The sequence below is a fragment of the Marmota marmota genome, unplaced genomic scaffold (genome assembly GCF_001458135.2).
Source record: "Marmota marmota marmota unplaced genomic scaffold, marMar, whole genome shotgun sequence".
NCBI classification, from domain to species: Eukaryota; Metazoa; Chordata; class Mammalia; order Rodentia; family Sciuridae; genus Marmota; species Marmota marmota.
This window is the reverse complement of record NW_026000101.1, coordinates 18,849,497-18,921,014: the sequence shown is the minus strand read 5'-3', so window position 1 is coordinate 18,921,014 and position 71,518 is coordinate 18,849,497. Positions and strand designations below refer to the sequence as shown.

Below are 71,518 nucleotides of genomic sequence, written 5' to 3'. Positions count from 1 at the left end.
CCCGAGAGTGCTCTCTGCTTAAGCTAAGCCTCACTTTGCTTTTACTTTACTTTCACTTATAATAAAGAGAACTTTATTATAAGCATGGCTTTTTGTGTCTGACTTTAAATTTTCTTTCGTTGAAACACAAGAACCAAGATTTGGAGTTTCAGCTCCCCACTTTCCTGTAATGTCGGGAGTAGATGAGCTTAAAACTTCTTCTGCAGAGAATATGCTATGTTCACCAAGCAGTCTGTTTCCCAGCCTCCTTTGCATCTAGGTATGGCATATGACTGAGTTCAGTCAATGGAAGAAGAGTGGAAGAGATGCTTGCTACTACATCTGGCCACAAAATATCCAAAATATTGTAAATTTTCACAGTCCTTCCAAAGGCACCGGAAGAGCTTCTGGTCAGGGTTCCTTGGTTTGTGGCTACATACACCTAATCTCTGCCTCCATCTCTTTTCTGTGTTTTCTATCTCTGATAAAAACACTTGTCATTACATCTCATTTTTGAGATCCTTAATTATATCTGCAAAGGTAACATTCACAGTAAGATCATTTTTACAAGTTCCAGAATTAGATGTGGATATATATTTTGGGGGCCCCCATTCAATGTACCACAGCCACCTTTAGGGCAGCATTAACCTTAGGTTGAAGAATATAGCCAAGTAGATAGCCAGAGAAATAAGTGCCCCAACCTGTCTTTCCTTCCATACTGTTGGGGCTCCCATTGGTCAAACCTAACAGGCAACCTGAGGACATGTGCATGATTGGTGGATCAGGCCCCCAAGGCTAACAGCAGAAGTGCAGGAGCATGCATCTGGAGGGACAAACAAAAGATAACAGCACACCATGCAAATCAAGGAAAGATTGTACTATTTTATTTGGAATTTTAGCAGGACAGTAGAAATGATAATCATGTGGCAATAGTATTGGTGGTACTGAATTAGGGTAGAAAGAAATAAGATAGGTAGAAAAAAGACAAAAGGAAGGACAAAGAGTCTATAACTTTAACCTAAACGTCTTGTGTTGCAGTTCCTCATACCTTTCCATCCCAAGCAAGTTCTGTCTCCCAAGCCTGTCACTCCTAAATTTCTGGAAAATCCACAAATCTTTACTCACAATCTTAAAGTCACTGAAAATTCACCTACTTATGAAAATTGCCCTGTGCACTGTTAGCTCACTAATTAATGCATCTTTAGAATATATTGAGCAAAGATAGTTATGAAACCTATAGGTATGGTTCTTTACCAACATTATCTATTATCTATTTTCCAACATTTTGTTCTCAGATAATTAAGAAGATGTCAACCTAAAGATCCTGAGAAATTCCAGATCACCATAAGTTATCTTGTGATCTCCAGACTGATGTCCTCCCTACATACCTTTCCATGTCCATCCCTCATCAAGTTTCTTCTAAAAGAACAGGCAGAGAACCCTGAAAGTGTCTCTCCTTGTTTTCCTAAATAAATCTCTGTGCCTTAATGTCTGACACATCTAGAAATTCTTTTCTACAGTGGTTAAGAACCCCATCATCCTGAGTTGTGGTACCCAGCTCCAGAACCATCTCAGGCCACCTCCCGTGACAGCATTTGAGCCAATTATATGCCACACCCGTATCTGTCTGCATTTATAAATGTTGCACACTCACAGGGATTCTAAGGTGCAAGTCCAAGACTATTCATTATATCTTCTAGTACTTACACATTGAAATATATATCCTTGTGTTATAAATTAATTTTATTTCCCATTTATGTTAATTGTGACACTTTATGATTTAATTTTATGAAGCCAAGATGTAGGTTGGTTATGTTATATATTAATTTTAAGGTGGCATTATGAAATATTTATTAAAAGAAAGGGACACTAGGTTGCATAAAGTTAAGAACTGCAGGTGTAGGTGATTCATAGTACCAGCACTCTAAGTGCTCAATAAATAGTACCTATTGTTATTTAGGCTATTATCACACTTCCTCATTTCCAGGCACTCTTCAGTTAGTTAAGAACATTGTTCAGTGGCGCATGTGTGAACCTGAGACATCTCAAGTTCAAGTTTGCTGGGCATGGTGGTGCACACCTATAATCCTAGCAACTCAGCAGGCTGAGGCAAGAGATCACAAGTTCAAAGCCAGCCTCAAAAACTCAGTGGGGCCCTAAGCAACTTAGTGAGACCCTGTCTCTAAATAAATAAATAAATAATAAAATAAATAGACCTGGGGAAGTGTTCAGTGGTTAAGCATTCCTGGGTTCAACCCTTGGTACCAAATAAAAAAGAAGAAGAAGAAGAATTAAGTTCAAGTTTGAGGCCAGAGTCCATAACTTAGCAAGACACTTTCTCAAAATAAATTTTAAAAGGGCTGGGTATGTAGTTCAGTGGTAACATGGCTTGGGTTCCATCCCAGTATTAAAAAAAAAAATAGGTTGAAGACCCTGAAGGCCAGTTCAGCTATGAGCCACCCAAATAGAGAAGGCACAGCCTAGAGCCAGTTCCCCTGATTGGGGGTAGGGAGCACTGTGTGACACAAGAATGGGTCCCTAGAAACCTGGGATCTGACACCTCTGGCCCCCTCTCTCAGGGCTGAAACTCTCCATGGAAAAGAACTGTCTTTCTGGAAGCCCCAGATGAGCTCTCTATAGGTGTACCTGCAAGGCTCCTCTGAGACCCAGTTTCCAGGTCTTTTCCCTAAAGTCTGGGTGGCCAAGCTAGGCTCTAAAACTACAATCCAGACATGCCCGGGCAGAGCTGACATCAGTAGGGGAGGAGTAGGGCTGACCCAAGAAGCAGACTGCCTCATTCTCAGAGAAAGAGCGAAGAGAGCAGAAAGAGGGTAAGGAGGGAGAGAGGAAAAGCGAAGGTCATGGAGCAAGCCCAAGGAAGCCTGACTCAGGGAGGAGGAGTGGGATGCTTGTACCCTTCCTGCTTCACACTGGCATTCAAGGCCCCTGTCTACATCTCCATTTCCATCTCGTCTCAAGCCATTCTCTGATATGCTTGAGATTCCACAGAACTACTTATACAGAGATGCCTTCTTTTGGCGGGGATTGAACTCAGGGGCACTCAAGCACTGAGCCATATCCCCAATCCAATTTTGTATTTTATTTAGAGTCAGGGTCTCACTGAGTTGATCAGTACTTTGTCTTTGCTGTGGCTGGCTTTGAACCTGTGATCCTCCTGTCTTAGCCTCCTGAGCCACTGGGATTACAGGTGTGTGCCACCGCACCCAGCTAGAGATGCCTTCTAAGGCCAAGCTAATTCATGTCTGTGTGCCTTTGGCTTTATAGGTCTCTGCCTGGTTTGCTTTTCCATGGTTTATCCAAACTGGAGGTTTCCTGGAAAACATTACCTTCTTTGTGAAGTAGTTCCCAATTCTGTCTAAATTATGGTGTTTTTTTGTTTTGTTTTTTTGCTTTTCTTTTTTCCCTAGTTTTGAGGATTGAACCCAGGGACACCCTACCAGTAAGCTACACCCCCAGTACTTTTAATTTTCTCCGTTAAAATGTGTGTGTGTGTGTATGTGTGTGTGGTACTGGGGTGCTGTACCTTTTAGATGATGATATTATTTATACTGAGACATGTTGGCCTCAAACTTGCAATACCCCTGCTTCAGCCTTTTGAGTCACTGGGATTTCAGGCATGCACCACAACACCCAAACAAAATTATCCTTAGCTTTGTGTTAAAATCTATAGGTGTCTAATGTAGAATAAAATGGCCATTCATTTACTACAGTGTTCTCAAACTTTAGTGTGCATCAGTATCACCTTCTGGGTTAAAACCACAGATTGCTGGCACCCATCTCCAGAGTTCTGATTCTGATTCTAGTCTGGGGTGGGACCAAAAATTTTCATTTCTAAAAAGTTCCCAGTTGTTGTTAATCATGCTGGTCCAAGCATCACACTTTGAGAACCACTGGGTTGTTAGGTGCAATAAATTATCATTCCTGTCTGTGTATGGTCAGTGTTTGTGTTCAATTAATTCAATGAGCATCTACTGAGGGCTTATCATGTGCTAAATATGGACCAGGTGTTGAGTATTCAATAATGAGCAAAGCAGACTTAGAATTTACCCCCGTGGAGCTGCCAATCAACTGGAGAAGACATATTAAGCAAGTAAAACACACCATTAGCAAATTGTGATAAATGCACTAAAATGAAATGAAAAGATTATTATAAGAGGGTCTGGGGTTGTGGCTTAGCGGTAGAGCGCTCGCCTAGCACTTGTGAGGCCCTGGGTTCAATCCTTTATAAATTATAAATAAATTAATTAAAAGTATTTGGTCCACTACAGCTAAAAAAATTATTAAAAAAAAGATTATTGTAAGAAAGAATAACAAAATATATTTCAGATTTGTTGGTCAAGTAAGGCTTTCTGGGTCCTGGGGAAAGGAACAGTTATATATTATATATATAATATACACACACATATATATACCTAGACATTACATATATGTATATACATATATATGTAATTTTTTCCCTTCAGAAAGTATCTCATTATGTTGTCCAGGCTGGCCTTGAGCTCATGAGCACAAGTGATCCTCCTGCCTCAGCCTCCTAAGTAGCTGGGACTATGGGCAAATATACCACACCCAGCTTCCAGAGGCATTCTTGAAAAAAACTGCTATAGTGGGCACTTATTGCACTGTATTAATACTTTTAAATTTTATCTATCTGTCTATCTATCTATTTATTTTGTAGTGCTGGGGACTGAACCCAGGGCCTTGTCCAAAGCAAGCACTCTACCAACTAAGCTGATTAGCTTAATTTTATTTTTCATGGTGTTGGGGGTTGAATTTAGGGTCTCATGTGTGCTAAATAAGCACTGTACCATTTTATGTTTATTTTTAAGTTGTCTAATAACCATTAGGCTGTGTGCTCCTTGAACGCTAAAATCTTGTCTTATTAATACTTGTGTCTTCAGCATGCTACAGGGTAGGGCCTTGGTATATAGCAAAAGAATGGATGGAAAAGAGGAGTGATCATGGAGGAATAAATGAACATATGGATAAATGAATTATCAGATGAATGCATGGGTGAGTGGATGGATGGATGGATGGATGGATGGATGGATGGATAGACAGATAGAATACTTTACTTTCTCCAGAAGCAACACAAGGTTCCTAGTGGTAACAGTGAAACAAAAGTGGAAACTAATAGAAACTTAGATGGCTCCTGTACTATATTTCCAAATTCTGTCCATTATGTAAGGTGACTACTAATAGCCTCACCTTCCCAAAGCCCCCTTGATTGCCATTGCTAAACTTGATTACCCACTGAACACATGAATTGCTGTCACCTCTATACTACTATGGATGCCGCAAGACAATTATTTCAACACATTAACTGTCTACTAACCAACTGTGTGCCACTAGCTCTGTGGGTCTTTAGCTCATGCAGGACAGAAATCAAACACAGCTAACAAAGAAAGAGTTAGAAATAATTATTTATTGTACTGAGTCACGTGGCAAAGTGGCTATCCCGTAGGCAGAGCAGCAAGGAAATCAAGAGTTGAATAGTATATATACACATTTAGAATCAAATATTAACATATCCATAAACTACATTGCACCTGGGCCAATTTACACACCTTCAAAATGTGCCTAGAATTGTTACCCACCCCGCCTGCCAATGTATTTTTTAACATAAAATTTAGCAAGCAGTTGTGGTCAGATCTTGTTTGTCTTAAACAATAAACGTAGTTGGGGAGGATTTCCTGTTATTTATCTTAAGGATAGAGAGCATGCAGTTCTTTTCCTTATGTGCCACCAACTTAAAGTTTAACTGTATGCTTCTGCCTCACCCTCCCTTGAAAGAATCTACCTGAGGATGAAAGCTCAATTGGCTTCACATGCTTCAGACTCCCATGCACTTATTTTTTATTTTTTTAAAGAGAGAGTAAGAATTTTTTAATATTTATTTTTTAGTTTTCAGCGGACACAACATCTTTGTTTGTATGTGGTTCTGAGGATCGAACCTGGGCTGCACACATGCCAGGCGAGCACGCTACCGCTTGAGCCACATCCCCAGCCCTCCCATGCACTTATTTCCAGCCTTACTCAAGCTCTTAGCCACATAAGCCCAGTCCTCCAAAGGAACTCGAATTCAGAAGGAAATTTCCAAAGAATATGGAAGTGAGCACAGAGCCCTTCTCTATCCAAATGAAGCAAAATAAAGAATCTGGGATATGAAATACCCCAGAGATTGAAATAAAATGCTTCTTAATTGTGAACAATTTCAAAATAGGGCAAGAAATTAACAAATGTGGGCATAATTATCTAACCCCAATAGAAAATAATGAAATGCATAAAGATTGTCTATGTCTTCATATATACACACACACACACACACACACACATACACACACACATACACACACTTGAAACTCTAATTCTCTGTGTGAGATAAGATGTCCTGAGATGGTCTCTAGTAAGTCTGAATTGGTACAACTCTTCTGAAATTATTGGGCAGTAGGTCTCATCGATCTATGAAATGTTCATACTTTTCCCCAAGAAAAGAAGAGACTGGGATTTGACACCAATTTGTTCCTAATTCTAATAACCTACCCTAAGGAAATCCCTGGAAATACAAAAACAAAACAACAGCAGAGAATAACCACAAAAATAGTGATTCCTGTGTGGTAGGTAATAGTGAACAACTAGAAACAACCCAAAAGGCCAGCAACCATCACCTTATTGTAGATGACAGCTGCTGGTTAGATATTTATAGAATACTTTTTATATAAGCCCAATTAGATGTTCTGTGGGGTTCTTCCTTGGGGAATCTGCTAGTGTTGATGTTGTCCAGGGTGCAGTTTCCAGATCCTTCAGGAGAACACCTTGATTGAGTCCCTTGAGTCCAAATCCTGGTTCTCAGCTTCTCGGGATCAGAAACTGGCTTTTTGTTTGGGTTTATTTATTTTTTGGTATTGGGGACTGAACCCAAGGGTGCTCTACCACTGAGCTACATCTGCAGCTCTTTTTATTTTATTATTATTTTTTTTAATTTTGAGGCAGATTCTCACTAAATTGCCCATTGGCCTTGAACTTATGACCCTCCTGCTTTGGCCTCCAGAATAGCTGGGGTTATAGGCCTGTGTCATGGCACCTGGCTACAAACTGTTTTTTTCTAGAGCACAAGAAAAAGCCAGTTTCTGGCTGGGGGACTGACTTATTTCACTGAAATAGGCAGTGAAGGCACATTTGTGAATTCATGATGAATGACATTCCTTTCCAAACAACAGAATACATGCATCTACTGTCCAAGGCCTGTACTCCAGCTGGTATTGGGGTTGATAGGAATAAAAGTCAGAAGGTTGCTTGCTGAGCAGCATGTCTGAATAAAAGGTAATGACTAGTTTTGAGGGATAGTTTTTCAAACCATGATATGCCCTTGATCTATTATGTGATAACAAGTTCTCTGATGACTGACAAGCTTCCCCTCCCCATCTTTTCTGGGTACTGGAGATTGAACTTAGGGTGCTCTACAAATGCTTCAAACTGTGATCCTACTGCCTTACCCTCCTGAGTAGCTGGGATTATAGGTGTGCACCACTGTGTCTGGTTTATAATCTTCTTTCTCTTGACCCTGTGCTTTTCCCTCCTTGAGAAAAAACTTGGTGACCAGTTTGCTTTTCTGTACCTGCTTTTCCATGCTCACGGATTTTCTTTTTGTTAATGCAGTTCCATTCTCAGCACAGGTGACTGAGCCATCCAGGGGTGGGTGGCATCAGCTAGATAAATCATAGTCCCTTTCTTGGGCATATAGATTCAGGGTTATGTTAGTTATCAAACTATTGCCTTTCAGCTCCAAAGTCAACCTTCACTGCCTGTTCTGGAAAGACATTTTGGAAGGGAGGGTCCCTCCTTCTTTTCTTCTTTCTTTCCTTTCTTCCTTCTTTCTTCTCATGTGCTCTGCTCCGCATTCCCCTGCAGCCTACAGCACTCAACTCCTATACCATAGACAATTTCTGCAGCATCCAGCTCCTGCAATAAAGCAACTTCTTCAATATCAGGTTCCTGCAGGACAGATGGCTTCTCCAGCATTAATTCCTAGACTACATGGTGGCCAGCATCATCCAAAAGTGAGCAGTTTCCCTTGGTAGCCTCCCTACCTGGTTTTATAGAAGAGGGACTCAGGAAGACACCTCTCAAGCATCCTAGAAGATGTATTTCCAGCAAGTTCTGACAATGCATCCCCATGGTAACTTCTCTACTATGTGGTGGATGGAGCCACACTTTCTCCAATAAGGTCTGGATCTCAGCCATGGGGGTTCTGCCTTGGATGCTCTATTTCAGTTCTACTACTATCCCTATTTTCAGCTAGGAGTAGTAGCTGCTATTCCCATGTTCATTAGAGTTATCTTCACCTCTTATCTACCAATTCCTTCTTACACTGATATCACCTTATTACAGTTAATAATTCTTTATGTTAAACTTTCCCTACTCAAATTACTAGGATTAAGATTTAGTCTCTTTCTCTGGGTGACTAAATTATACAATGGTAAATTTGGGAATACCACTTGGCCACCTTTTCTGCTATATGGACTGAAACTGTAGAAAATACTGCTCTATGAAGCAAAAGAGATAAGCGCACAGGGTGCAGAAACAAGTGATGAAGACAGAAACCTGATGGCATTTGAGCCCACGACACCAGTGTGTTCTTGAAAGCCACTGGGCCCTGTGAAACCCCCAATATGTTAATAATCAAAATATCAAATGTCTTCTTACCCTTTTACCCCAGGTTAAGTTAACTCTAGTGTGTTCCTGTAATTTACAACCAAAAAAAAAAAAAAACCTGAACTAATACAATCTGACTTTGGGAAACACTGTACCTCCTTCTCATTTATTCATTTAATTAGAGCATTTAGAGTTTGAGCTTTTCAAGACAATATTATTTATTAAAGTGAAAATGAGAAACAATTAAAAAGTCCAATAATAGATAAGTAATGAGAATAGTATAGCATTTTGGAAGTTTTTAATGTGCTTAATTAACACATTAAGTTATTAATGTGTTTCATTCATCTTTTCCCTGTCATCTTTAGCACTCTTAAAAATTATAGAAGTTCATTGTTTTGGACTGATATCCTGCACTAGGCCTCAACAGACCAGACCAAACCAAAATGAAGTCACTCATGCTAAATGCCATATAATCAAACTGAAACTTTAAAGAAGCAGAAAGATCCCCAAACAGATAAGTTTTTCTTAAAAACCGGAGATCCCACTCTATGTGAGTCAGCATAGTAAAGAAGTCCCTTTTGCTTTAACCCTTCCAAAGATGTAACCTGATGTTAACCAACCAGTTTGTTCTGTTTCCTTGTCTCCACTTTGTAAAACCCAGTATTCTTCTATTGCCCAGTGAGAGCTCTCATTCTGTTTTGTGGAATGGAGGCTATTCCAACTCATGAATCACAAATAATGAGGCAATTTAATCTATAACTAAAAATATTGTAGATTTGTCTCTTGGCAGTGCAGATCATTTGGAATGGTTATTTTTTTCCATTTGTGCTTCAGATCCACCATCTACTGTTTTATACCCTGCTTTGTACACTGGAGGGTTGACCAGAGAAGAATAGTTAGCTCTCTTCCTCCAGATCAGTTATGCTAATGGAAGAACTGGAGAGAGACGGGAGATCAGGAGGAGAGAGGTGTCAGGGTGTTTATTGCCCCAGCTCCCTCCCTGCCAGACCACTGGGTTGTGTGTTCCTCCACCGAAATTCCTGCCAGGAAGCCTCTTTCCCACAACCTCAGTTTTACTGTTGCTCCTTCAGCCTCAGGGTAGTGATACACTCCCAGGATGCTGGTCCTTGAGTCCTTTGCCATTTCTCATTTGTTACCTTAACCTTGCCACCCCTACAGAAATAGCAGTCCTTCATTAAACTCTTTGGTGATCATGTTGAGAAAGCCTTCTGTTTTCTGCTGATACCCCAGTTGATAAAACATCTAAAAGGAGGAGAGGAGGCAGGGATTAGAAGAAACACAGAGAAAGGCTGAGGTTTCTTTTTTTACACTTGATCTTAGCCAAAAGGCCGAGAAGCGATAGAGGTTTCTTTTTTTTAAAAAAAAATTTATTTTTTAGTTATAGGTGGACACAATATCTCTATTTTATTTTTATGTGGTGCTGAGGATCAAACCCAGTGCCTCACACATGCTAGGCGGAGTGCTCTACCTCTGAGCCACAACCCCAGCCCCAAGGCTGAAGTTTCTAAGGCAAAACAGGATCACGTAGAAAGAAAAAGCCTTTAAAAGCAGGCTCTTTGAATTATTGCTTCAGATTACTCTGTAGTTAGGGTCTTTGTTAACTTTTTCTACTAACCAGAAGGTAGAACATTGTGAAGGACCCTGCATCAATGAAAGAATTTAGCAATCATAGTTTCTCTGCATATTCCCAAAGTATGATATAAATTGTAACCTCTATAGGGATGTGGCTAATTAACTGAGAGAATCAAGAGATAGAATGTTAATTATGATTACCGCAAATTTTAACAAGTGAGAGTTTATAATATACTGCTAAGTGAAGAAGTAGGAAATGAAATGTATGGTCATTATGATCTCAACTATGCTAAATATGAACAAATGTTCACAGGAAAAAACTTGCAAGAAATTCACCAAAATGTACAGATGTTGCTTTTAAGTGGTGAGTGTGGAGGCAAGTTTTTTTATAAGCATGAATAAGTTTTCTATAATAAGCATGAATTATTTTTGTAGCCAGAGGTTTTTGTTTTTTAAGGGAACACACATTATGCTTTGCTTACATTATAAGGAACAAATTGGACTGGCCTTGGTAAGTCCAAGACAAAGAATCTGCCTCCAGATTCTTGGCCTGATTAGTGGCAGGATATTTAGCAAACTCTTCAGGGTTAACTCTTTCTCTGGAAAGGAGTAGGCAGGGACCCTTCTGATGAAAGCTGCTTGTAGGACCATCAATTGGGATCTTCCTGCAAGATTGTAGATCCAATTTAACTGTCCCAAAAATCTACTATAGAAGCCAGGGAGGGCTTACTCAGCCAGTCCATGTCAGGTGCAACCACCCTGGAAGGGAGGGGTTGTGCTGGGAGACAAGATGAGCCATAACTACCCAGTCCTCAAGGAGCAAATAGGGCATTCTGTCACCAGTGATATGCAGAGGGTATGACTGGTGTCCTCAGAGTAGAAAACACAGTAGGGCCAGCTTCCTGAAAGACTGGATAGAGACATGGAAGTTGATGTTCCTCTTCCTCTCTGGGTGAATATAGTCCTACCTTTGGGTTTTTACTTGAGCCCTTCCCTCTAACCTGAAATGTCATCTCCCCATCTTGTCTCTATCTGTTAGATTCCTGCTTAACTTTCCTTCTGAGTAGTTAGGTAGACTAACAAGAAGTCTACATCCTAGTGGGTTATGAGCACTGGGAGTCTGTCACCTTATCTGCTCTGGCTCTCTGGAGATGCCCCTGCTGGAAGAAACCTCACACACAAGGCAGGGGCAGGGAAAATGCTGGAAGGAGGGTGCTGGTGTTTCTATATATTTTGTTTCATTTTGTTGTGGTTATTGATATTGTGGCTTTCATTTCCTTTCTCTTTAGCTACCCTGTCTGGGCTGGTCACCCTCTACCTATACAAGCCCAAATACGTGAAAAGAACATTCTCCTGGGTTTTTCCAGGCCCCAATCTGAGACCCATCCAGCCTGTCGTCTCAGTATAGCCTCAGAGCTCAACCCAGCAGTGTTAAGGTCCAGGAGGGACAGGGGTGTGGCCTGTTGGGAAGGGAAGAGAATTCACAACCCCCACTGCTGCTTAGCCTCTAGGTGAACCCACCCTGAACATCTCTGATTTCTGATGGGTTAGGCTGCCCTAAACCCTCTCTGCACCTCCTCCAATGTCCAGTGTTGTAGATCAAGAACTAAAAGATTTTTTATATGGAGCCCAAGTTCTGTGTCTGGTCACTCACCTGGTCCAAACCAGAAATAGTGTCTCTAGAGGAGGGTAATGGAAAGTTACCATTAATAATGGAAATCCCTTTCCCTTATGAACTCTGCTCATTCTCTTCCTCCCAATCATGGCAGGTATCTAAGCAGAAAGGAGCAATAGCTGCATGACCTGACCCTGCTGCCTGCATCCCTGCACACCTGTAGCTTAACCTGTTGAATCACAGTAATTTCTAGGTGAGGGCTAGAAAGGAGAGAAGACATTTGCTGTGACTACCAGTCTTCTATTGTCTTTTCCTTCCTGTTTTGCCTGCCTAGCCTGGCATGGAGGCCACTAGGTTAATCTTTGACTAAGAAGCCACACAGGATACATTATGGTTCTATTTACATTCCTGTCAGAAAGTGGAATAATTTAAGGTAGTACCTCTCTCTCTCTCTTTCTCTCTCTCTCTGGTGGTACTAGAGATTAAACCCAGGGGTGCTCTACCACTGAGCTACATCCTCATCCCTTTTTACCATTTTTATCTTTTTTGAGGGTCTTCTAGGGTGCCAGGCTGGTCTTGAATTTAGGATCCTCCTGCCTCAGCCTCCCAAGTACCTGAGATTACAGGCAAGCATCACCACACCACGCAGGGCAGTACCTCTCAAAAATGAATGTTCAGGGTGATGTGGGGATCTAGTTAAAGTTCCAGGTTCTAATTTGGTGGTTCTAGGGTAGAGCCTGAGAGTCTGCATTTCTAATAAGTTCCTGATACTTCAGTGATTTGTATTCGAAACTCTGAGGAGGTATGGCCTATTCTGTGAAGATGATCAGAGACCCAGTGTCAGAAGTAATCACTCTGACCCATCATTTTTTGAATACCCTGCTCAGCTCTTTTCATATCTGTCCTTGTCATCTAAGACTGCCCTCATCTGTACCCACCCCTGCAAGTCCCGGGGCTGCTGGAACAAGTAATCTTGCCTCTGTGTGTGTGTGTGTGTGTGTGTGTGTGTGTGCATGTGTGCGCGTGCGCACGCACGCTCGCACGCATACACATGCACGTGTAGTATTAGGGATTAAACCCAGGGGCATCTACCACTGAGTTATATCCCCAGCCCTTTATATTTTATTTTATTTTATTTTATTTTATTTTGAGACAGAGTCTCACTAAGTTGCCCAGGTTAACCTCAAACTTGTGACCCTCTTGCTTCTGCCTTCCAGATAAGTAGTCTCTTTAATCCTAATCTCTAGCATAGCTGGGCACAGTAGCGCACACCTGTAATCCAAGCAGCTCAGGAGGCTGAGGCAGGAGGGTCATAAATTCAAAGCCAGCCTCAGCAACTTAGTGAAGCCCTAAACAACTTGGTGAGACCCTGTCTCTAATAAAATATAAAAAAGGGCTAGGTTGTGGCAGACTGCTTAAGTGTCCCTGGGTTCAATCCCCAGTACCACACACACACAGAAAGGAACCTAATTCCTCGCATTGTGGATATCCAAGTGAAGACCATTTATAAAAGGCATAGATTGTTAGGCAACATTTCCTAAACTGCTCCTTAGGACAACAATTCTGAGAGTTATTAATAGATCCTCGTTAAATTCAGGACAGAGGAGTGGAAAAGTTCTGTAATCACATAACCTAGGAAATGCTGGATGAAAAACAGGCACCTGAAGGGTTTCTTAAAGACTTGAATAAAATGGTTTTTGCCAGTGTCCAAGAGAGATCCACTATGCAGCACTGCCCTCGCTTCCTTCACCACAGAGAATATCCCTTGAGAGGCTTTCATGGGGCTAGTGTGCTGAGGAAGAAGGGGACAATCATCATTCTAGTGTTCACTGAAGTATTATAGATTCAAATTAAGGGTTCCAAAGGAGGACTAGAGAGAAAATAGCTAACTATGAGAAATAAAGAGAGTGAGGTGTTTCCCTTATGGACAGGACACAGTGGGACTCTCCCTACTCTTCTGAATTCCTCTGGGAGAGCAATAGGACACTTAAGATTCCTTCTTTTCCCTCTAACTCCCTGAAGTAGCCAGGAAGAGGAGGCTGGAAAACCTAGAGAAGAAAACCTGGAGGACCACTTGATGCTTAGGGCACTACAAGACTAAAGACTCCTGCCAGTACCTCCAGGAAGAGCTTTATTCCAGCTAGAAAGCAGGAGACCATATTACACAACTCTATAGCTGAGATTAAGCTTGAAATAAACTAAAGGAAAGAAAAAGTCTAGAAAATGCCCCCAAATGAATCCAAGATATCATTTACCTTAAAACAGTTGTTCTCAACTGGAGATGATTTGGCCAACACCCCACCCCTCCCATTGGATATTTAACAATATTTGAAGACATTTTTGTCATCTCTCTGAGGAAGGGTGTGCTACTGGCATCTGGTGGGTAACAGGGATGTGGAACATCCTATGATGCACAGGATACCCACCCATACACAACAAAGAATTATCAGGCTCCAAATGCCAATAGTGCCACTGTTGAGAAATCTTGCCTTAGGTTGGAGATGGAAATCGGTGGTAGAGCACTTACCTAGCATGAAAGAGAAACCTTGCCTCAAAGTTGTTCTAAACCATCATCATTAATAAATGATTGTTAATTGAAATTATCATTAATTTAAATTTAGAATTTTGCTTAAATTCAGCTATTTTTCCACCAAAAAATGGGAGAAATTTATTCAGCAGAAGAAATTCATGATTATCAATATGAAGATCCAAATCCTAGTCAATGATATTATTTTGTCAATTTAAGCCATGACACAAACAATACTACATGTTTTACAAGGAGATATAGAAATAGACAGAATCAGCAAATATTTCCTTTAATTCAAAAGTTTAGGACATTGTTTAAATTTAACTGGGTTTAGCACCAAAACAACAACCACAAAACTGAAGGCATTTGTGGGGCTAACCTGCCACAAAGAAGGTGATAAGGGTACCAACAGATAAACATGAATAGAGAAGGGGAATCCCAATCCTGGTAACATAATTAGAGAAATTCTCACACAGGTCTATTATGAGACATGTAAGAAGGTATTTTCGACGGTAAAATATTTGTGGTGATTGAAGAGCAATGGGTAAATGATTGTTAATTGAAATTATCATTAATATAAGTAAAAATGTGATGTATGTACACTTTATAATCTACCACAGTAAGGAGCAATGAACTAGATATACATACAGCAACATAAAGACATCTTCAAAACATGATGCTGAATTGGGAGGAAAAGAAGTAAGGAACAGAAAGAGAACTCCAACACAATACTGTTGATTGAAATGTAAAATGCATGCCCACAAGATGATACCAAATGCTTTCAAGAACACTCACAAGTAGAATGATCTTAGCCATTGCACAAATTGAACAGTTGAAATCTTGGGATTTAGGCATTATTGCCACCTGGTGGTAGCAGTTCAAATTGAGGTATCATTCAAGATTTTTTCGTATTTGTTTTGTTTTCCCATATAGTTTTTATTGGTGCATAATTATACATAATAGTGGATTCATTGTTACATATTTGTATGTGCACAACATAGCATTTTTTAAAAAAACAAGATATAATTTACATACAATGAAATAAACATATTTAAAATTCAGTCATGCGTTACTTAATGACCAGGATGTGTTCTGAGAAATGTGTCATTAGGCAATTTTGTTGTGTGAACATCATAGGGTATACTTACACTGATCTAGATGGTATAGGTCAATCATGGCACATTGCCTTTTGATGAAATCAAGTGGTGCAGTAAACACGAGATGTATGTGGTTGGTGGAGGTATCACAAAGCATATTGTTTTACAGTAAGCTTTTTTTTTCTCAAGTAGGAGTACACACTAAAATAACAAAAATCATAGTATGGTAAATACACAAGCTAGTAACATTTTTGTTTATTATCATTTTAAAATATCTTGTACAACACATAATTGCTATACTTGTACGTAACTGACAGCGCAGTAGGTTTGTTAACACCAGTATTCCTATAAACACTTGAGTAATGCACCATGATGATACAACACTAGAACATCACTAGGTGAAAGAAATTTTTCAGCTCCATTATAATCTATGGAACCATCATTGAATGTGCTGCCTGTTGTTGAATGAAATATTATACAGAAAACAACCGTATTTAATTTGATTGATTCTATTTTTTTTTTTTTTTTTTGGTACCAGGGATTAACCCAGGGGTGCTTAGCCATTGAGCCACAACCCCAGCCCGTTTTCTTTTTATTTTGAGATAGGATCTTGCTAAGCTGCTTAGGACCTCACTAAATTGCTAAGGCTGGCTTTGAACTCTCTTCTCCTGCCTCAGCCTCCTGAGCTGTGAGCTGCTGGGATTACAGGCGTGTGCCACCATGCCTGCTTAATTTGATGTATTTACAAGTATATACACTTATATAATCACCACTCTAAGAATACATAAAGCATTTCCTTCCCCCCAGAAAGTTCCATCCTGTCATTTCTACTAAATCCTCCCATGCTCTACCCTGAAAGCAACAACATATCTGTTTCTGACACTGTATTTTGTAGAACTTCATAAGCATGGAATTATACAGTGTATACTCTTGTGTTTTTTTTTCTTCTGGGAATTACATTTAAAAAAAATTTTAGTTGTAGATGGACACAATATCTTTATTTATTTTTATGTTGTGCTGAAGTTCGAACCCAGTGCCTCATGCATGCAAGGAAAATGATCTACCACTGAGTTACAACCCCAGTCCCTGAAAATCACATTTTGACACTCAATCATGTTGTAATACATATCAATAATTAATTTATGATATTGCTGAATAGTATTCCACTGAAGGGATGTACCACAGTTTATCTATGCACCAAACATGAGCTGTTTCCACTTTTTGACTATTACAGATAAAACTACTATCAATGTTTAAATATGAGCCTTTGTGTGGACAGTATTTTTTAATGCATGATTCCATGCTGGGTCATAGGACAGATATATGTGTCATTTTTTTAAAGAAACTGCCAGAAGAGTTTTCCAGATTAGTTGTATCCTTTTATATATCCACCAGCAATAAATTTACTCAATAATAAGATGACTAACTTTATTTATATAAGTGAGCAAAGGAAGATGTGCAAATAGCCAAAAAGTACAACGTGAAAAAAATTCCAAAAAAAATTATTATTCTTTAGGAAAATGCAAGTATCATTTTATACTACCTAGACTGTTAAAAGGGTGCTGAGAGTGTCATTCAGTGGTAGACCACATGCCTAGCATGTGCAAAGCCCTTAATTCAATCCTCAGCACCACATACACACACAAGATAAAAGAAAGAAAAATAAGGGCTGGGGATGTGGCTCAAGCGGTAGCGCGCTCGCCTGGCATGCGTGCGGCCGGGGTTCGATCCTCAGCACCACATACAAACAAAGATGTTGTGTCCGCCAAAAACTAAATATTAAAAAATTCTCTCTCACTAAAAAAAAAAAAAAAAGAAAGAAAGAAAGAAAGAAAAATAAAAACAAAGAAGGGAAGGAGAAGGAATGAAAAATGCTGAAGATGTGGAGAAACCAGAGGCAGATGGCTATCTGAATAACAAGAGTTGACTCACACCAATTGCTCAATTTCTATGCAAAGAAGGATTCATGTGGGATTTGCAATTTGAACATCCCCTCAGAGGGGATGTTAGTCAAATCAGGAATATTGGAAGGTCAGAAGTCAAATCTGATCTTTTCCATCAATTGTGGGTGCCAGAGTCATATGTTGGGGAGGTCCTTATACTTGTTCTTTACCCGTTTTTCATTCATGAGGCAACGCTTTCAGAGATTGCCCCTGACCCGCCTAAGGGAGATAAGAGAGTCCTCAAGTCTTCCAGGGATGGTGGTAATCCCAGCAATTTGGGAGTCTGAGGCAGGAGGATTACAGATTTAAGGTCAGCTTTGGCAATTTAGCAAGATCCTAAGCAACTTAGCTTTTGAGACCTCAAAACTTAAAAAAATAAAAAGCACTGGGGTTGTAGCTCAGCGGTAAAGCAGCCCTGGGTTCAATCCCCAGTATTAAAAAAAAAAAAAAAAAAAGTGTCCTGAAGTCAAAAATGAATTAATGCCAGATGATGGGTCTAGGGTAGACTTCGTTTTCATAAAACCCATGTCCACCAGGGACTGGCCATAATGTGGAGTCAACTGTAGTTTTACCACGACTTCTCTTTTTCTCTTCCTGCTTCTCCTCCATTCTTTCCTATACTCTCTCTCTCTCTCTCTCTCTCTCTCTCTCTCTCTCTCTGTGTGTGTGTGTGTGTGTGTGTTAGGGATTGAACCCAGGGCCTCATGCATGCTAGGTTAGTGTGATATCCATGAGCTACACCCCTAGCCCTTTTTATTTTGAGACAGGGTCTCACTAAGTTGCCAATACTGGCCTTGAACTTGTGATCCTCCTGCCTCAGCCTCCTGAGTAGCTGAGACTACAGGGGTGTACCACCGTGCCTTGCTTTTCTTCCTCTTTCTCATAAACACATTATTTATAAAGTTTTGTCATAAACCAGATTTTTGATATAATATTTTCTCTAATACAACACTTCAAGGTGTTATTATTTCACACATGAGGGAATTTAATGTTGAGGAATTTGTTCAAAGTCATATGGTTAATAAACTAGTTTCTTACTGTTGCTATAACAAAGTACTACACCCTGAGGGTTTCAATTGATACAAATGTATTATCTTATATTCTGGAGCCCAGAAGTCTCAAATGGGTCAGCAGGACTGTGTTCCTTCTGGAGGCTGTAGCAGAGATCTGTTCCTTACTTTTTTCAACATCTAGGGTCTGTTTACATCCGTTGGCTCCTGGGTCCATGTCATTCTGACTTTTGCATCTAGTGTCACCTGTCTTTTGACTCTCCTGCCTTCTTTATGTGAGGACCTCTGTGGCTGAAGCCCACTTGGATAATCTGAGATAATTTTTCCATTTCGGGATCCTAAACTTAATAACAGCTGCAAAGGCCATTTGACCATGTGAGGTAACATAATCACAGGTTTTAAGGACAAGGATGTAAATATCTTTGGGGGATGGCTGGGGATATAGCTCAGTTGGCAGAGTGGTTGCCTCACATGCACAGGGCCTGGGTTCAATCCCCAGCACCACACACACACACACACACACACACAAAAAATCTTTGGGAGAAGTTAGCACTATTCCATCTATGACAGTGAGTGGCCAAGCAAGGGTTCAAATCCAGTGCTGACATATTCATAAATCTATGATCCCTCTCTAAATTACCCTGCCCCTTCCTTCAATTCTACCTCTCCTTGGAGCAGCTCTGGGTCCTCAGATTCCCAGAGAGAAACGGATGTGAAAGACCCTAAAGCTGAACACACAGGGAGCAGCTCTTGATGCATGTGCAAGGATTCCTCTCCCAGCCTGGGAAGGAAGAGGAGGGCAGGAGACTCCACTGTCACACCACATTCTCCAGAGAGGGAAGGCAGAAGTGAGAGAGGTCACTTCAGGGCCCAGAGGAGAAATCACTGGGGAGTGGGAGGGAAGGGACAAGACAATTTTGAGATCTCACACACCAAGACATGGCACACTCCTCTCTCTACCTCTGCTTGGGCAAACATCAAAGAGCTGCTAAAGCTCCTTGCCCTGTGGAGACAGGATACCTGCCTCCAACCTCAGCTGTGGGGCTACAATCAAGATTCCTCCCTGGATGATACTAGATTTCTTAGACTAATGCAAAATGCATTCTTAATGTGTTATGACTTTTTAATTTATCTTAATTATCTGAGAAATCAGGAAGAAATAATGCAGAATACTCATTTTGAATATTATGGCCAAGCTCTCTGTCATGAAATACAGAGTTATGAAAAGAAAAATATTCCAAATACTCTGAGTGAAAGATATGCTTTCCTGGAATGTTTCCAATCAAAGGCTTTTATCATGTGAGAAGTTTATGTAGCAACTGAGCAAAAACATGTTTTCTCATGAGTTATTTGTAGTTATTGATCCTTTCTATATGTTTGATTTTGTTCTGATGTATTAAATATTTCTCCTCTTCAATTATAATGAATCTCTTCAGGAAAAAAAAAGATTCCTCACCCAGTGCCTTAATTGCCTCATCTGTAAAGTGGGGATAACTGTACCTATTTCATAGGTTTTTCATAAGAATTAAACGTTCACTTGTGGGAAAGGCTTAGAACAGTATCTGGGACAACATAAGTGCTATGTAGATATTGGTGGGGAGGGTGCAGGTGGCTGAATGGGGGCAGTTTTTTGGGACCTCAGTGTCTAAACTTAGCCTGTCTCGAGGTGCTGCAGGTGGTTGTGTCTGGGAGAATGTCAAGTTGGGGCTGCATGAACCATGCATGCTTGACCTACCATTGTTGCAGAACATGTTTGAAAATTCTTCCCACCTTTTACCTGGGCCCCTGGATTGACTGCCTTCTACAGAGGCCCTATTTTTCAGGGACTACTATACCTCAGCTGGGCCCAACTGCTAGGAGGTTTCTTTCCACACTTGACTATTTTGGCAACTTCCTACCAAGCATATTTCCACCACAGAAATTTTCCAGAACATTTGCTTCAAATTGTGTAGCACCTTCTGCCTCTACCATTTTAATTACTAGGCCAAAGATGGGCTGCTCGGTGTGTACATATGAGACCAGAATCTCTGGTAGGTGGAGGAATCTGGTAAGGATCTGATATTTAAAGTCAGACAGGAATTGGTTTGAATGCCAACTCTGCTGCTTACAGTCCTGGAGACTTTGGACCTGCCATTTAATACTTCTAAACCTTCATTTTCTCATCTATAAAATTAATATAATTACAGGAGCCTAACTCAGAGGATTTTTGCAAGCATTGTGCAATACACGTAAAGCTTTGGCACAGGGCTTGGAGCATATTTTAATTAACTCCCAATATATAATGACCATTTCTTCTAATCTACCTAAGTAATCAAATTGCATGGCCTTCCTGTATAATTCCAAAGACACAGAATGACAAGGCTTCAGACTCATCTGTCTCCAGCTCTCTCACCTCACCTTTGGGAGGTGAGAAGTATCTGCTGCATAATGACAGGTCTGGTCAAGGAGGCCAGATGCAATGGATAGATGTGTTAGCTCCTAGATCTAAGAGACTTGTTAGCAAGTCAGCAAGGAAGGACAAGCAGGGAACACAGTTGAATGAACCCAGAGATCCCAAGGACCTTCAAATGTATCTGGTTGTCCTTGGGTTTGGCCTCTTAGGATGGTAGAAATCTTGAGGCTTCCTTTGACTTGAGGATATTTCTCTGGTTTGGCTAGAAGTGGTGCTGCAAGGAATTAGAGTAGATTTGTGGCTGATTTGAGGGGCTCAAAGGAGAAATCTGTTGCCTTAAAGATAATCTTTTGCCAGGCTGGGTGCGGTGGTGCAGGCCTGTAAACCCAGTGGCTGGGGAGGCTGAAGTTGGAGGATGGTGAGTTCAAAGTCAGCCTCAGCAAAAGTGAGGCACTAAGCAACTCGATGAGACCCTCTCTAAATAAAATACAAAAGGACTGGGGATGTGATCATGATTGCGTGGCTCTGAGTTCAATCTCTGATACAAAAAAGAACATACTCTCCTGCCGGGTGTGGTGGCACACGCCTATAATCCCAGTGGCTCAGAAGGCTGAGACAAGAGGATTGTGAGTTCAAAGCCAGCCTCAGCCAATACGAGGTGCTAAGCAACTCAGTGAGACCCTATCTCTAAATAAAAGACAAAATAGGGCTGGGGATGTTGCTCAGTGGTCAAGTGCCCCTGAGTTCCAGTAACCCCTCCCCCCAAAAAGAAAAGATACTCTCCTTTGACAGGCTTTGTGGCATATGTCTGTAATGCCAGCAGTTTGGGAGGCTGAGGCAGGAAAATTGCCAAATTCAAGGCAGTCTCAGCAACTTAGCTAGGACCTAAGCATTTTAGCAGAACCTGTCTCAAAAAAATTTAAGAAAAATATTTTTCAGGGATGGAAATGTGGCTCAGTGGCTAAGTGCCCCTGGGTTCACTCTCTGGTACCAAAAAAAAAAAAAAAAGGATATTCTCCCTTCCCTCAACCAAGTCCACAAGCATGGTTAATGCTATGGCCACCATGTAGAAGTACTCTCAGTGGGCCAGAAGCTTGGTTACAGCACTTAAAAATTATTCTCTTAATCCTGGTCAGTTGCTGTTGATATCCCCTATTATAAACAAGAAAACCAGAAAACCGGCACTCAAGAGACAGGAATTTACTCAAGGTCACACAGCAGGTAAGTATCAAAGCCATCTGAGACAAGGGTTGGTCCTGGCTCTTTTCATCTTGCCATTTTCCTCCTCAGTCCTTGGGTCTTTGAACTCCAGAGGAAGAAAATAGCAGCTGCTGGACAGGTTAAGAGGAGCATCTGCTAAGGATACAGGATCTTTCCTGCAGGCAAGGAAGGAAGGGATGGGCAGGAAATAATACCTGGGCCACAATCTGCCACAGATAGAGGGCAGCAGGGGTCTCTGGGTGACTTTCAGGCTGGGCTGGACAATCACTAGGGAGAGGCCAATAAGCCCTAATACCTCACCTGTCAACACACTGTAAATATTTATTGAGCGCCTTGGAACATGAGAACTGGCCCCTCCCTCACCTGTCTCTGGATCTACGCCCACCAACTGCTGAGATCACGTGCAGTTGTAAATAGAAATAAATATGCTGCCTCGAGAGGTTGTGTACCAGCCAGGGAGCACACTGAAAATAAAAAGGAAGGGTCACAAGTAGGAAAAAATTCCAGGACACCCAGGACTGACTGAGGACTTCAACTTTGGGGGGTTTTGAATTGTGTCTTTTGCTAGGACACAAAATTGCTAATCATTTATCCTGCTTCTTTAGCAACAATAAGGTGTGTGTGACCTCAGCCTGGTCAATCAGAAAAGCTCAATTCCTTGGTCATGTGGATTAGTCTAAGAGAAGAGCACATGACTTACCCAGTCTAATCAGTCTTCTCTTAGGTGTTTACACACTAAAGGAGACTGAGAAGTCCTGTCTGGGTTGGTTGGTTGGTTTGCACTACTGGGGATTGAACCCAGGAGTGCTCTATCACTGAGCTAGCCCTATTTTATTTATTTACTTTTAAAACAGGATCTTGTTAAATTATCCGAATGGCCTTGAATTTACAGTCCTTTAGTCTCAATCTCACAGGTAGCTGGGATTACAGATGTGTACACCATACCTAGTCACAAAATTTGTGTGTGTGTGTGTGTGTATTGTTTTGTTTTTGTGGTGCTGGGGATTGAACCTGAAACTTTGCACATGCTAGGGAAGTGTTCTACCAATGAGCTAGACCTCCAGCCCATATGATTTTTTAGTTCACAAATTTGGAACTTAAATACTGAAGTCATATTTCTTCTTCCTTAACAGTGAGGAGTAAGCCTGTCTATAAAGCAATCGATCATAATTACAGCCCCTAAAGAGAAGAATGTGAGTAGAAGATTGGAAACAAAGTTCTGGTGCTCTCCAGCACATCTCAGGATCCTTTGGCATGTTGCATGGTCTGCGGAGGTTCCCACTGGATACCCAACCTGCCATCAACCCAGTTTAATGCAAACTGTGGTGCCCTTGGAATATGACGTGAATGGCATCCCCTGGAGATGAACAGAACACATTCCACATGACCACATGTGGGAGCCCTGATTACAGATGAGAAACTAAGACTCAGAGGTAAAATGACCTGTCCAAAGTTATATAGACAAGGTCTAAAGACTTCAGAGCCCAGGTTCTGATACACCACCATCTTGTGGCTCACTCCTAAGGCATTGCATAGGCCAGAAAGGAGGTGGCACTCATCACTTCACCTGACCTCCATGAGTAGGAGCCATTATACTCTGGGTAGCACCTCTGTGTCCTGGACACATTGGGGGCCCTTGTTGGTCTAGTCATGAAACTCTGGATTCCTGTGAGTGAATTCATCCTATAAATGAGGGATCAGTAATGAAAAAGGAAGGTTTAGTGACATCTGTGGCTTTTGTCAGACAAGCAACATTCTCCTTCTGGCAATAGAATCCCAAGTTAGCTTTGGAGACCTACTCTCCCTCAATGGATACAATCTTTATGAGACTGTCCATTAAAAAGTCTCACATTCCCTAGTCAGAAAGCAGACATATGATTCTAAGGTTTTTGTATCTTATTCTTTGGAGGGGCTGGTTCATCACATTTTCATCTAATTTATGTAGGGGTGTGTGTGTGTGTGTGTGTGTGTGTGTAGCAGGGACTGTAGTGTCCTATCCATAAACACTTACCACTATTTCTGAGCATAACTATAGCTTCCATCCGCAGCCCCTACAGTCCTTTGCCTAGAAGTTGACTCTGGATGCCCAGAGACATGAAAGGGACAGGCCAATAGTGCCAGGAAGTTAAGGGGTCTCTTTTCTAGGAGTCTTTGATCAGTGACTCAGTGAGAATCTGAGTTTCTCTGCTCACCTATACCATAAGAAAATTAGTGAAAAGTGAAATGTATCAGGTTTTTTTTTTTTTTGATACATTTGGAGAGAAGTTGGTGGATGTATACCCCAAGTCTCTCACCCCTCAGTGGGATAACATGAGATGTGTTCCATTTAGTCTCCCAATGTACCTACTGGGATCAAGGTCTACTTTACTCCAATGGGGATCTTAATAATGCACACTTTATTGATTTCCTTCTTTTTCCTGCTTTGTTTATCTTCACTCTCCTACCAGTGCTTTCTGGAATTACCTTCTGCCCAAAATGACTTGAAACCTAATATTTTTTTTTTAGGTTCTACTCCTGGGGTGACAACCCCAAACCCTTCTGGAGAATTCTTATTCTGCTTAAGTTTGAAAAAATCTGCTTCTGTTGCTTATAACTCAAAAAGTCTACCAAAATTAATATTAGTCTGGAATTGGGTTACATTGCAGCTGGCTGCTGTGTTAAACCTCTTATCTTTCAAAAGATCATCAAAATTCTGGAAGGGAAGAAAGAGGATCTGATGAGTCTTTGTTCCAAGCTCTTCTGTATATATGCTCAGAGGATTTGAGCCACTACCTATGCCTCTGAATGGAACTGTTCAGATGGTATATGGCCAACACTACCAGGTCTTTTATGCAGTCCCACTCCTGGGATGAAGACTGGTATGATAGTTCCTCCCACTTGGTGGTTATCAAGGCAGGACTTCATGTACTAGGAAAGAATATAGATACTAAAGCTCCCACCATGTACCTGGCAGATAATCTAGAAGAAGTTTTTGGAGAGAAAGCACCATACCTATGTCTTTGAAGTCTGGTTCCTTGGGTTCTCAACCAGGTTGACCAAGAAATAACAGAAAATATAGTCCTTGGAATAAAGTACCACCTGTCCTCCCACTTATAGGTATATAGCATAGGATGATTACTGGAGCCAGCCAGTCCCAGAGTAATCTGAAGCCCTGGATCAGTATATCAAGAATCTGGGGCTTAGTTCTTTGCTTATCTGAGGTTTCATTCAATGCCAGATGTATTCATATAGTCAACATGGACATTCCAGGTCTGTATGGAGCATTGAGGATATGAGTGAATCAGGTGTCCCCCTGCCCCTCCTAAAAGTGTGGGAGATATGCACATAAGCTAGAGAGGATCATAGAACATGACAAGTGCTGCAGGGTTAGATATTTGTGCAGATATGGGGCCCAGACTGGAGTGGGCTAAAAGCCTGGGAAGAGAACCCAAGAGAGTTGAAATCCAGGAGAACAGCAGGCAGAGAAATAAGCACGAGCAAAGACCACCTACAGGTGGTATGTTTGATGGAGGGAAGGATTAAGGGTCCAGAGTTGAAGTTAGGCTAACAAAGGCTCATTCATGGAGGAACATGTATGTCATTCCAAGGAGTTTGGTTTTCATCTTTGAGTTGATAGTGATTGACTATTTTAATTGAATTAATTAATCATAATGAAACAATATTAAGAAGAGGGATGACAGTCTTTTTACATTTCATAAAGATCACTCTGGAAGCAGACTAAAGGATGAACTGGAAGATGTAAGACTGGAGGTAAGGAGACAATATGAGTAATGGAGGTGACAGGTCACCAAGGCCAAACTAGAAAAAAATATAGAGAAGGTGATGAATATAAGAGAAAATGAGGAGATAAAATCAGTAAGACCTGATTCCTTAAATGTAGAGAAGAGGAAATAAATTCAAAATGTTCCCAGCTTTGCCTTGGGCACCAGGAAGATGATGGCACTGTCTATTGAGATGGGAGAACTACGATGAGATGGGAGAACTGGGAGGTAGAGCAGCTCTGGGTAGAAAGGAGATAGTAAATTGACTATTGGACATACTGAGCAAGGTATCCATAGAATACCAGGGTGAAAAAATATGTCTTTGGAGCTGGCATAGTGACTGGTACTCCACAACAGATGCTCAATAAATGTCTGTTGTATGGCAGGGTAGGTGTGTCCACAGAGGGATGACTTCAGTCACTATCATCAAGTCCTCCTTAAAGTCAGAGCTCAAACAATTAGATGAAATCTCTGTTTACAAGGGATGGAGGAGTACCCTTTCCTCCTGCTGCCCCTAAGGAGAGAGGGCCTGAAACTCTGTATAAAGCAGAATGAGTAGTGTGGTTCCAGACCTGGGACTTGAAGTTGGGTACTTGAGGAATCCAGGACAGGACAGGCTGTGGAGCTGGCTGGGTCTAGATCAGGCCTTTTTTTTTTTTTTTTTTTTTTGAGAGAGAGAGAGAGAATTTTTTAATATTTTTTTAGTTTTCGGCAGACACAACATCTTTGTTTGTATGTGGTGCTGAGGATCGAACCTGGGCCACACGCATGCCAGCGAGCGCTACCGCTTGAGCCACATCTCCAGCCCTTAGATCAGGCCTTCTTAAAGTGAATTCCCACACCTCGACTGCTCAAAGCACGGAGATGGGCAAGTGAGGACACTTCAGGCTGGAGGAAGGGTGGAGTAGGAAGTGGGCTGGGGAACCAGGGAAGGTGGTTCAGGGGCAAGCTGGCCATGTTGATCATGACATCTGGCAGGCCTGACTTGTGCTTGAGCTTAGCTCATCTACCTTACGCCAAACACAGTTGTTGTACCCTCCACCTATCCCCAGGATTTGTGACTCAGCTAATGGATCCAGTTTGCCGTCATCAAGGAGTGGCAGTACTCCTGGAGGAGCTGGGCCCAGTCCAAATCTGAGCAGATGGCATGAAAGCTTCTGGGTGAAGCTGGGAATGTTGGCCTACCTAAAGCACCTGTGCCTGGTCTTTACTCTGATCAGAGGTAGAGATAGAGAATCACTCAGACTCTCTGCTGGAGCCCTCTTTCAGGGCATCTGTCTTAACTGTGTGTTGATTCTAGCATCTCCATAGGCCTTGGCCTCTGTTCTGCTTCCAGGAATTGCCACACAAGCCCCCTCCTTGGTATCATAGTGGCTGCACATAATTCATCTCACATTCATCTCTCCAAGGCCTTCACATCTTCCCTGGAAGTTAGGCTGGTGGTGGGATGTGTTGGCAAGCCTATTTCTCAGATGGGAGAACATGCATAGGCCAAAATCAGGGATGGAAAGCACGCAAGTTCATCCAAGAAGTTGGTGGTGGGGCTGGAAACTAAGCATGACCTACCACTCACTTTTTTTTTTTTTTTTGTACCAGGTATTGAGTCCACTTAACCACTGAGCCACATTTGCAGCCCTTTTTATTTTTTATTTTGAGACAGGGGCTTGCTATGTTGCTTAGGCCCTCGTTAAGTTGTTAAGGTGGGGTTTGAACTTGTGATTCTTCTGCCTCAGCCTCCCCAACCACTGGGATTACAGGTGTGCACCATCACACCTGGCTTCTTCTCACCTCTTGCCACTCACTTCCTTGTTTATTTCACTCTAGCCATAATGGTCTCCTCCTTAGTATTTCCTTCTTGAGCAAGCCAAACCTGTTCCATCTCAGGGCCTTTGCACTTGCAGTTCCTCTGCTTGGCAGGTTCTTCTTCCAGATCTCTGCAGGACTCTTTCTGTCTCTGCTTACACATTACTATCTAAAATAACAGACTCCTTCCTTTGTCACTCTCCTCCTTAATGGCACTTGACTTCTACATAACACGTCGTGTGTTTTGGTAGTTCATTGTTGTCTGCCAGCCTTCTAGAATGTGTCTTATTTATAGCTGAATCTCCAATAACTAAAACAGTGTGTAGAACATGATATAGATGATAAATATTTGTTGAACAAATGATTAAACCCAGAATGCCTCACTCCTGGTCCAGAACTTTTACCTTTTACTCTGCATCCCAGAGAAGTTAGAGGATGGGGAGAGCATAGAAAGGGTTGCGGGGTTGGCTCAGACTGGAGGAAAACACTCTTGTTCCTTAGATAGAAACATACCAAACACTGACCCAGGCCATGCACCGTGAGGTCTGGGTGTGTCAGAGGGCTCTCTTGAGTTCTCATGGCTTCCCCAGAGCAAGAGGGGATCATTGGGGACAGCAAATGCTTCCCCTTCAGAGCCTTTTCCCCAGAACTGGCACCACCTCTATCCTTGGGACCATTGTCATCTGCCTCCTTTTGGATCTGTCACTCAACATTTATACGCCTACTGTGTGTCGGGCTCAGGACTGGGCACAAGGGAGACAGAGATAAATGAATCATTGTCCTCACTGCCAGAGAGCTCACAGCTTAGTCAGCAAGGCAGATAAGCAAACACACCAGAGCATGGGGAGAGATTCTAACAGAGGAGCAGAGGAGCAGTGTGGGAGTGCAGCACTTGTGGTAGTCAATGATGGCTGTGCCTAGATTGGTAAAGGGTAGTTAGGGAAGATTCCAGAAGAGGGGATGTTTGAGCTGGTTCTTAGAGGACCAGGGTACAGACATAGAGAAGGGCATTACCAGATGAGAAAGTGAATCAGAGGGTTCAGTTGAACGGAAGAAGTGCAGGTCTAGAGTGGGATGGGGCAAAAGTAAAACTAAAGAGAGAGTGTAAGGGCCTTGATCACCAGGCTTAGGAGAGTGGGCTGAGTCCCGTTGGCTGTGGACACCAATACAGCATTTGGGGCAGGAGGATTTGGTCAAGTTTGCTCTTTAAGAAGTTTTCCATGGTTGCTGTGTACAGAGTAGTTGGGAGTGGTTGGTAGAGAATCAAGAAAATGAACTAGGGGTCAGGTGCGGTGGTGCAGGCCTATAATCCTAGCAACCTGGGAGGCTGAGGCAGGAGATCAGCCTCAGCAAGTTAGCAAAGCTCTAGCAACTTACTGAGACCCTGTCTCAAAATATAAAAATGGCTGGGGACGTAGCTAATTGGAAAACCTTTTGGGTTGAATCCCCAGTACCAGAGGCAGGGGTGAGGGAAGAACTAAAATGAATTAGGAGATGATGGAGTCAAGACAAAGGGCTGGATTTGTTTGCCCTAAAGGTCCTCAACTGGCGTTCATGCAGGTGCAGGAGGCCAGACATAAAGCTCCTGGGACCCCCCACCCTCAAGGAGTCTCACAGCAGCAGAATTTAGATAACCTTTAAACTTCTTCTCCCTTTATGAGATGATATTGTTTTAGGACAGGAAATCATCATTAAATATTTGCTCTTCCTGGTTAAGCAATGAAGTGTAGCTGCCACCTGCCTCAGAGACATCCATGCACCTGTATAGGTTCTTAAGAAAGGGTAGGAGGATTCTGAAGCTGAATCAAGGACTACTGGGGACTTCATCGTAGGCTGCGCATAGATCTGGAGCCTCTATGAATCTGTAGAGATGACTAGCTGCCTGGAGCCCCCAAAGGGGTTGTTCTTAAATAAGAATCCCCCCCCCATTAACTCATTGTTCTAGTCTTAGAACTTCTCTGTAGGCTTGGAACCTTTCAAAATAAATCTTTCTGGGGGAAAAAAAAAATCACTGATGTTTGGACTAGGGATGTAGCTCAATTACAGAGCACTTGCCTAGCATGTGCAAAGACCTGGGTTCAATGTAGCACCAACAAAACAAAACCCCAAAACCTCACAAATAAACAAACAAAAAACACCTATTCTAGGCAAGTGTTCTATCACCAAGCTATCCCCAGTCCAATACTGAAATATTGATTTAAATATTTCATAGTAAAACTGTATTTTTAAATTCTCCAAAGGTAAATAAAATCTTCAGATAGAGTTCAAAATCCTTGACCTAAATGAATTAGAGAAAATCAGATATTTTATTATTTTTTTGGGTATGGGGGGAGGGTAGTGGGGATGTGGCTCAGTGGTCAAGTGACCCTGAGTTCAATCACTTGACCACTGAGCCACATGCCCAGCCCTATTTTGTATTTATTTAGAGACAGGGTCTCACTGAGTTGCTAAGTGCCTTGCTTTTGCTGAGCTGGCTTTGAACTCATGATCCTCCTGCCTCAGCCTCCCGAGCCACTGGGATTACAGGCACGCAGCACCACCAAGTCCAGCTTCATTGTATTCATTTTATAAGTCAGAAATTCTTTGAAGGCAGACAATCAAATTACTCCTTCATATGTATATTACAGAGATATGGGGGAGTTTTAGATACTGCTTTTTCTTGAAAAGAATCCTGTGTTTAACCTATTAAAATGGAAATGAGCATATAGTACCTGAAAAACATGAAAGTATCTTTCTTCTAATGTTTTATTCTGTGTCAGAAGCAGGGGGCTAGGACATGCAGCATGAGAAACATGCTATTTAAAAAGTCTTATTTTGCCTTTATTTTATCTGCTGGTTATGCCCACTTCATGGCACCAAAAAATAAGTAAAAAGAATCAGTTTTGTTTATATTTCTCTCACTGCATACTTAACAAATGTTTCCCATCTGCTCTCACCAATCCAGTTTCACAGCTGTTCTGGGAGAAAGGCTGAGTCAGAATTATCATCTCTGTTTTGTGCACAGATAAACTGAGGCCCAGTTAAGGAAAATGGCTTTCCTGAGTCACAAAGTTGGTGGGGGAGGTACTGACAAAGGTATCCATGACTCCAGCCCCCTTTCTCTGCCTCCTCCTACTTGCTGTTTTTTCTGTTCTTTCTCTTCCCTTTTCTTTTTACTTCAACTACCCTTTCCTTGCTCCAGTCTACTTTGCAAGTTATCCAAACATTTGCTCCCTCCAGAAATCTGCCAGTCTCATAGCCACAGCTCCATGTCACCAGAAACTATTTGTCTTGAACAAGCCCTTTCCTGGTTCCAGGATGCAGGGATTAACTTGAGGTGACGCTCTTGTCTCCAACTGGCCCCAGATAAGATAAGGGTGGGGATCAGCACTATAAACAGGTTTCCATCCTTCCTTGCCACCCAGGCCCCAGTTAGCTTGGGCCACACCAGCTCAGGATCAGCATGGCCGTCCGTCTATGGGTGGTCACCCTGGCCTTGGTTGCCCTCCTCGCTGTGGACACGGGTGAGTGGGTAGAACCTGGACTTTGTACTGGTAGAGAGCTTGGGAGTGTGGGTAGAGGAAAGGCCTGGAACACACCGTGAGGACTCAGCTCTCTGCATATGCCTTCCTTCTACATATACACCCTCTACTGTGGTGGGCAAACCCCTGAGTAGGAGAAAAGAAACTTGAGTTCAGATTCTAAATTTGGCCTAGAATTGCCAAAGTCCCCTTCCATTTGGGGCCTCAATTTCTCCAGCTATACAGCAGGAGGTTGTCCAGTTCATAGTTGCACTGGGCAATTACTGGACTAGAGGTTGAGGGGGCAGTAGGAGTAAGTGAGTGTCAGTCCTCAGGGCCAATAGGCAACTATGCTCACTGAGGGCTGATGGATGCTGAGAGACATTCTGACTCCTGTTCTGCCATGACATGCTGTGCTTTGAGTCTATGAACAGCCATGTGAGCATTTGGGAGCTCTTCCCTGGGAATCCTTGTCTGGGGCTAGACACATATATCTGGAGTGGGGCTTCCTTGGGGCTGAAATACATCAGCACTTTCACAGCTAAGGCACTGTGACCCCTTTAACACATCAGTTACTAAAAACAGACAAAGCACTCCTGAGGGACCTTAAGTCCAATGGGTAGAGAAGGGAAACAGACAATAAACAACATAGGTAAAATGTATGTTAAACAGTAGGCTAAAATGTGGTAAAGCCAAAGGAAAAAAATATCAAGCTGGGTAATAGGGATTAGGAGGTGACTGCAATTTTAAATCAGGGGAGATCTCTCCAAGAAAAAAAGGAGATGAGTGAGCCTTGTGGCTATTTGGGGGATTCCAGGCAGAGGGAATAGCCAATGCAAAGGCCCTGAGGTAGAAGCATGCCTGGAGAGTTTGAGGTACTGTGAGGATGCCAGTGTGGCTGGAGGGCAGTGAAGGGCAGGGTACACAGCAATAGGTGAGACAAGAGGCAAACTAGGAACTAAACTGGGTAAGGCCTCCTGGGCCAATGTGAAAACTTGGCTTTTCCTCTAAAACTGGGAGGCACTAAAGGGTTTTGAGGCAGAGTTATATTTTTAAAGAATTGCTCTAGTTGTTATACTGAGAATAAAGTAAATGGGGGTAGGTGGAGAGACCAGTTGGGATCCAACTGGACAGAAGTCATAATGTTTTAGGCAGGCCCTGGCAGGTCCTCAGGGCCATTGACTCACGGCCACTTCCTCATCCACTTCTCCAAATGGGGACACACTGTGGCAATGAGAAATGGGTCCAGGGGCTCTGGTCACACACACACTGCTTACTCCTAGCCTAGCACCAGTTTTCTGAGGGTTTCAGTAAAGTGTTTGAAGAGGATCCTTGTACACATTTCAGATCCTGCATGGACTGAGTGAGAAGGGAGCACTTTGGATCAAGGTCAAAGGAAGCTGGGGTGTGAATGCAAAATTTCCCCGCATTTCCTAGGAAGAAACTCTGGACTCTCCCTTCCCCCGGCATACTTTAGTGGTCAATTTCTGAATACTGAATGTGTGGGAATTGACCAGGGTGCTACAGAGTCAAAGAACCCAAGAAGCTCAGGTTCACAGGGAGGCAGGGTGACCCAGTGAGTGGGGTAGCATGTGATTTTGTGGCAAAGCCCAAGTTCAGGTCTGCTCAGGAAACAATGGGGGACAACAGGGAAGTCTTCTAAGCCTTGAAAGGATGGTATGATTCAATAGGAGAAAGGGGGTAGGCAACATTTCAGGGAGAGGGGCTTTGCATGAACCAAAACAGAGCAGGAACAGTGAGCAGAAGAAAAGCTGGACTTAGGGACATGCAAGGTTAGATAGTGAGCCCAAGGTCAGGTGCCTCAGTCCTATGGGTGGGCTCAGGGAAGCAGAGCACAGCATCCACCACTGCCTCCTTTCTTCCCTCCTTTCTTCAGAGCAGCAAGAGAGGTCTGAACAGTGGTTAAAATCATGTATTCTCAATGCCTGGCACAGAGTAACTACTGAGTTGTTGATATTATTATGTGGGACACCATAATTTCAGTGGACTCTGAATGAGGAACATGCTGGTGACTACCTTCCTGATTTGAGACTTTCTGTCACTATGTATGATACACAAGATCACATCAGCTTTCTGGAAACCCTATCCTCTGGGTTTGTTTGAGAAATTCCAGATTGGTAGTGTTGGGGTCAGGACTCCCAGAGAAGGAGAAACAGTCCTCAGACCCCAGGATCTGGGACCTAGGACCAATGTTACCTTATTCTTACTGATTTGTTTTTCAGAGGTGCCAGTGTCAGCAGAAAAGCTCATTTTCTCAAGAATGGTAAGGCAGATGCTTGATGTTGTGGCCTTCCCTCTGCAGAGAGAAGTCCTTTCATCCATGCTGGAACACCAGAATTATTCTCCACTCTTGCTCAGATACCTTCAATGACTCCCAAGGAGGTCAGGGTGGACTCCTGAGCCTGCATGATCCCCAGATTATTCCCTCTAGGCTAAGCAAGTCTATCCCCTTCATCAAAGCCCTTGGGATCTGTCTCAACCTGGTCTCCAAGGCCCCTTCCCTCAGTGAGATTCTCCCACCAAGGTTTAGCAGCACATAGCATCTTCTCTGCTTTGTGTAATACAGACAGACCATATGATTCAGGCCAAAGAGGTGACCTTAGCACACTGAATGGCCCCATGGAGTGCCAGTCATTCCCCACTGGGTGTCATCATTCATCCCTTTACTCTGAGTAGACAAACATCAAGTTGCCCCTGAAGCCTATTCCACCTAGCTTCTGGGTCTAACATCCCCAGTGATCCTAAGGCAGTGATGACGGCATCCTTGGGAACATCAATCAGTCCTTTCAAATAGATGAATGAGTAAGTTCAAAGCCACCTTCCCATCCAACAGTGTAGCATCTTCCTGTCAGTCCATCAGAACGAATCCAGCTCCACATACTTGGTGCCAGATAAAAAGCCAAATATTTAACATAATTTCAATTAGTCCTATGCAAGGAACATTCCTAATTTTTACACATGAGGAAACTAATATTCCAACAATGGAAATAGCTCATCCAAGTTTACACAGCTGGTCCGGCAGAATCCAGGGCTTTAGCCTGAGCTTTCAGTGCTGCACCACACTGCCTCATTCTCCCTTCTCCCTGTGCCAGGGCCCAATCTTGACCCGGTTCTGTCAGGTATAGTCTGAATCCCTTTCAAATTGAGCCTCAATTAAGCTCCAAGCCCTGCCTCATTTCTCCAATCTTCCCACACTATGTACCTTCCTTCCAAGGACTTGATAGGCTACAGTGAGCTCAGGGGCTCCTGGGAAGAGGGCCCCCTAGGATGATGGGTTCTGTCTCCTGGGGTCCTCAATCAGACCAACAGAGAGGTTCTAGTTGGATCCTCTGAGGAGTAATGGAACCAGTCCCCAAGAACTTGAGGGCACAAACTCACTCCACACAAATACACAGTATACTTGGGATACCCACACCTCAGTAGACACAGCAACATACTCAATATGCATCCAACCACAGGCACCTGGTCATGTACACACACACAAATATACCACAGGGTCCTGAGTGGCTGGTTTTATGTTCACTAGACCTACACACAGTTTGTCTTGAATTTGGCTCCATCCTGGTGCCTCTCAGGCTCCAAGCAGAGCTCCTATATCCCTCCCTATTGTCTCTGATTTTGAGTCTCCTCTGTCTCCTCCACAGCCCATCTGTGAGCACATGACAGAGCCTCCAAATTGTTCCCAGACACCTAACCTCGTCTGTGGCACTGATGGGGTCACATACAACAGTGAATGTCATCTCTGCTTGACCCGAATGTAAGAACTCCCAACTCAGCTTGCTTGGGTAGGCCCCATCTTGGCTGCACACAAATCTGAAAAGAGAAAGAATTGACCGCCTTCTTCCTTCACATATGCTTGGCCTGCGGAGTAGTGATATTTACTCTTAACAGAATGAGCCAAAATATAATTGAAAGAGAGGGCATGATTCCAAGCAGAAGCTGGTGGGGGTAGAGGAGAAGGGCCAGAAACCCTGGGTTCTTTTTCTTATTCTGCCCTTGATTGCTAGGGTCACCTCATTCTATAGAATGTTCTTTCATTCTATAGTCAATAATTATACTGAATACAATAATTATATTGAATACTTACTATGTGGTAGGCACAGGACAGAACAGAGCACAGTAAGTTAGATAGCACTGCTGGCCTCCTAGAGCATCCAGTCAATCTAAGGGGGAAGCCAGGTTGATGGTCAGCTAACTGCACCACAGAATGCCCAAGGCTCATATGGACAGGGCACCATGGTAACAAGGAATGGGCAGAGGCAGGGAAGACTGCCTGGAGGAGGTAATACCTGAGCACAGCCCTGAGGGATAAGTGGAAATAAGCTAGAAAGGAAGAGGTAGGGAAGATAATTCCAGATAGAAGAGAGGGAGCTGGGGAAGGCCTGGAAGGGAAAGAGTGTATTTGAAGAAAGTGGACAAACTGGAGTGTGAAGGGAGAATGGGGGAGGGGCAAAAAATTAATTCAGAGAGGTAAGGAAGAGGCTAGAACATGACTTTGGTAAAACCGATCACCTACTTGGTCTCATTTCTTCACCAATAAAATCCTGAGAGTCAGCTTGAGAGCTAAATGAGTTCATGAAAGAAAAGAAAGGTTCTTTCTTTGTGGCTGGAAACCACAAAGCTCTAGACAGAAGTGAAAGTTTGTATTGGAGGAACTGTAAGAAGCAGCAGAACACTGTCCAGTTTAGAAAAAGATCAAAATTAGACTCTTAGTTAAGAGATACATTAAGCTGGGTGCAGTAGCGCACGCCTGTAATCCCACGGGCTCAGGAGGCTGAGGCAGGAGAACTGTGAGTTCAAAGCCAGCCTCAGCAATGGCAAGGTGCTAAGCAACTCAGTGAGACCTTGTCTCTAAATAAAATACAAAATAGGGATGGGGATGTGGCTCAGTGGTTGAGTGCCCCTGAGTTCAATCCCCAGTACACCCCCCAAAAAGAGAGATATATTGATGGTAGAATTGCAGGTTTGTTGTGTAAATGGACATGAAAGGTAAGGGGACACAGAAGGCAAGAACAACACGCTGCTCTTCTAACCCATGGGCTTGGGTGGCTGGTGGTGCTAATTGCCAAGATGTGAACTATGAGGGTGCAGGTAGTAGTTGTAGGATACAATGTTTGTGAACAATTGAACCTCTGGTATATACCAGAGATGTGCAATGGACAACTGCATAGTCAGGAAGGACAGAGGTCTGGGCAGGAGACAGACTTGGCAGTCATAAGCATGCACAGGTGGTGGAAATCCCAGGAAGCTGAAATCTCCCAGGGGCAAGATGTAAGAAGGAAAGGTTATAGAAATACTCACAGATCCCTGGGATCTGCCCTATATTCCTACACTGTAGGATATGGGAGTGGGTTCAGCAGGGTATCTACACAGATAGGGCCTGGTCCTTGAAGGGTATGTTATAGTTCCCAGAGGTATCCTCATTCTTGTCTCCTGTAATCCCAGAAAAACCAAAAAGGATATCCAGATCATAAAGGATGGCAAATGCTGACCCTGAAGGAGCGCCTCAAGCCAGGAAGCTTCAAGCTGGAGAACAGTGTTGGGCAGGGAGGAGATGTGACATAAAATAAAAGCTCCAGCCCAACCCAGGGAAGTGAACCAGTGTCTTTGGGGACTCTGGGGGAGGTGATTGTGGTGAGGGCTGGGAGGGTGGATCTTGCACTATTCTTTCTGTTATAAATCCGATGTCCAACTCCTTTCCATCCCTCTGGTGTTCAACCCTATCTCATGTCTCCTGCCCACTTGAGAGGTAGCCTCTGACCCCAGGACAGTGCCTGGAACCTGGATGAGATCAATATCCTTTGCCACTATTGATATGTGTGGTTCAGCTTTATTCACCCCCTTCATGGAAGCACACCCTGCGTGACTTTCTCTTGGGTTGTTCAGCACTCTGGGGCATGCAGACACATACACAAATTTGATACAAACACAGCTTATATTCAGGAAGTTTACACAGAACAGTGAACTAGGTCTTCTGTTCTAAATCCTCTGAATGCTTCCCTAAACCCTGGCCACCTAGACTGTCACCTGAAAACCTCTTGGATATCCCAGTGTCCAGTTAACACCTGGCAAAACAGGATGACTTCCAGATCCTTTTCTGCTCTTTAGGTCAACATCTGCTGACTAGATGACATTAGACACAACTCCAGGCACACACAGCACATGTATATCCACACCATGGACCACAGAGACACAGAGCACTAGAAATCCCACCAGAGACCTCAACTTGTGGTACATGCCAAATACTCCCCCCCTCCCTTTTGGCCTTTTTGCCTCTTGATAATGGTGTCAGGGGAAAGGAGTGTGGAGAAAGGCCTGACCAGGCAAGAGCAGTTGTTTCACATGGATTCAGATTTCTGTTCTAGGTGGCTAGAAAGAGCAGGAAATGCTCCAAGAAACCATATGTCATTGAGAAGAAAGCCGAGCAGGAAAGGCAGAAATTGTTGCTGATAGATTCCAAGTGGCAGGATCTGGGAGATGATCTTCTATAGGCCCTTCTACTACTATTGATAAACTTGTTTCCCATCTGCAAACAAATGATGTAAGATTCAGTTTGGCAGTTAGAGACAGAAAACCAAAAATAATAGAAGCTTAAGCAGATAGAAATTAATTATTCCTTGCTTCTATATTGTTTCTCTATCATTCTCATCAGTTTCCATCTTAAAGTTCAAGAGAGCTCTTCCAATCCCATCCAGCATGACTGCATTCCAAGTTACAGAAAGGAGGAAAGGGCACACCACCTACTATTGAAGACACTTCCCATAAGATGTATAAATTCAGTTCAATTGGATAAAATGCCCCTTGGCCATTTAGAAGCAGGAAGACTGAGAAATATCATCTTTACCTGTGTAAAAATGAGGGGAGTTCACTTATTGTAGGAGGAGAAAGTGGATATTAGTGACATCTGAAAGTCTCCCTCCAAAGCGAGAAGGCTCTTTAAACCTAAGTGGCACAGATCAAACATCTCAGTGATGCTTTCTTTCATGGATTCCACTCATATGCTAAGAAATCAAAGATTAAACCTGAACATTGTGGCAGACACCCTACTAGAAGAAATTCCTAACCCCCATTTATAGATGTGGACCACTCTAAAAGTCAAGAGTGAGCCCTAAAAGGCTTATCTATGATATGCGACTCTGTTACCCTGGCCATTGTTGATTGGCTAAAAGATTCTTGCCTGGGAATTTTCAAATTGAAAACAAGGAAACTAAGGCAGTAAGATGTGTGATGTGAAGACTGCAACGATGTTCACTGTTTTGAGATTACAGAAGGAACAAGATAAGGACTTTGGTCTTTATCCTAAGAGATGTGGGGAGCACTGGAGGTTTCCAAACAAGGAACTTATGTATTTATGTACATGACTTATGAACTGAGGCTGCTCTGTGGAAAATGAACTGGAGAGAGCAAGAGAGACCGAAATGGTAGCTAAATAGAGGAAAAGACATAAGAAGTGAATGAATGTATATAACCCCAAGTCACTGGGGAGGCAGAACAATAGATATTAAAAGCACGGGCTCAGGGCTGGGGGCGTAGCTCAGTGGTAGAGGACCTGCCTAACACATGCAAGGCAAGGCCCTGGGTTCCATCCCCAGCATTGATAAACAAACAAACAAATAAATCAAAGGAATGCACAGGCTCTGACATCAAACTGCTTAGCTCTGTGTTGTGGCTTTACCACTTACCACTTTATTTATTACCTTGAGCAAACTACCCAAATTTCCTCATTTTTTTCTACCTCTTTTATTATGTAAAGATTAAATGATTTATAAGAACTTATAATAGTGCCTGTCACACGACAATTTCTTTCTCCTTTATTTCTTTTTTCTCAGATATCTGTTTTTCCCCACATAGTAATTTCTTACTAGTCTGAGGTCTTACCCACCCAGTCCTAAACTGCTGGGACTTCAGTGAATCCCTCTCTGTCAAATGAAGTGGGCCTTGGGCGGCCTATAGGGAGCCTATCTCCTGAGCACTATGATAAAGAATGAAATGACAGCAGCTGATAATGTTTTTTCCCCCTGTGGGTACAGGGGTTTGAACTCAGGGGTACTTAACACCGACCTACATCCTCCGCCTTATTTATATTTTATTTTTAGACAGGGTCTCACCAAGTTGCTTAGAGCCTCACTAAATTGCTAAGGGTGGCTTTGAACACATGATCCTCCTGCCTCAGCCTCCTGAGCCACTGGGATTACAGGAATGCACCAACAAGCCTGGCTGTTGACCAGTTTTATTTTTATTTTTTTCAATTTTATGAGGAATCACCATTTTGTTTTGTTTCTTTATTTTATGTATTTATTTTTACATGGTGCTGAGGATTGAATCCAGCTCCTCGCATGTGCTAGGCAAGCATTCCATCACTGAGTCCCAGCCCCAGCCCCTGTTGACCAGTTTTAAAAGGCAAGGCCCACATCTCTTAGGATAAAGACCAAAGTCCTTACCTTGTTCCTTTTGTAATCTCAAAACAGTGAACACACAGAGCCACTCTCAACTTTTTAAAAATAAATTCTGACTATAGCTACAAAAGGTTTTACCTTCTTAAGGCTCATCAAACCAAACCAAACCAAACCAAAATACTCTTCAGCTTGAGGAAAGTTGGTTAAAAGAGCTGGGAAAAGGCACCTGCTGGATTGTATAGCCACATAGAAATAGAATAAGAAAACAGACAGGAGCTCTACTTAAGGTTGCAAAGATAGTACTTTTTCATTGAGAAGTGGTGTAGGAGTAGGAAAATTGATAATTGGCCAGTTGCCTTTAACAGCAATGGAGAAACAGGCAATTTCTGTTTCAGAGAGGACAGAGCTGTTCTTCAGTCAGCACCATTCTCCACTGCACCTCACTCAACAAGGGCCAAGTTTGTAGACTGCAGCCGCTCAGACTCCTGGCAGATGTTCTGCTCCACTGTGTCACACTCAGCTAGGAATGCCTAAAAGATAGATACGTGGCAGTGAGGGCTCTTCCAGAGCTAGCCAACTACCGCCCACACAAAGCTCTTTACTCAGCCACTCTGGGGAACCTGTGAGTGAGACTCTAAACAGACTGTGTAAGGATGGAGATGGGTACCATCCTGGGCTCCAAGGTAAAGGAGGGAGGGAGAGGAAAATATAGGGTCAGGGTTTCTGACCATGCTCTAACTCAACAACTCCCCCAGAGGCAGTAATGGACAGAGAGTCTTTCCTCGGGGCCACGGACATTGCATCAACACAACTGAAGGAGGTACTGTACACACAAATGGTGCCTCCTGGGATTGTGTAAGGGGTCAGCCTATCTGCTCTTCTGTGAACTTTCTCCCTAAATAGTTTAAATTCAAATAAAACTAAAGAGACACAAAGGGGGCTCTTCTCTGATGCTCTGGCTTCATGCTGAAAAAACAAAACAACGACAACAACAACGAAAAATAAAAACTCATGCCAAACACTACATTTCTGCACTACTGGAAAATTTCAAGCAGATAAACAAACCCCAACACATAACAGTTTGTCATGTACTATCACACAACTCACCTGAACTTTTTTCACCAAACCCTTCCTTTTTAGCCTACTGTCTTTGAAATTTTCTGGTAGGATCTATGGAAGAAAAGTTGACACATAATCTTCAGTGACAATTACATGAGACATATAAAAAAGAAAACAACACACCAAACAGATCATAGGTCACTAATGCAAATGAGATGTGAATTTTAAGGGATCATTTCTCCAGGTCTGTACTTTACAAAGTCCTTTCCACGGCTCTCATTCCTAAAAGCATCTTTGGTCTCAATGTCTGAACCATAAAAACTGATCTGTAACACAGACTTTGTTCTTTCACTGTTTCCTATGTATAGATACTTTGTCCTTGTCAGACCATGATCTCAGTATGCCAGGAAAAGTACCTTCTGATAATATTTTCTTTTACAACATAAGTGTCCCAAGCCCAGAGCAGTTCACACTCAAGAATGAAGCATCATGGGGCTGGGATTGTGGCTCAGTGATAGAGCGCTTGCCTAGCATACGTGAGGCACTGGGTTCGATCCTGGCACCACATAAAAATAAACAAAGGTATTGTGTCCATCTACAACTTAAAAAAAAAAAAAAAAAGAATGAAGCATCAAGCTAGAAATACAAAGCCCTGTTTCTTCAACCATGAGATCACAGACTACTTGGGTCCCAGTTTCATGAGTTATGGATGCTAATTTTATTTACATATATGTATACGACAAAAGCCCTGGGCTGGGGATATAGCTCAGTTGGTAGAGTGCTTGCCTCATACGCACAAAGCCCTGGGTTCAATCCCTAGCACCACCTAAAAAAAGTTGAGATACTTTACATAGGGGCTGGGGTTGTGGCTCAGTGGAAGAGCACTTGCCTAGCATGTGTGAGGCACTGGATTCGATTCTCAGTATCACATATAAATAAATGAATAAAATAAAGGTCCATCAACATCTAAAACAAAAACAAATACAAAAAAAAAAAAAACACAAAGATCTATGTTGGTGAGCTGAGTATTTAGAAATCAGCAACTGTCATATGGGTCTGTGTATTCACCCAGGAACTAGCGTGGTGTCTGGCACACAGTAGCTGATGCTCAATATCCTCAAGTGATGAGTTTGCTCAGACATTAGGAGTTCATTATTAAAAAAGTGAAACTGATATATTGTCAAAGAAAACTAGTTATTCTGAGCTTAATATTTACATACCATTGTGTCAATCTCCTCTAAGATCTTCATAAACTGCTCAATTGTGGCTTTTATTCGCCTATCAAGTTTGCCGAGAGCTTCAGCTTGCAAATCCTTAGCCAGAAAACCCTGTGGAGGAATAATGTATTATTGCAAGGGTTCCATAAGGCTGATGAAAAACTGTGCCACAATACCAATGAAGTGACCATGCCCTGTGTTCACTGTCACAAGCCAGGCCCACAACTTCATCTCCTGGAAGAAAACAGAAAGGCTGGCCTTGTGCCTATCCAAGAGTTTTATCAGGCTACAGGCTGCTCTATCTCACATGGGTCACTGGGGCTTCAAATGCCATTAGGCCTGGCTCTGGTGAAGTCCCCAGTCACAAGCATATACCTGCATATAAAGAGGCAGACTTTAAGGGCATGTGTTTGGGTGATGGAATGTACTCAGTGGTTCAGAGCTTACTTAGGAAATACAAGGTCCTGGGTTCAATCCCCAGCAAAGAGAGAGAGAAAGAGAATGTATCAGCTTTAGGGTCTGATAGACCTGGGCTCAGATCCTGACTGCCCAGGATTCTCATGATCTTGAGCAAGTTACTTAACTCCTTAGTGTCCTCATTTTAAAAACAGACTATGGTACCCATATTCCAGAGGGTTACTATGAGGAAAAGGGGGAATGTATATGTAGTTGCTTAACATAACTCATGGGAAAGACTTACGCTAACAAATGGCAGTAGCCATTATTTTCATTAGATTATCTTGCTGTTTATTCATATTGCCTGGCCTCATGACCAATTAGTCAGTCATATGAGCTAAAAAGTCTCTGAGGATGTTTACCAAAGCCAAGAGCTAGATGCCTATTTGACAACAAGAGCAAGAACTTAAAATATTAACCAGCAATTCCAACTCAAATAATGCATTCTACAAACAAAACCTAGAAATAACCAAAAAAAAAGATTCATGACCAAGGACATTCAAAGAAGCATTATATACAATGGTAAAAATAATGTTAGGTGGTGAACAAAGAGACTAGGTTAGGTAAACTATGATACATTCAAACATGATAAGATATGTAATCTTTGAAAAAAACATTACAAATTTTAGACCTTTTTTTCCTACTGCTGGGGATCAAACACAGGTTCTCACGCATGCTGGCAAGTAAGTGCTCTGTCACCGAACAAAAACCCCAGCCCCAGTACGACCATTTTTAATGATGTAAGAAAATGTTCAGTTTCTTTAATCTAATAAGATAATTTTTTTACAAAGTATATATAATATTATATCAAAATCTTAAAGAAAACACATTTCAGGCTTTGATTGGTTATCTCTAAATCACAGGTACATACTTGCACACAAGAGGCAGGTTTAGGATCTGACAGGCCTGGGCTCAAATCCTGACTGCCATTTACTAGTTTGTGCCTTACAGCTAATTTTTATTTCCTATATTACTACCTATGTGTGTAGGAATTATGTGTGTATGTAAAACTTTTATTATACAGCTATCATATCACTTTATATAATTAATACACAAACACATACCAATTATGTTATAAAATGAGGGGAAAAAGAAGTAGGTGGACTTGAGTTACTCCTAATCTTTATTGGGTGTCAGTATCCCATTTCTAACATGAGGTTTTGAATAGGATGTCCCACCCCACCCCAACCCCCACCATCACTACTCCACTAAGATCAAGCTGAATTTGGAGCTTCTGTGACTTAACCAAATATTCCTTGCCTTGCTAAATACATAGAAACACCCTGGACAGTGAGGAGCAATTTCAGACAATAATATGATCCTCCTGTGGCAAGTGCTCTCCCTCTCTTTCTCTTGTTACTGGGGATTGAACCCAGAGGCACTTTACCACTTAGCTATATCCCCAGTCCCTTTTTAAAAAACATTTTTTTTTTTTTAAATTTTGAGACATGGTCTTATTAAGTTGCTGAAGGTTTGGTTAAGTTGCTGAAGCCAGTCTTGAACTTGCAATCCTCCTGCCTCAGCCTCCCAAGTCACTGTGATTGTAAGCACACATGTCCTCTCTTGTAGGCACAAATAGATGTTAACTGGGGTTTGACATAACAATGAAAATAATACTTAGAAAGCATTCAGTATGTGTCAGTCTCAGCCTATAGTATTTAATACAATAACCCTAAGAGGAAAATACCACCATTATTCCTTTTTAGAGATGAGGAAGTTGAGAAAAACTTGTCTGAAGTAAGAGAAAAGATACGGGGCTAGGGATGTTGTGAAGTAGAATGTTTGTTGGACAGGGAGAAGAGGGGAAGAGGAGGGAGAGGGGGAGAGGCAGGGAAGGGCAGGGTGGGGCAGGACAAGAATCTGATCACAGGGTGTCTGAATGCAGAGCCTACACTTGTTACCACATATGATATCCACAAAGTTCTTACAAAAGGTGGAAAAGTTTACGAGGGAAGTTACCTGCTGGATTCCAGTAAGTTCTTTATTCAGATCTTCCAGGTGGTCAGCTATCTTCTCCACTGACTTCTCCAAATCTTTCAACTTCTTTAATTCAGCCTCTTCCTCTGGACTATTCTAAAATGATGAATAAAATGAAGTCACTAATCACCAAGATCAGGGCTGGAGTATATCTTAGTGCTACTTGCATAGCATAGGCAGCACTGGGTTTGATCCCTGGCACTGCAAAATACAAAAACAAAACAAAACAAAAACAACAATAATCACCAGGATTAGTAGCCTCTATCATAAGAAAATCTGGCCACAACTGGGCTAAAATGCTCACCTTGAAAGGCCGTAACTCTGCTGCTTCTTCAAAAGCAAATAAAAGTGTTATATGTCAAGGTTTTCTATCTACAAAGACTCCCGTTCAAAGAAAAGGAAGATGTTAAGTCAACATTTTGGTGAGTGTCCTGGCACCTAGAGCTAAGAGAATGGAGCCAATCCAAACGCCAGATTCAGCCTCAGCCTTGGGCTGATCAACAGTCAGACTGGAGGGCAAACAAATTAATGCAAATACCTCTAAGGAGTACAAATGGCAAGACAGGTGGAATTTGACAACTCCTTTTAAATGGAATTCCTAAATGTCACCCTTGAGTTGAGTTTTCCTATTCAATAAGATGATGACAATGATGAATACTTATATTGAACACTCCCTACATAGTAGGCACTATCCTAAGCATGTTACTCGTATTGTTTTTTAAGCCTTACCACAACCTTAGAAGGGAGGTACTGTTTTATAGATGATGAAACCGAGGCTAACTTAGTAAAGTAACCTAAGGTCACACAGCTCAGATAAGATGGAGCAGAATGGAATTCAGTTTTGGCTTTACACACTCTGTGACAGTACCTAGAGGTCCCATTACTTCTTCAAACTGAACCCATGGATTTTGCCTGGTGCTCATCGCCATTCTCCTTGACGCTTCAGCAAAAAATTTAGAGTCTTTTCCATTCTTTCACCTAAACACTTGGTACCCAGGACAAGCAGCTTCCTGCTTTGTTATACTATCTTAAATTATCCATTTCTCTTTGTGGCCAAATCCTGAGTCTGTGTCTATTGATAGTTCCAAGTCTGGATTAGATTTTTGACTCCACTTTGTTAATCTCTGGCCCTCCTCTACTTAGCCACGCCACTCAAAGTAAGGAAACTTCATATGCCCAACAATTCCACTTGTGTCACAATGCAGGGATGGCCACAGTGTTCTCTCATCACCTCAGGGACCACTGCCTTCACCTGTCACAAACTGACTCTTTTCCCCCTTAGTTCTTTAATCTGAAACTTTCTTTTGGTCAAAGAGGGTTTTCCTCTTGTGGGAGACTTTTTAGCAAAATGGATGGTTAAAGAGAAACAGGCTCTTAAAACTGGTGTGCAGTACTTTAATATCTGCAGGCTCAACATAAAGCTCTCTTGCAAATTCCAACTCTAATAAGGCCTGTCTAGGCACCATTTTAATCAAAGTGAGATTCCACACCAAAACAAAGGCCATGTTATTTGAGGCAACATAACAGTTCCTAATTCTTAAAGCAAAAACCCTCATCAACAAGCAGGAAGATACAAACAACTGGGGGGAACTGGTAATCCCATCAAAGAATTTGTTTAAAGAGGTGTTTCACCAATGCAGAATCTGGATCCCAAATTTGGCCATCCAGACAGACACATATAAAGACTTTTGATTCTGAGGAATTCTGGTGGAAAAAACAATTTACCTTTTCTCCAATTAACATGACCCGGCAGCCATTTTGTATTCCAAGTGCTGACAATGGTGTCTCCATTTCCTTCAAAGATTTTCCTGAAAAGAGAAGAAAGGTATGCCAGGTTGTAACAAATGTACAACACTGAAATAGATTTCAGCAAAGGTATAGAAAATATACAAGTGTGTTCACTAATAAGAAGAGAGAAATTGGTATAACCTTTTTTGAAAGTGTCAATCCAGTAATTTCACTTCTAGATATAACTGAACACACATAATACTACACAATAACTCTTAAACGATAATATTCAGAACAATCTTACAATAGTCAGAAACTACAAAGAGCCAAATATTCAGGAATAGGAAAATAATTAACTATATATCTGTACAATAGAAGACTTTGAGCTGTATGTGGTGGCACATGCCTGTAATCCTAGCAACTCTGGAGGCTGAAGCAAGAGGATCACCAAGTGTGAGGCCAGCTTCAGCAACTCAACAAGACTCTATATCAAAATAAAATAAAAAACAACTGGGAATTATACTCAGTGCCCCTGGCTGGGTTCTTCAGTACTTACCACACCAAAAAAATGAAAGAAAGAGAAAAAGAAAGAAGTGAAGAAAGAAAAAGAAGAGTAGTAGTCATTAAAGTCCATTTTTCAGGAAACTTACTGCCACAATGAATGTGGATGACCTAATGCTATAAGAAAAAAAAATTATAAAATGTAGGGGGGGCTAGAGATGTAAGTCAGTGGTAGAGTGCTGAATCTGATCCCCAGCATGAAAAAGAAGAAAAAAGCCCTTGTCCAGAGGAACATTTTCTTTTTTGTGCTTTCTTCTGTTTTAAAATACAAATTTCTGTTGTCTTTATAATTCAGAGATAAAATGCTTTTAAAAAGACAAGGAGTTGCACTATGAAATATACATAGAAATTGGACATTGGTGGCACATGCCTTAATCCCAGCTACTTGGGAGGCTAAGGCAGGATTGAAAGTTTGGGGCAGCCTCGTCTACTTAGGGAGACCCTATCTCAAATTAAAAAAAAATAAAAAGGGCTGGGTTTGTGGCAAACTGGTAGAATACTCCTGCATTAAATCCCCAGTACTGCAAAATAAATAAGCAAATAAATAAATTATTTCTATTATTAAATTCATATGGACACCCAAGGAGATCTATCTATCCCTATTAAATACCAGAATAATGGGTTCTTATGGGAGCAGGAAGGCAGGGACAGGAATGGGGATGGGGTGAGTCCTAGTGGAAATCAGCACCATCCAATGACCTGTCACATCCAAGTTCAAAACCTACATAGTCTGAACAATGCCAAGCACTAAAATGTAGCAGTATCTCTGACCTCATGGAGTTTGTAATCTTAACAAAAGAAATCAGATTTTAAACAATTAAGAAAAAAAATCATTTAATAGTAATTTCAATACAAATTATTGAAGTGGTAGGGGATAACAGGTGAACACACTTAGAAAAAGGATCTAGCCTAGCCAGAAAAGACTGCTCATATGCTTTATCAAAATTGGTAAGATTTTGCCAGGTGCAGTGGTGTATGCCTGTAATCCCAGTGGCTCCGGAGGCTAAGACAGGAAGATTGTGAGTTCAAAGCCAGCCTCAGTAACTTAGCGAAGCCCTAAGCAATTCAGTGAGACCTTGTCTCTAAATAAAATATAAAAAGGTCTGGGGATATGGCTCAGTGGTTAAGTGCCCTTGGGTTCGAACTCTAATGCCAAAAAAAAAAAAAAGGTAAGATTTCTGTAATGTTACTTCAAACCTGATATCTATTCAGATGTTTGAAAAGTTCCAGTATATATAGCAGGTCCTCAATATTTTTAAAGGAATGAGTAAACGAACAAATAAACAAAAATTGCCCTAGTTTGAAAACTGAAAGTTACTGTTAGGTAAGGTTAACCTGTTTTAAGTCTGTCCTTTAGCCATAAAGGCTCAAAGCAAGAAGAGAAACACCTACCCTTAAATATGAGTTTCTGAAAAGCCAGTGGAACCCCTGTGGCTTCTTCCACAACCTGGGCCAGGTCTTGGACAATTGGTTCATTGCTGCCTTGCTGTGGGGTAACATGAAGGTCATATTTCTCATTGTCTAGAGAGAAAAAAAAGCATTTGATGTAAATAACTGCTTCACAGAAAACAATAAAGGATGAGACTTTATTACATTTATTTTTACCCGGCATTCAAGGGCTATTCTCAAATTCTATCCAATTCAAAGTGCCTGCTGACATCTGCCCAGCTTTCCTCTAGTGACCTGCTCAAGGATTTTTGTTTCCTCCACCATAAGAATGAATAATTGTAATGAGCCCTAACTTTTTTTTAATAAATTTTTTTAGTTGTTGATTGACCTTTATTTATTTACTTATATATGGGTGCTGAGAATCAAACCAGTGCCTCACACATGCTAGGCAAGCACTCTACCAACTGAGGCATGACCCCAGCCTGAGACCTAACATTTAAGCACTTAATAGTAGAAGCTGGGCTGGGATTGTGTCTCAGAGATAGAGCACCTGCCTAGTATGCATGGGGCCCTGGGTTCGATCCTCAGCACCACATAAAAATAAATGAATGGAATAAAGGTATTGTGTCCAACTATAACTAAAAAGATAAATATTAAAAAAAAAAAAAGAGTAGAGGCTGGGGGCTGGGGTTGTGGCTCAGCGGTAGAGCACATGCCTCGAACATGTGAGGCACCACATAAAAATAAATAAAAGTATGTGTCCATCTACAACTAAATACACACACACAGAGTAGAACTGTACTAGACTCATTTCATTCATTATCTTATTTAACCCTCAGAACGATCCCATGAAGTAGGTACTATCATTCCCTATTTCATAGATAAACAAATTGACCTCAGTCCTAATTAATTAAGAATCCTAGGGGCTGGGGATGTGGCTCAAGCGGTAGCGCGCTCGCCTGGCATGCGTGCGGCCCGGGTTCGATCCTCAGCACCACATACAAACAAAGATGTTGTGTCTGCCGAAAACTAAACAATAAACATTAAAAAAATTCTCTCTCTCTCTCCCCCTCCCTCTCCTCTCTCTCTTTAAAAAAAAAAAAAAAAAGAATCCTATGAGTTGGCATGGTGGAACACGCCTGTGATCCTAGAGACTTGGGAGACTGAGGCAGGAGGATCATAAATTCAAGGCCAGTCTCAGCAATTTAGTGAGACCCTAAGCAACTTAGTGAGACTTTGTCTGAAAATAAAAAAAATTAAAAGAGACTGGGGATGTCATTAAGCAGTAAAGCACCCCTCAGTTCAATCCCCATACCAAAAAAAAAGACTTCTCTATGAAGGAATTTAGCTAGTAGGAGAGCTCTTGTCTAGCATGTGCAAGGCCCTGAGGCCCTGGGTTCAATCAATAGCCTCAACACACACACACACATACTGGAAACTTTCTTATGGAGACTGAATAGGGGAAGGGGTGTCAGAATTTGGCCTCAGATCTATCTGATTCCAAAGTTCACACTTCTCATCAGAAGCTATCTGCCTCCCATCGTCTGACTGCCCTGAACTCTGAATTGTACTGTCTTGTCTCTCTTGCTATAATGGGCTAGGGACTGTTTTTCTCCAAGTCTCTCTCAATGGGCACACCTAGGTACACCATAATTGGTGCTCAGTAAAGACGAATGAATGAATATAGTCAAATAGAAGAGATTAAAAAAAATAAAATAAAACAAAAACAAGCCAGGCCTGGTGGGGCAAGCAGAAGGATCTTGAGTTCAAAGCCAGCCTCAGCAAAAGCGAAGCACTAAGCAACTCAGTGAGACCCTGTCTCTAAATAAAATACAAAATAGGGCTGGGGATGTGGCTCAGTGATTAAGTGCCCCGAGATCAATCCCTGGTACCTAAAACAAAACAAAATATGGATGCCAATTCTTCTCTAGGTAGTGGAGAGACATCAGGTAGCCTGTGTCCAGTGCCTTGAACTGGCCTCAGATCCATCTGATTCCTCAGATTCATCTTATGCCAAGACTTGAACTCTCCCAACAGCTCCATAAAATGGGATTAGTGACCAGGGGCAGGGGTTACCAATGCTACAGAGAAAAAAACAGATGCCTTAAAAGGAGACATCTATTTCAGTGTCACTCAAAATTGCAGGATCTAGAATCCTGGCTTCCAGATTTGAAGAGTAGGATCTCCCCTAGCTGGTTCTGAAAAACACCTCATCTACTCAGCTCTCCAGTGTACAGACATTGTTTAGTCAACTTCAACGAGTGCCCAAAGTTAATGCTTGGACCCATGGCCCACTTAAACAGCGGGCACGCAGCATCCAACACAGAGAAGGCACTCAATAAATAATGAACAGCTCGCCACGACGAAGTTCATAGTCATCACACACGTAGGTGTCCAGACGCACAACAGTCAGACATAATGTGGCTCAACACAAGTCTTACAAAAAAAACCACAATAACTGCGCAAGCAAACAACTAAGCCCAAGGTGTGCGAACACGTTCTAACATCCACGATTCAACAAATAGAGAAAAAATACACCTGTCACAAGGAAGGTGTGATGACACAAGATCCAGACAAAAGCCAGCCCATGGACACAGCTAAGAATCCACACTTCCGGACGCCGGACAAACCTAAGGACATACACTTCCGGAGACACATGGCCAAATCCACAGACCCCATGGGGCCTTCCGAGTCCTGCACTGAGCCCATCCAGCCGCCAGTCACTTACTGTGGGTGATGGTCACGCAGAGCTCGGCTGCCGCCATTTCCTGGGTTTGGGTCACCTCTCCAGTCGGTGCCACCTCTTCCGCCCGGGTCTCCTTGGTCCGGGGCGCTTCCTCGGCCTGGGTCACCTTCTCGCTCCGCGTCGAGCGGGGACGAACCTTCTTCACCCGCGGCCTGCGAGCGCCGGCGGCGGCGGCGCCCCTGGTGGATCGGTCATGTCCGNCCGTGCGCCGCCCCGTTCCGCCAGGCCCGCGCTAGTTGACCGGCCAGCGGCAGGAGCTAAACGCCGCGTCTTGCAACCTTACCGGGTTACTTCCTGGCCACGCCCCGCTCCTGCCCCACCCTATGTATTAAAGCCTCCTCTAGGCCCCACCCACTCAACCAAGGCCCCGCCTCGCTCACCTGAAGTCCCGCCCACTTCCTCCACTGAGGCCCCTCCTCCTGCAGTTTCCTCCCCACCCCTTCCAAAGCTCTGAATTCCTCTTGGGGAAGGCGGAGCTGAAAACTCGGAAAAAGGGTTAGGAACACTGCGCTTGCGCATGGAAGAACCGGAAGTCGAAGCGGGGCTGACTTCGCTTCCGTTTTTGATTTTCTTCTAGTGTTTGGGTTCTTCGCGGCCGCCCAAGATGAACCGATTCTTCGGGAAAGCGAAACCCAAGGCTCCGCCGCCCAGCCTGACCGACTGCATTGGCACGGTGGGCATCTGATCATGTATAAGTAGTCTTAGGACCTTTGACATTCCCTACCCCTCCCATCCCTGCTCCTGGCTCCTACTCCACCCCATTACCGAAGCCGGGCCCATTACACCTCGGCCCTCTCCATACCTACATCGTCCTTTCATCCTTTTTTCCCAAGTCTTTCCTCTCACTCCACAAACCAGGAACTCTGTAATCCCATCACTGTCTCGCTCTTCCTGCTCTCAACCCATCCTGATGCCATTGCCCGGTCCACTTGCTCTCCCCTTGGTTCCTTCACCCCAACCTGCCTTAGGCCCATACACCCTTTTCACCTCGTCCAGACCGATATTTTACCCCTTTTCCATCCCTTCTCATGACAGGGGTCTTTTCTCTGTTGATAAATTAACATAGCGGGACCTCAGTAATACAAAAATTCAGAACCCTGACTCCTCAGATTAGGCCATCATTTCTGATCTAGTGGGTGGCATTAGTTTAGTCTTAGCTGGTGTTTAATGGGCATTGGCTTATTTCATGCACCTCCTTGTTGAACCCCCAGCCTGACTAGTCTATGATTCCAGGGAAATTTCAATTCAGCCCAGTGATTCTCAAATTGTTTTTCTACCCCAATACACTTCAGGGGGGGACCTGGTATATCAGAATAGAGGGGATTGGAGTATCTTATAAAAGCGCCCCGCAGGGTTTCCAACTGGGAATCATACCCTGCCCAGTGAACTACTGTTTTCCACCCCTCACCATATGCTTCCCTTTGTTTTTCTTTCTCCACTTTCCTCCTCCTGCCCCTTCCTGTGTAAGAATACTGCAATAACTACCACTTCATTTTATATATTCCTCCAAGGTGGACAGCAGAGCAGAATCCATTGACAAGAAGATTTCCCGATTGGATGCTGAGCTAGTGAAGTATAAGGATCAAATAAAAAAGATGAGAGAGGGTCCTGCAAAGGTAAGGTAGTTGGCAACTGCCACATAAGATACTGTGACAGCCTAATTTGAGCACCTGTAGAAATAGCATCTGGTTGTAGGGGCTGTTGAAGGATACAAAGAGATGCTTAGAGTCTGGTAAATAGAAAACACATGTGAAAGTATGTTCTTCAGGGAGATTTTGTGGATAGATATGAGAGGGAGGCTAGCATTTGATCTAGAGGAGAGTTGTTGATTATATGTCCAGAAGCATGTAAGTAGGAATTCACATATTCCACTGATCTATGCTGAGAAACAGTGAGTTGCTAGGTTGGTCAGGGTAAGTAGGAATAATAATCTGGTTAAGGAGTGGCATGCTGGGAAAAAGAGGACAGAACTTGGCATGTGGGACCAATGTTCTAATACTATCACTATTACTACCTGCTGTGACCTTGATAAAGTCACTTGTTTTCTTGTGTTAGTAGGAACATAGAATATTGTGTTTAAAAGAATACACTATGGATATAGAACTATCTGGGTTTTCTAGTTCTATAACTTATTAATTAGGTAAACCAGGGCATCACTGAACCTCAGTTTTGCTATTGTAAATGGGGATAATGATACTTTATTGTATGAGAATTAAATGAGATGATTCATAAGACCTGTACAGTACTATATCTAGAACTTAGTAGCACTTAATACATGTTAGTTATTATCTTCCATGAGGTAATATTTGTTTTTCCTTCCTCATTGGAGGAGACAAATAAATTGATAACATGGAACAGTATAGAAAGGGAAGGCTTTTCCCAGTCACCTTAGATAATGGTGTAGACTGAAAAATAGAAGTAGGAAAGCTCGTCTACACTTCAGGAGGTGAAAGCCCAAACCAGGTAGGTAGTCATGAGAATAATGTAAAGTGAGTCAGTTTGAGAGTGAGTCTGAAAATCAGTAACACTGATGACTCTCTGAGGAGACAACAGAGAGAGGAAAGATAAGGTTGATTAAAGTTTCTCAATCTCGAGAAGAGAGAGGTTGGTGGCTCTCTTTCTTTCTTTCTTTCTTTTTTTTTTTTTGGTACTGAAGACTGAACCCAGGAGCTTTACCTCTGAGCTACGTCCCTAACCCTTTTTATTTTTTATTTTGAGATAGGCTCTGGTAGAGTTGCTTATGGCCTTGCTAAATTGCTGAGGTTGGCCTCAAACTTGCCATTCTCCTGCCTTAGCCTCCCAAGTTGCTGGGATCACAGGCATTTACCACTGTGCCTAGGATCACAGGCATGTACTACTGTTAGTTATTTCCAACATAAGATTGAAGAGTTTGGGCATGTTCCATTTAATTTGATAGCAGGATATTCAAGTGGGGAATCTTCCTAAGGCAACTGGATATACAGAATGGGGCTGGTAATGTAGCTCAGTGGTAGAGCTTTTGCCTAGCATGCACCAGGCCCTGGGTTCAATCCCTAGTACTGCCCCCCCCCCAATAAAAAAGGATGCTGTTCAAATTGGAGGTTGAGTTAATATATATTAGGGAAAGAGAAAGTAGTTCAGGATATAGAGATGTGGAATGCAAAGACTTAGAGAGTGAACAATATTAGTGCTTGGGAGAAGTACAAAATTTAGGAGCCGGTATGTTTTGGTGCTAGAGATCAACCCAGGGCCTCAAGCAAGCTAGGCAAGCAGTCCATCACTGAGATACAATTCTTGGAGATTTTTTTTTGCCATGTGTATGTTTTCCACTTTGTTTTTATTAAATCTGTTTTTCTCCTTAGAATATGGTCAAGCAGAAAGCCTTGCGGGTTTTAAAGCAAAAGCGGATGTAAGTTATGTACATAATCTCCTACTCTTTAGCAGGTTTAATCAAAATGGTTTTCTATTCCTTCAGGTTTCATACCATTTTTCAAGGCATTCTTTATTTAATTACAAGCTTTATTGACATATAATTAAATATGGTTAGCTTGGGTTTCCCCTTTACTTATTCAGCAACATCTGTTGTAAAGTGGTCTAAATAAAACTTTTTGTTATGATAGAGAAGTTCCATATCTGTGTGTCCAGTTCAGTAATTATTAGTCTCGTGTGGCTGTGGGCACTTGAAATATGACTAGGCTAGTATGACTCAGGAACTGAAGTTTTAATTTTATTTAATTTTAATACTTTAAGTAGCTGTATGTGGCTAATGACTATTAATTTGGACTGACCAGACCTGTAGTTTTAAGTTCTACCATTATTTAGTTAGGATGCCTTTTTTTGGTTTTGTTTGTTTATAAAGATAGGAATGCTGACTATTTGTTTCCTCTCACCAAAATAGTTTGAAAAGTCTTTATTTTTTTGTTTTAAGTGACTGTGTCACAGAATTTGAGCAGAAGCCAAGTAGTATCTTTGGTTTTTTACTATGGACTGTTCAGCTGATGAAATTGTTTGCAGAGTTGTAGATATCAGACATAATCAGCTAACAGGGAACCAGAAAATTTTTTTGATATCTTTTATTCCAATTTTTGTTTGTTTGGTACTGGGACTTGAACTCAGGGGCATTTTAAGACAGGGTCTAACTAAATTGCTAAGGTTGGCCTCCAACTTGGGATCCTCTCGCTTCAGCCTCCGAAATCACTGGGATTCCAGGCATGAGCCACCATGCCTGCAATTTTATTTTTATTTTTATTTTTTTTAATTTTTTTTTTTATTGGTTGTTGAAAAACATTATAAAGCTCTTGACATATCATATTTCATACATTAGATTCAAGTTGGTTATGAACTCCCAATTTTACCCCAAATACAGATTGCAGAATCACATCGGTTACACATCCACATTTTTACATAATGCCCTATTAGTAACTGTTGTAGTCTGCTACCTTTCCTATCCTCTACCATCCCCCCTCCCTCCCCTCCCATCTTCTCTCTCTACCCCATCCACTGTAATTCATATTTCTCCTTGTTTATTTTCCCATTCCCCTCACAACCTCTTATATGTAATTTTGTATAACAATGAGGGTCTCCCTCCATTACCATGCAATTTCCCTTTTCTCTCCCTTTCCATCCCACCTCATGTATCTGTTTAATGTTAATCTTTTCTTCCTGCTCTTCCTCCCTGTTCTGTTCTTAGTTGCTCTCATTATATCAAAGAAGACATTTGGTATTTGTTTTTTAGGGATTGGCTAGCTTCACTAAGCATAATCTGCTCTAGTGCCATCCATTTCCCTGCAAATTCTGTGATTTTGTCATTTTTTAGTGCTGCGTAATACTCCATGGTGTATAAATGCCACATTTTTTTTATCCATTCATCTATTGAAGGGCATCTGAGTTGGTTCCACAGTCTAGCAATTGTGAATTGTCATGCCTGCAATTTTAAAGTGACATATCACACATTAGATGCCATCTTCTTCCTTTTAGATTACATTTGAAAGGAAAACTATAATGCAAGTTTTGTTTTTTGTTATAAAAGGAATGTGTTCATTTAGAAACTTGGAAAATACATAACATGAGCAGAAGAAAGAATATTTACTTAGATTTCTATTAATGAAAATAATAGAATGCTAATAATGTCTTCTAGTCTCTCTTTTGTATACGTAGCATGTGTGCATATAATTTTTTAGAGGAAAACTGAAACTATGTGGGATTATATAAGTCATCCATTTCTACTTAATGTTATATTTCAGGCATTTCCCTGTCCTTTTAAACTTTATATACGCGCGCGTGCGCGCTCGCGTGTGTGTGTGTGTCTATGTATTTTTTTTTTCCCCATCCTGGAAATTGAATTCAGGGGCATTTTGACCATTTCTTCCCTTGTCCTTTTTTTAAATTTTGAGACAGGGTCTTACTAAGTTGCTGAGGCTGGCCTCAAACTTAATCCTCCTGCCTTAGCTCCTCAGTTGCTTGAATTATGGGTGTGCACCACCATGCTCAGGGGATGAAACTTAATAATAGAGTCATACTCTTCTTCCTTTTGCCTGTCCCATGAATTAACAAATTTCCTTCTGATTGGATAGTTACAAATACTGTATAAAGACCATAGTGACATAAGTCTTTGAGGTGGTATCAGTTTGATATAAAACTTTATTTTAATGAAATATCTTAAACATCAGATATTAAGTTAGTTGGACAACCTAATTATGGGTACAAGATTAATAAAATATCCTCAAGGAATTTAGTCTATTGGAAAAACATTTAGCTACATGTATGAAGAACCTCAAAAATAGGCTTGTCCTTTGCTCTAAGAGATCTACTTCTGAGAATTTATCATAGGAAAATTTTTTTTGGTGCCAGGGGTTGAATCCAGGGGTGCTAGACCACTGAGTCACATCCCCAATCCTTTTATTGTTTTATTTTAAGACAAGGTCTTGTTCAGTTGCCTAGAACCTCACTAAGTTGCTGAAGCTGGCTTTGAACTTGCAATTTTCCTGCCTCACCCTTCCCAAGTTATTGGAATGATCACACCCAACTCATAGGAAATAATATGAACACACATTTTAAGATATATAGTAACACTGGATAAAGCAAATGCTATCATGTTAAATAGAAAATAGTGTTATAACTAAAATGCATGCAAAAAGAAATTACTGGAGGGATCTGTTTTTTTAATAGTCCTATTTTTTTTCAATATGTATTATAAATTAGGTAAAAACATTACCAGCACATCAAACCACTAATTTACAATAATAATATAAATTCTCTCTCTTAAAATGTTAAGGACATATCTCTGGCATACACAAAATATCTATTACATAGAAAATTAAATAAACATGTGCACACACATCAAACAGCTTAGAAATAGGGCATTATGAATAACTATTTGTGCCCCTGTATATCTTAGAGATCAATTTTTAAGCATTTTGATCCCACCAAATCTTTTCTTTTAAGATCATAGTGTTAGGAATACTTTCTTCCTGAGAATTTCTATCTGACTCATTTTTTACGTTTCTCAATTGACTCTAAAAAAAGGTATGAGCAACAGCGGGACAACCTCGCCCAACAGTCCTTTAACATGGAACAAGCCAATTACACCATCCAGTCACTGAAGGATACCAAAACTACGGTAATCCCAAGTCACCTTTTTTTGTGTGATTTTATTGTTTTACTCTTAAGCTCTTTTCCCTGTTTATGTTTTGTTTCTCATAGTTTTTTAAAGATAGTTAAGACACTGGGTTTTCTTCTACTTTTTTTTTTTTTTTAGGTTGACGCTATGAAACTGGGAGTAAAGGAAATGAAGAAGGCATACAAGGAAGTGAAAATTGACCAGATTGAGGTGAGATATATACTAGTTTCTGAAAGAATGTGTATTAGTTTTTGAAAGGATCCAAATGAAAGCTTATGTGATGGGCATAGGACAGAAAAGGGATTGAAATGGATTGTAATCTTAGGTCTGCCATTTCCTAATAGAATAACTTAAGGAAAAGATACCAAGTTTTTGGTTTCCTTATTATTACAAATATTCTAATACTACATACAGTTACTATGCAGGTGAAATAATTGAGAAAGTATATCTACACACACAATGCCTGGTTCATAATAAGCATCCAGTAGTTACTAACAACTCAAATAGTTTTAGTTTGTTTCTTCAGTTGTGAAGTTGCAACATTACTGCCTATGTCCCAGTATTGTCATAAAGGTTAAATGAATATATGTGTATAAAGTGCTGAATACAATTTCTGGAATAGATTTGTTTTCCTTTGCAGTAAGTCTCTTCACATTTTAATAAGTCATTAGTTCCTTAATGTGAACATTTCTTTTTGGGATTAGGTTTTGTGCCCTCAAGCCTGGCTGCACTCAACTGTCAAGTGAACAGCCCAGATGGCAAGATAGATAGCAGAGGGAGGGAGTGGTGACTTAAGGGAAGAAAGAGGCTTTTTTTCTGCATGTGTAATAGTGCTTTACCTTTACCTTTTGACCAGAATGTCTTTTCCCCTTCTGGCAGGGACTTGATTTTGTTCACTATTGTATCTGCAGTGTCTAGAACAATGTTTGGCCATAGTTGGAGCCCAGAAAGTATTTGATGGTAGATGAGTGGATGAATAGGAGTCTGTTAAAGGAGAAGCAGCATTACTGCCCCATTCTAACAGTGTTTGAGTGAGCAGTTACTATGTCCTAGGCATTTTACTGCCTCCACATAGGTATTCTCTGGCAGTTCCAGTCTTTCAGAGTGAAAGCATTCCTCCTCTGTCTTACTTCTTTCCAGTACCCTTTAGACTGCCCTTAACCGTTTCAAACGGTCCACAAGTTTCTACTTACATGAAGTTCAGCTTCATGATATTTTTCTAGAAATTCACTGAGAAAATGTTCTGTAAATGCTTGTCTTATTTGTATAATACCATTTGGTAACAGAATATAAGATGCTATTTTATTTTCTACTTTTAGGGCTTCTTGTTTTAATTAGAACTATTTAATATGGCCAGACATGATGGTGCATGGTGGTGCACACCTGTAATTCCAGCAACTTGGGAGGCTAAGGCAGGAGGATTGCAATTCAAGGCCAGCCCCAGTAACTTAGTGAGAGCCTAAGCAACTTAGCAAGACTCTGTCTCAAAATTAAAGAAATAAAAAATAAAAGATGTAACTCAGTGGTAAAGCACCCCTGGGTTAAAATAAATAAATAAATAAATAAATAAATAACTATTTAATAGGAACAAAAGAGAAACTTTGGTCAGTCTGTTTTTTTCTGTGTCTCTCCATCTTTCATCTGTGGTTGTCTATCTGTCTCCCTCACCTAATTATCCTTTTTCTGTCCCCTTATAGATTGCCAGCATGACTAGTAAAGAGCTTAGCTTGGGAGTATATGTATATGTGTCTTTTGACAAGGCTATATATTTTGAATTTCTTTGATTTATTTTTCCAAATATTTTACTTGTAAAACATTTTCATTGTTCAGTTGCTCTCATTTTTTATTTTGCCTTGCAGAGGAAGGAGTTGTTTTTTTTAATCCCTTTCACATTTTAGTTTCTGTACATCAGTGCATCAAAGTTCTTTATAGTTTAGTGCTATCAATTTTTTTTTTTTTAAATTTTGTACCAGGGATTGAACCCAGAAGCATTTAACCACTGAGCCACATCTCCACCCCTTTTTAATTTTTTTTAATTTTGCGACAAGTTCTTTTTAAGGTACTGAGGGCCATGCTAAGTTGCTGAGGCTGGCTTTGAACTTCTGTGATCTTCCTGCCTCAGCCTCCCAAGCCACTGGGAGTGCACCACCATACCTGGCTGTGTGATGGGTTTTTCCCCATGTCTATCCTAGAGTCTATTGCTAAAAATCATAAATTATTTGGAGGGACTTGTCTTGACATGTATAATGTTAAAACATGATTTGATTAGCTTATTCTGATAGTATTTTCATTCCTATTTATTTATTTTTTGGTTCTGGGAATTTAACACAGGGGTACTTTGCCATTGAACTACATTCTCAGTCTTTTTTATTTATTTACTTTTTATTTGAGACAGGATTTCACTAAATTGCTGAGATGACAGGCGTGCACTATCACACCTGGCTTTGCTTTCTTTTAATTATTGTTTCAGTCACTGCTTCTCTGTGTAGAAGAATGTTTTACTAAGTATAGCACAGTGTTTGTATTTGGAGCTTGGAAATGGAGAAAAGCAAAGCTTTTTCTTTAAAAAATTTTTCCTCTATTTTACTTTCATTTTTATATGGAAAAACAAACCAGAAAGCCAAGAAGAAATTTTCAAGTGTGTTGCATTGCTCTAGAAATTCTGAAGAATAAATGGTGTTGATTTGGACCTTTGGCATTATCAACACTAGTCTGTTCCCCTCTCTGTGGAATGCAGTTTAAGAAGAGCATACTGCAGTGGCATACACCTATAATCCCAGCACCTTGGGAGGCTGAGACAGGAGAATCATGAGTTCAAAGCCAGCCTCAGCAAAAGTGAGGCTCTAAACAACTCAGTGAGACCCTGTCTGTACATAAAATACAAAATAGGGCTGGGGATGTGGTTTGGTGGTTGAGTGCCCCTTGGTTCAACCCCAGGTAAACCCTGCCCTCCACCCGCCCCAAAAAGAAAAGAAGAACATATTGTTGTCCTGCACATCCTGAACATAAAAGAAAAAATATATTAGGTGTTTCCCAAGTATTATTGCAATGAATCCCTACAGTAGCCCTGTGAGATATGACTCTTAATAATCCCATTTTGGGGGCTGGGATTGTGGCACAGCAATAGAGTGCTCACCTAGCACAGGCAGGGCCTGGGTTCGATCCTCAGCACCACATAAAAATAAAGGTATTGTGTTGTGTCCATCTACACCTAAAAAAATAAATATTTTTTTTTAAAAAATCCCATTATGAAAGAGGAAATAAAATCTTAGAGACATTGCATTTCATTAAGTAATAATGAATTTGAATTTGGGTATTTCTGACTCTAGGGTCTATGCTTCTAACCATTTTATCTAAACTGACTTTCATATGCCATGCTACTTCTCAGATAGATTTCACACTATTTCTGGCGTTATAGTAGTCTCCTAGTTAAGTATTAGTAGATCATTCACAGATGGTTTATGCCCTCAGTCAATTTTTTTCACCAGCCTAATGTCAGATATCAAGCCTATCCTGATTCCACCTCTGTTTTCCTATCCAAGGTGGCCCAGGGCAACTTTTTGCACCATTCGTTTTTGTTATTGCCTCCTTTCCCTACCAGTGCAGTCTGGTTTTGGCTGACTCAAAAAAAAGTGTTGATACATTAGATGTTTCTTGATTTAATGTTTCAAGTAAAACTTTATATAATAGAAAGGAGCTGATGAACATGTTTTCATGTTTTATTTTCTTCTAAGTATTCTCTTTTCTTGCATTTTTCTTTGAATCTTCTAAGTAATTTTTGAAAAGACAATGTACATAAAAATGCCAAGTAACATAAATAGTTCTTAACAATTGTTAGTTCACCTCCTTAAACCCGCCCTTGACTAGTAACTGCTTTTTTTGAGCCCCCTGTAAAAGCTAATGCAAGATCACAAATTTTCTATGAGCCCCCTGAAAAAATTAATGCAAGATCACAAATTTGATTCTTTTTTTTAAATATTTTTTTAGTTATTGATGGGCCTTTATTTTATTTATTTATATTCACTGCTGCAAACCAAACCTAGTCTCCTGCATGCTAAGCAAGTGCTTTACTACTGAGGTACAACTCCAGCCCCCCACAAATTTAATTCTTTATTTCTAAGATCATATTTTACCACCAAAAATAGAAAGAGGATTATAAAGTTAGTGACAGTTGCAGTCATTATTAGGGGAAATCTTTGGGCTTCTGATTTTTTTTGCAAGGGAGGTGGTACCAGGGACTGAACTCAGGAGCACTCAGCCACTGAGCCACATCCTGAGCCCTATTTTGTGTTTTATTTAGAGACAGGGTCTCACTGAGTTGTTTAGCACCTCACTGTTGCTGAGGCTGGCTTTGAACTCATGATCCTCCTATCACAGCCTCCCAAGCTGCTGGGATTACAGGCGTGCACCACCACACCTGGCTGGGCTTCTGATTTTTAAATAATTCTCTTTATGCATTCTTTCTCATACTTTTAATTAGAAGGGACATTCAGGGGCCTTGGCTATAGCTCTGTGGGAGAGGGTATGTTTAGTGTGTACTAGGCACTAGGTTCAATACATCAGCACTAAAAAAAAGTAAGAGGAGGCATTCAGAATTTAGTCAAACCTGTCCTTTAGAGTCTCTACTTGGTTATCATCTAAAAAAAGCAGTTACTAGTCAAGGGTGGGTTTAGGGATGTGAACTAACAATTGTTAAGAACTATTTGTTACTTGGCATTTTTATGTACATTGTCTTTTCAAAAATTACTTAGAAGATTCAAAGAAAAATGCAAGAAAAGAGAATACTTAGAGGAACATAATGAAAAGTAAATAAAAACCCCATCATATATATATCTGTAGGATTTACAAGACCAGCTAGAGGATATGATGGAAGATGCAAATGAAATTCAAGAAGCACTAAGTCGTAGCTACGGCACCCCAGAATTAGATGAAGATGACCTGGAAGCAGGTAAGTTATAAGACAAGCAATGTATATATAGCTTTAGAGTCTGAAAGGAACAACTTCCTGGAATCTCTCTCCAAATACTAGTAAAAATTTCTATCTGGATTCTCTAAGAGTTAGTCTCTGGGCAAAGAACTTATGAGGCACCTGCATCAGACTTGCATACTCCACCAGCAACACTGGTGAGACTGAAGAAAAGTTCAGCAAAAGCCGACATGGTACAACTATCAGTGTCCTCAGCTTAACCTTTCCTTGCTATTTTCATTTTAATTTTTGTTCTCCCTATTTTCCTACTTGGAATCGACTCCCTTGGAATAGCAAAGTAAATTAAGAACTTAATAGTTGGCAAATACTTAGTGAGCATCTACCATGTGTCAGGCACTGGGCTAGGTGCTAGGGATTCAGTATTGAAGAAAACAAATATGATCTCTCCATTCATGAAGCTTCTCCACTAACACTGGGAGAAATATAAACTGCCTGCTTCAAGTAATCAATTAGTTATAAGGGCACACACTATTAGGAAGAAGGAGATACTGTGGGAGCATGTAGCATGCTTACTAGTTAGGGATAGACATGGGACTTAAAAAATGAGAAGAGGTTTTAGCACAAAAAAGTGGGAAGGATTATTGAGTGCCTTTAGGGGGAAAAGTCTAGAAGCTATCATTATAATTGTGTGAAAGATGAAACTAGGTAGATTAAAGAACCACTATATACTAGATTTTCTATGGCATGATTTCCCTGTCATGTTACTGTTTTGTTTTTTTTTTCTCTCTCTCTCCATGTTCTATTTTTGCCTAGATCCTTTTTCTTTCTTGCATTCATTCCTGCCCCCCGCCCCCCCCCTCTTGATTTTCCGCTGATGAGTACCTACTATTGTCATTCTTTCTGGCTAGCCAGGCATAGAGGCACATACCTGTAATCCCTGCAACTCATGAGGATCTCAAGTTTAAAGCCATTCTAAGCAGCTTAGTGAGGCAATAAAGCAATTAGTGAGACCCTGTCTCAAATTTTAAAAAATATAAAGGTCTGGGGATGGGCTCAGTGGTTAAGCACCCCCAGGTTCAGTCCCTAGTTTCCAAAAAAAATCTCCTATTTCCAATTCTTTCACCATAGACAGTTCTAGACCCTGATTTCGTATAATGGTCACACAATATACAACAATCTTATGCCTCCTTTCACTACTTTCTTTTCAAGTCCAACAATTAATGAGAGAGAAATTTTTAAAAAGTAAATAAAAGGGCTGGGGGCCAGGCACAGTGGTGCACACCTGTAATCCCAGTGGCTTGGGAGGATGAAGCAAGAGGATCACAAGTTCAAAGTCAGTTTCAGCAAAAGTGAGGCGCTGAACAACTCGGTGAGGCCCTGTCTCTAAATAAAATACAATATAGGGCTGGGGATCTGGCTCAGTAGTTGAATGCCCCTGAGTTCAATCCCTGGTACACCCGCAAAAAGCGGGGTGAGTTGTGTACTGGGTATGTAGCGCAATGGTAAAGTGCGTCTGGGTTCAATCTCCAGTACCCCCCCTCCCCTAAAAAAGGGAAACCCTACAAGTTTGTGGAGAAATGGTTGTTTTATTTTTTCCTTTTTGCTTTTCATAGATTTTACCATATTAGTTTCCCTGAAAGTTTCTTGTAATCTTCATCTTTTATTTTGTATTCTTGAATTTTAGGATTTGCGGGGGCGAGGAGTAATCCTTTTCCCTTTGTATTTAAATTTTCATGTTATTGCAAATCATTTCACTAAATTTTAAGCAGCTGTCAATTTTCTTACTTTTTTTTTGAAATGTTGACTATTTTAATTTCAGAGTTGGATGCACTGGGTGATGAGCTTCTGGCTGATGAAGATAGTTCTTACTTGGATGAAGCAGCATCTGCACCTGCAATTCCAGAGGGTGTTCCCACTGACACAAAAAACAAGGTGAAATCCTTTTCTGCTTATATTTCTATACAACATAGAAAAGGTTTTATGCCCACCAGTCTGGGAATACGAAAGGTAGTCTTAAGTTAGAACAAGAAAAGAAAGTCCTGGTCATTATTTTGGGAACCCTTGAAAGCTCAGTTTTCCTACTTAAGACAACATACAGGCTGCAAAATAGTGCCAGTGAGACCAGAAGTGTCTCTATACAGAGACAATTTCTTTTTTTTTTTAATATTTATTTTTTAATTGTAGATGTTTTTTATGTGGTGCTGAGGATCGAACCCAGTGCCTCACATGTGCTAGGCGAGCACGCTACCACTGAACCACAACCCCAGCCCCAGAGACAATTTCTATAATGCACATAATCACTCTTGTTGTGAGCTAGCACTGGGTACCATTTATAGATTCTAGACTTTTTTGTTTGTGTGTGGTGCTGGGGACTGAACCCAGAGCCTTGCCCATGCTAGGTAAATGTTCTCTCTACTACTGAGTTACATGCCCAACTCAGTTTGTTTTTTAGTTTTGTGGTTCTGGAGATCAAACCCAGGGCCTTGTTGATGCTAAGCAAGTGCCCTGTCACTGAGCTACACTCACATCTCCAACCCAGATTCTAAACTTTTCCTGATAACTTAGCAGCAGCACTTGCATGAGCCTTGCTAGGCAGCAGTGTAAAAGAAAGTCCCTCTCTCCAGAAACACTAGTTAGTTATTGAGTGGAATTTTTAAACAAGAGGTTAATAATTTTAAGTATAAAACTTAGTGTAAGCTGAATGTGGCAGTGCGTACCTATAACCCAGCTAACTACTCAGGAAGCTGAGGCAGGATTGTGAGTTCAAGGGCCAGCCTGAGCAGCATAGCAGGAATAATTCAAAAGAATAATGCTGAAAGATTCTAATTCAACAAGGTGGAAAAAATCAGGCTATCTGGAAGAATGACAGATCTTTTAGCTGTCTTGAGCTTATCTGTTTCTTGCATGTGTAAGATGAAGATAATTGCAAACACTTCACAAAATTATTGTGCAGAAAAATTTAAATATTGTATATAAAGGATTTTGCAAACTTAAAGCCCTGTCTAAATCTACATGGTTGGCATTATTATAAGCATATTATTTTACTGCTTATGAAATCTTATATACTCCATCTTAGTTTCTAACGTCATGTGTTATAATTTTTGTTGCCACTGGACATTTATAGCTCTCGTATTTGATCCCCCAATACACACATTGAATACACAAGCAATTGATAAAATATTTGAATAGGAGCCAGTCCTAGGTCTGCCTTTATTCACTGTGCGATTTTAAGCAAATTAGAAATTCATGTCTTCTCTAGGAACCTCATCATGTTTTCCACTTGTAATAGTGGGGAGCAAAGGGTGGGGAGCAGGTAATTTCCTATGTCCCTTATAGCTGGTTTCTGTGACTGTCCATCTTTCCCAGTTGTACTCCTCCTTTCTCCCTGAGGGAGTCTTACCTATCTCTACTGCCCACCCCATTCAACCCTAACCCACACCCACCTCTTTGGCCACTCTAAGGTTCCAGGTGCATAGGTTTCTTTTTTTCAGCATTCCTAAAATCGTTTGTTGTTGTTGTTTGTAGTATAGGCATCAAACCCAGGACCTCACAGGTGCTAGGCAGGCACTCCTACCACTGAGCTGTACCCCTGCCTGAAATAATCTTTGTGAATGCTACCTTAGCCCACCTTTTTAATTCAGTAGTTACAAGTCATCTATCTTATTTCCACTTTTAGAAGGTCAGATTCCGAAGTTAAATGTGCTGTGGGGTAGGGTTTCTTACATGATAAGGTATCTCTGCCTGTGATTTTGTAGTAAAGTATGGTATGGAAGTGACTGCTTGTCTGTGTAAGGGCATTGCCCATTCAAGAATATGGGAGGCCAAAAGTATTGATTCACTTTAGAGATCAGAGTGAAAATTCAAATCTAGAGACAAGGACTGACTCCTCAGCCTTTCCTCCTGACATTTCCAACCCCCCTTTCTCCTGTTTTGATATTTTTTGTTTTGTTTTGTTTTTTGAGATGGGGTCTTTCTTTGTTGCCCAAGCTAGTCTAGAACTTGTGGGCTCAAGTTGTCTTGCCTAAGCCTTTGGAGTAGCTGCAACTACAAGTGCACACCACTGGACCTAGCCCCTTTTTCTATTTTTAGATTTATTCTTATATTTACCTTTCTTCCTCTTACATGATTCCTATACCCTATAAAGGATTATCCCTTTAGATCCTTTCTAATTCTTTTCCTGGAGCCCATCACAGTGGCACACGCCTGCAATCTCAGCAGCTTAGGAGGCTGAGGCAGGAGGATTGTGAGTCCAAAACTAGCCTCAGCAACTCAGTGAGACCCTGTCTCTAAATAAAAATATTAAAAAGGGCTGGGATGTGGCTCAATGGTTAAGTGTCCCTGGGTTCAATCCCCAGAAAAACAAAAACAAAAAAACTTTACCTAGTTCATCATGCCCTCCCAATCCCTGCCTTAAAACCTCATAAAAAATTTCATTATTGGCTTCTAAGTGGGATTTTGGTTTTGATTGATTAAATGCTTAGAAATGAGTTTTGGCTACTTAGTGTTTATAATCATTTTTATCAAATGAAAAATAGTGGCACTAAACCTTGATTCTTTTTCACAGGATGGAGTCCTGGTGGATGAATTTGGATTGCCACAGATACCTGCTTCATAGACTTTCATCATTCAAGTACACATGCAAAATAAACACATATTGTGGGACTAGGAAATATATCCAGATTTTCCATAACAGATTTAAGTTCCTTTCCCTTCTTTGAAGGAAAGGTTAATTACACTGCTCTTTTATTTTTTTTCCGTTAAGAAATTCATTGTTTGGGGAAGCTTTCTTATACTAAAATTTGATTCTTTTTCTCTTATGAAAGATTAACTTAAAAGTATCTTTGGCTTTTGTATGACTCATTTTCACTCATTAATAACAATTTGAAATAAAACCAAGGATATAAAATCTTAAATTTTGTGACAGTATAACTCGACAGTCTCAATATGACCTGATAAATTGATGAAGTGAAGATGAGATTATTGAGACTGTTCATATTATGATTCAAAACCATTTTCTATTGTGGCATATAGGTGGCTCAAAGTAATGGCTCTTTTGATAGGTTTTGTTGTGTCTTGTGAGCAAATCATGTGTCTAGTGTTGGAATGGAATTGTTGCTACAGTATCACAAGTGGATATTTTGACTTTGTCGTTCCCTCAGTATTACAGCCTGACTTGTAATCAATAATGAATATTTCTTGATATTTAATGTATAGGACATTTATTTATACTCAATAAATATTTTTCAAAAGGATATAATTTCACTATCACTTCAGCCTAAGGGCTCCACTACAGAAACCAAGTTTAATCAATAGCATTGTGGTACAGAGATAAGAGCAATGGCCGTGGGTATACTATCTGCTACCTACTAAGTCTACTTGACTTCTGTAAATTTCTATTTCCTTATTAGTAAAATTGTGCTTAATTGAGATAATGGTCATAACTACTCTGTTAACTGCAGTGTGCTATATTCTCATATGAGGGATTATTAATAATTAAAAAAAAGTGGGGGCTTCATTCTTTTCTTACAGGGTGCCTGGAGTGCTATGGCAAGTCCAAATCCTGCCTGATTTTAGAGTCTTTAACAATCCTTCCTCACTCAACCTCTCTCACCAACAGCATTTCCCCTCTAGTATGACTGGGTACACAGTGCCATGTGTATCAATCTTTTACATGTCTGTAGATCAAACTAATAAACATTTATTGAACACTAGTTCTATAGAAATCTCTATGCCAGCACAAGTAATACTAAAACCAGTCAGTACCTCTCTTCAAAAGTTCACTGTTAGTTATAGGTAGGGACAAAACATTTATGTAACTCTCCTACTCCCACTGATCTCACACTCTTAAGAAGTCTCCACTGGGAGCAAACATTACAATATTCATTATTACTTTCTTGAGATCTTTCTTGGCTTCTCTTGAGTTCTCCTCTGGACACTTATTCTCTTCAATGGACTTCTCTTTCTCAGCCCCTTAAATATTTCTTCCATTATAATTCCAATCTATACTTGTTAAGAATGTCGGGATGCCAAAGAAATCAGACATGTACCCAAAAATTAGTTAGCAAGGTAAATTTTACTTCTGCAGAAGGTGTGCTACCAAAATTTCTGACAAACAAGCACACGAGGCAAGAAGTCTGCCTAGGTTATTATCCCTAATGCAGCACTGCCTCTTGATCTGATAGGAGGTTGGAGTTATAATCTACATGATTGGCTAATTTTTAATTGGGGAGGGGAAGGGGAAAGGCTATAGTTATGATTGGATCACCTACTATACTAGAGGCATTGTAATCTGAAGACAAAGGACAAAGGGAAATTTGATGGCAGGGCTCAAAATGGCTACATTTCAATCACATTTTAGATTACTGCCAACACATTTTTGTTACATATTAGGAAACTCAGACTTTAGGTTTAACTTTGACAGAAAAGAATATCAATCTTAAATACTCTTTGAGAATTTTCACCTAGATTTCAACTATAACTGTCACTAACCTTGATTTCTTATTTTCGATTCTGGGCTTGTTCATTTAAATCCTCCACACTACCTAAAATCTAACAGCCAAATTAAGCTCATTGTCTTAGGGTTCACTCTTAGAAAACATTCCTCCTTTATTCCTTGTCATGCTTATGTTAGCCAAATCCCATTGTCTTAATCTGTTTTCTGCTATAACAAGATACCACAGACTGGATAAAATTATAAACAATAGAAGTTTGTTTTGACTCACAGTTCCAGAGGCTAGGAATTCCAAGATCCAGGGAGTGGATCTGGTGAGGGCCTTCTTGCTGCATCATAACATGGAGGAAAGCATTACATGGCAAGAGCATGAGAGAGAGAGAGTAAACAGAAGGGCAAACTACCAAACCACTCCCATCATAACAGACTTAATTCATTCATGAAGGCAAAGCTCTGGTGGCTTAATAAACCTTTAAAGGTCCCACACTTAGTACTGTTAAAATGACAAACTAGATTTCTACCTGAATTTCAAGGGAAGACATTCAAATCATAGTACCCATATATTGGTTGATATTTGATTCTCCAGCTATACTACATTAGTCTTAAAGGGAGCAATCATTCTACCTAAAAATTTTCATTTTATTGGCTTTTGGTACCTGCCACCCTTTGGTACTAGGGATTGAACCCAGAGGGTCTCTGAGCCCCACTCCCAGCCCTTTTTTAAAAAATTTTATTTTAAGAGCAGGTCTTGCTAAGCTGCTGAGGCTATCCTCCTTGCAATCCTCCTGCTTCAGCCTCCTCAGATGCTGGAATTGCAAGTAGGCACCACTGCACCTGGCTGTTACCTGTTAATCATTAGAAAGCAGAATTGAATGCAGATAGTCTCGGGTTTTAATTTGTCAGCCCTGAGTTTAGTAGAAGTGGGGCAGTAAACTGGAATGATATGTGAAAGTGTGGCACTTCTACTTCTATCACCCATGTTTTTTAGTTTTCCTCTCCAGTCCTCATTAGTTTTTTTGTTCAAGACAGGGTTTCATTGAGTTGCCTAGGTTGGCCTCTACCTTGCTCCTGCCTCAGCCTTCTGTGTTGGGATTATAGGCATATACTACTATGCCTGCTGATATAGTAAATCCAGATATAGTATGGATACTTGGATTTTTAAAAGCTCCTCAGGTAGGTAGGCCTTAAAGTAGCCAAAGTTGAGGGGGGGGAAAAAAAGTTAAAGTAGCACCCAATGCCCTAGGGTGCCTGACCAGTCTGAATCTATTTTTCATGGACAGTCTGAACTATTAACATCCATTTCTGCAGCTTAGAGATAGGCAATGATTGCCCTAAGGCAGAGGTGTTTCATCTGTGGAATTAGTTGGGAAGTATCCCCCCCCCCTCTATTTTTTGAAAGAATTTGTGAAGGATTGATTGATGTTCACTCTTTGAACAAATGATAGAATTCACCAATGCTTAAGCCATCTGGGCTTGGGCTTATTCTTTTGGGGAAGTTTTTTGGTTTCTAATTCTCTCTCTAGTTATTCTTGGTCTATGCAGGTTTTCTATTTGTTCTTGAATCAGTTTTAGTAATTGTTCACTTCATCAAAGTAATTTGTTGGCATAAGGTTTTTGTGGTATTTCCTTTTGATTCTTTAAGATTGGCAGTAATGCCCCCTCTTCCATCGCTATTTTTAGAAATTCAAATCTTTTTTCCCCCCTTAGGTTAGCTAAAAGTTTTTCCATTTTGTCGTTTTTGTTCAGTGAACTGCATTGTTAATTTTTCTCCACTAATTTCTAGTTTAATATTTATTACTGTGCTCACTTTCATTTAGTTTGCTTTCTTTTTATAGTTTCTTAAGGTGGAAAGTTAGGGAACTGATTTGAGACACCGTGGCTATGCTTTTAATTTCTGGAAATGACAGGCAAAACAAAACTAAAATCTTATTTTAAAATTTTGCATTCCTCTACCATCAGTGAAGGCTTTTCATAATTATTGCCCACTTGTTTTCCCATTAATTACTTTTAGAACACTTTATCCAAGCTGATTGGTAAAACGCCACCACAGAACATCTTCACACATTCATTTAAAAATTTATCCTTTAAAAGTTATTAGTTAACTTTCTCCCTTGTTTGGTGTCCATCTCTATTTGTCGCTTGCCCGTTCAAGTTCTTTACTATTTTGAATATATGATTTGACTTTTCCTAACAGATTTGTAGGAATTCTTTATCAGTCCTTTACCGTTTGTTTTTCATATTGTGCCTCTAGATTACTATTGGAGTACGTAAGTGATTTTTTTTCTCAGTATTGGGGATCTAACCCGGGGTCTAAGCAAGCATTCTTAACAGTGAGCTACTACATCCCCAGCCCTTAAAAAAAAAAAAAAACTGACACGGTCTCCCTAAATTGTCCGGGATGGCCTCGTATTTCCCATCCGGTCTTTAACTCTGGAGCAGCTGGAATTACAGGAGGGCGCCACAGGGCCTGATTAGGTGTTTTTTATTGTTGTTGTTTAACTCCAAGCTTAAACTATTCTGGAAAGGTGAGGTCTAAGCTGACTCCTGAAGACTCCTGGGTGGCGGGGCAAAAGGGTGTCATAGCTGGAAAACACAAAGCATCGCAAAAAGAAAAACAAGATTACGCAAGTCCCTGCCCTTCCTCCTACAATCTTTTGCCACCTCTCCTTGCCACCAGCTGCACGCCTCCTTCCGTCTGGCGCGTCTGTCTGACGTCACGAACTCGAGTCCTTCGATTCAGGCCGCGCAATCTCCGTGGCAGTGTACCTGGCGCGCTGATGCGAATCGTCGTGCGGCGCCGGAAGTCAGGGGCACGTGACCGGGTGACAGCGCTCTCTTGGCTGCGGGCTTGCTTTAGGTGCTGCGGCACGGGATG

The 71,518-nt window shown here is 41.1% G+C and overlaps 4 protein-coding genes across 6 annotated transcripts in view; 3 read left to right on the top strand and 1 right to left on the bottom strand.

The window, feature by feature from the left end:
- Positions 1-30,030: 30,030 nt before the first annotated feature.
- Spink4 (serine peptidase inhibitor Kazal type 4) lies at positions 30,031-36,700 on the top strand. The gene is made up of 4 exons (XM_015492451.2): positions 30,031-31,120; positions 33,361-33,401; positions 34,783-34,895; positions 36,584-36,700. Exons 1-4 carry the CDS (start codon positions 31,060-31,062, stop codon positions 36,627-36,629), a joined length of 261 nt encoding a protein of 86 aa, XP_015347937.2. The 5' UTR covers positions 30,031-31,059; the 3' UTR covers positions 36,630-36,700.
- A 2,925-nt stretch (positions 36,701-39,625) lies between these two features.
- Positions 39,626-51,186, bottom strand: Bag1 (BAG cochaperone 1). Its single transcript, XM_015492138.2, has 8 exons — positions 51,019-51,186; positions 50,650-50,899; positions 47,925-48,053; positions 45,969-46,051; positions 44,226-44,339; positions 41,814-41,921; positions 40,642-40,704; positions 39,626-40,064 (listed from the first exon to the last, which is right to left on the bottom strand). The coding sequence occupies exons 1-8, from the start codon at positions 51,184-51,186 to the stop codon at positions 39,975-39,977; spliced, it is 1,005 nt and encodes a 334-aa protein (XP_015347624.1). The 3' UTR covers positions 39,626-39,974.
- On the top strand, positions 51,187-67,444 carry Chmp5 (charged multivesicular body protein 5). The gene is made up of 8 exons (XM_015492450.2): positions 51,187-51,340; positions 52,179-52,283; positions 54,009-54,055; positions 57,172-57,265; positions 57,404-57,475; positions 62,105-62,213; positions 64,012-64,124; positions 66,757-67,444. The coding sequence occupies exons 1-8, from the start codon at positions 51,272-51,274 to the stop codon at positions 66,805-66,807; spliced, it is 660 nt and encodes a 219-aa protein (XP_015347936.1). The 5' UTR covers positions 51,187-51,271; the 3' UTR covers positions 66,808-67,444.
- A 3,945-nt stretch (positions 67,445-71,389) lies between these two features.
- The window catches only part of Nfx1 (nuclear transcription factor, X-box binding 1), a 73,823-nt gene continuing 73,694 nt past the window's right edge, over positions 71,390-71,518 (top strand). For all 3 annotated transcript variants that reach the window (XM_048783511.1, XM_048783510.1, XM_015492449.2), the window contains exon 1: positions 71,390-71,518. This exon is cut by the window's right edge and continues 22 nt beyond it. In XM_048783511.1, the coding sequence (XP_048639468.1) occupies positions 71,516-71,518 (3 nt within the window). In that variant the 5' untranslated portion in view covers positions 71,390-71,515.

What these genes read in the sequence shown, in the direction of transcription:
- Chmp5 (XM_015492450.2), top strand. Translation starts at nt 51,272, where the DNA reads ATGAACCGATTCTTCGGGAAAGCGAAACCCAAGGCTCCGCCGCCCAGC. An exon ending in GTTTTAAAGCAAAAGCGGAT is followed by an intron (nt 54,056 to 57,171) that starts GTAAGTTATGTA and finishes CTCTAAAAAAAG; the next exon opens with GTATGAGCAACAGCGGGACA. An exon ending in TGAAGGATACCAAAACTACG is followed by an intron (nt 57,266 to 57,403) that starts GTAATCCCAAGT and finishes TTTTTTTTTTAG; the next exon opens with GTTGACGCTATGAAACTGGG.
- Spink4 (XM_015492451.2), top strand. Translation starts at nt 31,060, where the DNA reads ATGGCCGTCCGTCTATGGGTGGTCACCCTGGCCTTGGTTGCCCTCCTC. An exon ending in CCTCCTCGCTGTGGACACGG is followed by an intron (nt 31,121 to 33,360) that starts GTGAGTGGGTAG and finishes TTTGTTTTTCAG; the next exon opens with AGGTGCCAGTGTCAGCAGAA. An exon ending in CATCTCTGCTTGACCCGAAT is followed by an intron (nt 34,896 to 36,583) that starts GTAAGAACTCCC and finishes CTGTAATCCCAG; the next exon opens with AAAAACCAAAAAGGATATCC.